This window comes from Odocoileus virginianus, chromosome 16, assembly GCF_023699985.2.
Source record: "Odocoileus virginianus isolate 20LAN1187 ecotype Illinois chromosome 16, Ovbor_1.2, whole genome shotgun sequence".
Lineage (NCBI taxonomy): Eukaryota > Metazoa > Chordata > Mammalia > Artiodactyla > Cervidae > Odocoileus > Odocoileus virginianus.
In genome coordinates, this window is record NC_069689.1 from 22796001 (window position 1) to 22868089 (window position 72089).

The 72089-nt window shown below is 36.4% G+C and overlaps 1 pseudogene; it reads right to left on the reverse strand.

Annotated features, from left to right (window-relative positions):
- Nucleotides 1-29691: 29691 nt before the first annotated feature.
- On the reverse strand, nucleotides 29692-38369 carry LOC139038635 (rho GTPase-activating protein 17 pseudogene; annotated as a pseudogene).
- Nucleotides 38370-72089: the final 33720 nt, after the last annotated feature.

The window sequence follows — 72089 nt, forward strand, 5'->3', positions numbered from 1 at the left end:
TTTGAATCAGTGGACTGAGCAAAGTAAATTGTTCCTGACCAATGTAGGTGAGCCTCATTCACTGAAGGCCTGAATAGAACAAAAAGACTGAGGAAGGAAGAATTCATTCTCTCTCACTGTCTTACTGTCTTCAAGCTGGGACAATCTCTTGCCTTTGGATTCAGGCTGGAACTTACACGGTCAGCTCTTTTGCCTTTGTACTCAAACCAGAACCATAAAATCAGCTCTCCTGGGTCTCCAGCTTATTGACCACAGAGATTTTGAGACTCCTCAACCTCCATACTAGTGTAAGACGATTCCTTAAAATAAATAAACAAACACCTATTGATTCTGTTTCTCTGGAGAGTCCTGTAATGTTCCATAGTAAATGAAGAAGAGAAAGAAGGAAATGGGTAATGAAGAACTGGAGCAGGAAAGGCAGTCCACATTAAAAGATAGAGAAATCCCAGAACTGTAAGAGCAGAGAATTGGAGAAAGAGATTAAAAATTTTTGATTGGTTGTATTGGTATAAATACATAATTAAAGCTGGAAACCACTGGAAAATTTCCAAAGAAGGACACAAAAAACTTTATTTATCAAAGTGATAAAGACTATGCTAGTGAAGGGTCACCAGGAGAATCTCAGGGGTAACTGCCCTGTGTAGGACAGGGCTGATGATCAGATGTGCTATTAATACGGTAACTACACAACTGGGCTCTCTTTTAGCAATAGAGTTAATAGGATCCCGAAATAATGGAGGTCAAAACATGATATTCAATCATCAGGAGGTATAAAGGAGCAATTATTATAATGGGTTTCAAGTTCAAAGTGGCAGCCAAAGGAGACTGATTTTCAGAAAATTAAGGACATGGTTAATAGAAATGATGAATTTAGGAAACTAATAGATTGGAAGTCTACAGAGTTACTATTCAATTTACAAAATATAAAGAAATCAAGATTGGATGATCAGTCAATTGAAGACAATCACACTATTAAAATTATCATCTCATAATTAGTTTCTGTGGTTTAGCCAGTTTATGGACCTATAAACCTTTGACTGAAGTCTTTTTATATGGTTATGATACTGTCAATTCTTTAAGGCCATTTATTTGGTAATTATATCCAGAAAAATGGAAATATCCTGCCATTCTAAGAATTATTGGAGACAGGATTCAAGTGGACATTAATTTCCAGAGATCTGAAGAATCATCATGTTCCTCCCCCCAACAGAGTAAGGGTATATGATATTAGCCTGAGATAACTAGAGTCTGAGCACAGTTCATAGACTCACACAGTGGTCATTTTCTTCTTTTGAAACTGTGAAATTAGAATGTATGTTTTGTTGGTAAAAATTTGTCCTCGGCATGTGAGAGAAAAACTATTGCAGTGGAGAAAGTCAGATAGAAGTTCCTGATTTTGAGCTTCATTCTTATCAAGAGAGTACGTCAAATAAAATGTCATATACCAGGTATATGACAGAAAACAGTGACCACTTTAAGGAATGCAGGTATGGTATTACCATCATAATCCCATTTAACTCACCAGTCCAAAACCTACTAACACCAAATGGATCCTGCCATATCAAGTGCCCTATTTAAATAAAATTTAACATCATGCCAGCCAATAAAGTAGAAGAGTTTTTTAACTGGGATACAGTTTGCTGTACAATATTTTGTTAATTTCTGTTGTACAACAAAGTGAATCAGTTATATGTACACATATATCTCTTCCCTCTTGGACCTCCCTTCTTCTCCCATCCCACCCATCAAGATCACCACAGAGCGCCAAGCTGAGCTCCCTTGCTATATACCAGTTCTCCACTAGCTATCTATTTTATACATGGTAGTATATATATTTGACACAATTGACCAACTAACACACACACAGAGCATATATATTCAGAGGAAGCAATGAAAGGTATATCTGGAGTTGAGAATCAATAAATTGATAAATGATACTTGTATACCTATTTAAGTACTCAGCTTCTGTGTGTACCTTTCCAATTTTGAACTTCTATACAAGAATAAAATAGTTTATATTTCCAAAATAAGAAACACTTATCCTTTTAATAAGTGAAGGAATTCTCACTATTTCTCCCAAATCAAATTATGAAATGAGAAAAGTCATAATCCAAACAGTCACTGTTCTACTGGTACAAATTATGCATCAAATTCATTGCAATGCCACTGAATATTGTGTTACAGAAAGATTGAATCTCCAATAACTTCTATATTTAAAAAGGGAAGAAGAAAAGAGAAGAGTAACATGATTAGCATAGACAAATAAACATATAGTAAGCAGAGAGAAAGTATGCTAAACTACTATGATTTTTATTTTTGTAGTCATAGGCTGTGATTGATATCTATGCTTCCTCTTCCTTTGATATTTCTCAACTCTCACTCAGAACCTCGGATGGTCTGTTCTTTCACATTATAAAGTGATCCAAAGTCACTGAGTCCTCAGCTGTTCTTTAAAAAAAAAACAAAAAAACACCTGTGGTTTTCCATTAATTCTAGGCTATGAAAGTACTGAAAGTTGCCTCATAGAATTCCTTGAGTCCCAGAAATAGTCCTCAATGCTTTCATTGTATACATGTAACCTGATTTCCCTAGATAGCCAAGATCAATCACTTGAGCCTATAGAACAACCCCTATTTCTGCTTGTTGGTTTAGTGGCGTAAGAGACAGGAAAAAGAACAGGTGACGGCCGCACCTTCCAATTCAATGGAACTAACGCTACGGACCCTTGTTAAAGTAACATCACTACTCTGGAGATTAAAAAGGCCAAGCCAATGTGTAAAAGAATGAAATTAGAACACTTCCTCACACTGTACACAAAGAGAAACTCAAAATGGATTGAAGATGTGAGTGTAAGGCCAGAAACTATAAAACTCTTAGAGGAAAACATAGAAATAACACTGTATGACAAATCACAGTAAGATCCTCTGTGACCTACCACCTAAAGTAATGGAAATAAAAACAAAAATAAACAAGTGGAACCTAATTAAACTTAAAAGTTTTGCACACCAAAAGAAACTATAAACAGGGTGAAAAGACAACCCTCAGAATGGGAGAAAATAATAGCAAATGAAACAACTGACAAAGGATTAATTTCCAAAATATACAAGCAGCTCATATAAATCAATACCAGAAAAACAAACAACTGAATAAAAAAGTAGGCAAAATACCTAAACAAACATTTTTCCAAAGAAGACATATAGATGGCTAATGAACACATGAAAAGATGTTCAACATTGCTCATTATTTGAGAAAAGCAAATCAAAATTACAATGAGATATCACCTCACACCAGTCAGAATGGCGATCATCAAAAAGTCTACAAACAATAAATGCTGGAGAAGGTGTGGAGAAAAGGGAACCCTCTTGCATTGTTGGTAGGAATGTAATTGATACAGCTACTATGGAAGTCAGAATGGAGATTCCTTAAAAAAACTAGAAACAAAACCACCATATAACCCAGCAATCCCACTCCTAGGTATATATATACCCTGAGGACACCAAAATTGAAAAAGACACATGTAACCCAATGTTCACTACAACATTATTTACAATAGTTAGGACATTGAAGCAACCTAGATGTCTACCGACAGAAAAATGGATAAAGAATTGTGGTACATATATACAAGGAACATTACTCAGTCATAAAAACGAACACATTTGAGTCAGTTCTAATGAGGTGGATGAACTTAGAGCCTATTATACAGAGTGAAGTAAGTCAGAAAGAGAGAAACAAATATTGTATATTAATGCATATATATGGAATTTTGAAAGATGGTACTGGTAAACCTACTTGCAGGACAGCAATGGAAGCACAGATACAGAGAACAGACTTATGGGCACGAGGGTGTGGGGTGGAAGGAGAGCATGGCATGCACAGAGTAATATGGAAACATACAGGACCATATGTAAAGTAGACAGCCAATAGGAATTTGCTTATAACTCAGGGAACTCAAACTTGGGCTCTGTAACAACCTAGAGGGATGGGGTGGATGGACATGTGAGGGCTGTTCAAGAGGGAGGGGACATAGTTATACCTATGGCTGATTCATGTTTATGTTTAGCAGAAACCAACACAATACTATAAAGCAATTATCCTTCAATTACAAACAAAATTAAATTAAATTTAAAAAAACAAGGAAATCCAAGTCATCAGAGTTCAACTCTGCAAAAACTCTGTGACTAATTGAGTTTAATAGTAAGAGGACCCATTTCTACTCCTTGACTCCTGGACCTATGTATTCTGATTATGGGTGAGATATGGTTATATGGTGGTCTCTGATTTAAAGCATATGTTCTATCCTGTAAGACAAATCCCTGTCTTTAAGGGGGGTTTCCTCCCAGCTGACAACATATCAGAATCTTCAAGAAGCCACATTTACTTAGTTCAGTTCAGTCACTCAGTCGTGTCCAACTCTTTGAGACCCCATGAACTGCAGCACGCCAGGCCTTCCTGTCCATCACCAACTCCCGGAGTTTACTCAAATTCGTGCCCATCGAGTCAATGGACATTGTGTCCGACTCAATGGACATGAGATTGAGCAAACCCTGGGAGATGGTTAAGGGCAGGGAAGCCTGATGTGTTGCAGTCCATGAGGTCACAAATAGTTGGACATGACTGAGTGACTGAACAACAAAATCCAAAGCCTGCCACTCCACTATTAGGAGATAATCAAAAGTTCTGCTTGGTTTCCCAACATTTTATCAGCTGCTTACAAACAATCAGAATCAAGGGGAAAAATGACAGTGAATGTCAAAATCACTTCTCTATGCTTCTTTCTTCCCACTGCAGTGGCCTCACAAGTCCTACTTACCTTGAGATATCTTATTTCTAATTTTTGTCTCTCTAGCTCCAAGAGAATACCAAAATCTTTATTCAGCCTCCAGCCATTTCAGTTTAGTTCAGTTGCTCATTCATGTCTAATTCTTTGTGACCCCATGGACTGCAACTCACAGGGCTTCTCCATCTTTCACCATCTCCCTGAGATTGCTCAAACTCATATCCACTGAGTTAGTGATGCCATCCAACCATCTTGTCCTCTGTATCCCCTTCTCTTCCTGTCTTCAATCTTTCCCAGCATCAGGGTCTTTTCAAATGAGTCAGTTTTTCAAATCAGGTGGCCAAAGTTTGGAGTGTCAGCTTCAGCATCAGTCCTTCCAGTGACTATTCAGGACTGATTTCCTTTAGGATGGACTGGTTGGATCTCCTTGCAGTCCAATGGACTCTCAAGAGTGTTCTTCAACACCACAGTTCAAAAGGAGCCAGCCATTTAGTACACTACTTTGTGTTCACCTTCTCAGCTCTAGGCAGCAGCTTTTGAACCAGAAAACACCTGCAGGAGAAAAACTTAGCACAGTGTGAGGTTCAACAATGTATTTTATTTCTCTTGAGTTCCCTTGGTCAAGCAAGTTTTAGTTTCCTTGGTAATTTTCAAATGATTAAAAAAAATCAATTTTTCTATATTTTACCCAGCTTTGTTCTTAGTGGACAGTTTGTCTAATATAGGTTTGTAAATAATAGTCAGACAAATCTTTGCATTATTGTTGAAAAATGCTTAATTCTACTACTGTTCAGCATTTTTCATCAATGAGATCTCTTATGTGTGATTTTCTCAACTTCTTTCTATATTGCTGCTTTAATTTGAGCTGTATTTGCAAGCATTAATATATTTTGGCATCTTAAGATCACACTTAAGACAGAATGATCTCTGTTCACTTCCAAGACAAACCATTCAATGTCATAGTAATCCAACTCTATGCTCCGACCAGTAGTGCTGAAGAAGCTGAAGTTGAACGGTTCTATGAAGACCTACAAAACGGTTCTAGTAGTAACACCCAAAAAAGATGTCCTTTTCATTATAGGGGACTGGAATGCAAAAGCAGGAAGTCAAGAAATACCTGGAGTAACAGGCAAATTTGACCCTGGAGTACAGAATGAAGCAGGACAAAGGCAAATAGACTTCTGCCAAGAGAACGCACTGGTCATAGCAAACACTGTCCTCCAACAACACAAGAGAAGACTCTACACATGGACATCAACAGATGGTCAACACAGAAATCAGATTGATTATATTCTTTGCAGCCAAAGATGGAAAAGCTCTAAACAGTCAGCAAAAACAAGACCGGGAGCTGACTGTGGCTCAGATCATGAACTCCTTATTGCCAAATTCAGACTTAAATTGAAGAAAGTGGGGAAAACCACTAGACCATTCAGGTATGACCTAAATCAAATCCCTTATGATTATACAGTGGAAGTGTGAAATAGATTCAAGGGATTAGATCTGATAGACAGAGTGCCTGAAGAACTATGGACAGAGGTTCATGACATGGTACAGAAGGCAGGGATCAAGACCATCTCCAAGAAAAAGGAAATGTAAAACAGCAAAATGGCTGTCTGAGGAGGCCTTACAAATAGCTGTGAAAAGAAGAGAAGCAAAAGGCAAAAGTGAAAAGGAAGGTTATAGCCATCTGAATGCAAAGTTCCAAAGAACAGCAAGGAGAGATAAGATAGCCTTCCTCAGTGACCAATGCAAACAAATAGAGGAAAACAATAGAATGGGAAAGACTAGAGATCTCTTCAAGAAAATTAGAGATACCAAGGGAAAACTTCATGCAAAAATGTGCACAAAACAGGAGAGAAATCATATGGAATTAACAGAATCAGAATATATTAAGAAGAGGTGGCAAGAATACACAGAAGAACTATACAAAACAGATCTTCATGACCCAGATATCCATGATGGTGTGATCTCTCACCTAGAGCCCAGACATCCTGGAATGTGAAGGCAAGTGGGCCTTAGGTCAGATCACCAAGAACAAAGCTAGTGAAGGTGCTGGAATTGCAGTTTAGTTATTTCAAATCCTAAAAGATGATGCTGTGCAAGTGCTGCACTGAATGTGTCAGCACATTTGGAAAACTCAGCAGTGGCCACAGGGCTGGAAAAGGTCAGTTTTCACTCCAATACCAAAGAAAGGTAATGCCAAGAAATGTTCAAACTACCATACAATTGTACTCTTCTCACATGCTAGCAAAATAATGCTCAAAATTCTCCAAGCCAGGCTTCAACAGTATGTGAACCTTGACCTTCCAGATATTAAAGCTGGTTTTAAAAAAGGCAGAGGAACTAGAGGCCAAATTGCCAACATCTGTTGGATCATCAAAAAAGCAAGAGAGTTCCAGAAAGACATCTACTTCTGATTTATTGACTATGCCAAAGTCTTTGACTGTGTGGGTCACAACAAACTATGGAAAATTCTTCAAGAGATGGGAATACCAGATCACCTGACCTGCATCCTGAGAAATCTGTATGCAGGTCAAGAAGCAACAGTTAGAATTGGACATGGAAAAACAGACTGGTTCCAAATTGGGAAAAGAGTACATCAAGGCTGTATATTGTCACCCTGCTTATTTAACTTATATGCAGAGTACATCATGAGATATGCTGGGCTGGAGAAAGCACAAGCTGGAATCAAGATTGTTGGGAGAAATATCAATAACCTCAGATATGCAGATGCCACCGCCCTTATGGCAGAAAGCAAAGAGGAACTAAATAGCCACTGATGAAATTGAAAGAGAGTGAAAAGTTGACTTAAAGCTCAACATTCAGAAAACTAAGATTATGGCATCTGTTCCCATCACTTCATGATAAATAGATGGGGAAACAGTGGAAGCAGTGATAGACTTTATTTTGGCGGGCTCCAAAATCACTGCACTTGGTGACTGCAGCCATGAAATTAAAATACACTTACTCCTTGGAAGAAAATTATGACCTACCTAGACAGCATATTAAAAAACAGAGACTACTTTGCCAACAAATGTCCATCTAGTCAAGGCTATGGTTTTTCCAGTAGTCATGTATCAATGTGAGAGATGGACCATAAAGAAAGCTGAGGGCCGAAGAATTTATGCTTTTGAACTGTGGTGTTGGAGAAGACTTTTGAGAGTTCGTTGGACTGCAAGGACATCCAACCAATTCATCCTAAAGAAATCAGTCATGAATATTCATTGGACAGACTGATGCTGAAGCTGAAGCTCAGATACTTTGGCCACCTGATGCGAAGAACTGACTCATTTGAACAGACCCTGATTGAAGGCAGGAAGAGAAGGGGATGACAGAGGGTGAGATGGTTGGAGTCATCACTGACTCAATGGACAGGAGTTTGAGTAAACTCTGGGAGTTGGTTATGCACAGGGAGGCCTAGTGTGCTACAGTCCATGGGATGCAAAGAGTTAGACACGACTGAGTGACTGAACTGAACTGCTTTTTGGACAACTTCCAGCAAGCAATGTGAACAATGCAATTTAAATAGTCATCATCCCTGAAGCGCAAGTTATACTTTTTATAGTGGTTCATATATTGTCTTTTGAGGTGATAATTTTAGTGATATATTTTACACAAAAAGGTAGCATAATACACGAATACTTAATATATGCTTTTCTTAGATTGAAATAATGGCACAAAAAGGTATTACACATGTCTTATCTATAAGTATACTCTATTTGCTAGAATCTGTGAAAACAACGATGAAAAAGTTCTACCTTAAATGTAAGAAACAATGTGAGAAACATATAAATAGGTAAATATTTACATTAAGAGTACACGGTGTGACATGTACAGCACAGCAGGTGGTGATTTTGACTTCAGAAATATCTGATTCAAATATTGATTATAACACATTCTAGTGTTGTAAATTTGATCTCTACTCTTCCTAAACTCAAATATCATCATGTAAGTGGACTTTTGTAATTAATTGCAACAATGTATATAAAATTGTTATCACAATAAATTCTTAATTTTAGAGCTCAGCAATGTATTTTACCAGCATTATTACCATAAAATGTTCATGCTGCAGGAGGGTAACTCAAGTAATTCTTACAGTATCGGGAAGATGCATAGAAAGAGTAGGGATTAAGCTGAAATATGAACATTTTGCAAATATCCTTTAGCTATGAACATAAGTGTTGAAAGAACAATCTAAGTAGAAGGGAGAGAATATGCCAATCTCATGGGCATTATGCATATGGAGAACTGTTCACTATGACTGGCATGGAGATGCTGTTACGAAAATGACAGGAGTTGAGCTTGGGCACAAGGTAGAATTAGAACATGAAGAGCTTCAAAAATCATTTTAATGCATTCAGATTTTATCCTGTTGGTTGATGGGGGGGGGAGCATTAAAACATTTTAGATTAGAATAATCAGATTTTCATTTAATGAAAAATAGATTAGCACAGTTTAAATTATGAAGTCTGTGGACATCATATATATCTTGTACTCTTCACTAGTGTTGGAGCAAATTTTTAAATGTTATTGCTTGGAAGCATTTAATAGGCCTCATTATAGACTAATGCTTTTACTAGCTGGATTTACTTTCAAGTAATCCTGAGGAGTTATTAGAACTAATAGTTAATCACCTCTCAAAACTATAATGCCAAAGTAAACATCTGTTTATTAGTTTGCTCAATAAATAGGCACTGCATGTTCTGTAGACATTTCACAAAAACATCCAACCATCTAATCTGTTCTTTGATACATTTGATTTGTTCCAAAGTTTACCAGTTACTTTGCCAGTTACTTTGTCATTATTACTACAGCCATTCTCTGTTGTGTGACTCTGAAGAAGTCTTGTAATTAAATTGTGAAAGTTTAAAAAAATTCACTTCATTTAGTGACCTTAATTTGTAGTGAAGTTTTATGATACACACATTACTAATACAATCATCCAAAAATAATACATATTCAAGTAGGTTTTAATTAATGTATAAAGACTGTAGTGTTTTAGTGTGGAAAACTAGATATTTTAATGTATATAATAATTGTCCTCTTAGGAAAAACTGATTAGCCAGACTAATTCATGAGCTTTAAAAATAGTTATGTATAGTTGAAAAATAAAAGGCATATTGACTCCTATGAATTACCACATAACTCTTAAATATAGAATTCAATATAACACTGACACTTCTAATAGATTATCAATCCTTTATAATAATTAGGAATATATTAACTTTTAAATGAAATATTGAAGTATCATGCCACACCATGTTATTTTATGAATGACAGGTTATAAATCTGGAGTAGAAATTTGGAGGAAAACCACAATTAATTTTTCCCCTTATCTTGAAGCAGAATGCTACAATCAAGACTAAAGGATACTTTTTTCTTCAATAATTCCCACATTGAATATCTTGGAGCAGACTTCTTCACTCACATAAGCAAATTGAACTCAGATTAAATATATATTGAACAAAAATTAAGAAGTGTATTTTTATTTTGCATAAGTCAAGAACTACCCAAGGCACCTAATTTCCTATTTTTTTCCCAATTATTTTTATTAGTTGGAGGCTAATTACTTTACAATATTGTAGTGGTTTTTGCCATACATTGACATGAATCAGCCATGGATTTACATGTGTTCCCCATCCTGAAGCCCCCTCCCACCTCCCTCCCCATCCCATCCCTCTGGGTCATCCCAGTGCACCAGCCCCGAGCACTTGTCTCATGCATCCAACCTGGACTGGTGATCTGTTTCACACTTGATAATATACATGTTTTGATGCTGTATTCTCAGATCATCCTACCCTCGCCTTCCCCCATAGAGTCCAAAAGTCTATTCTATACATCTGTGTCTCTTTTTCTGTCTTGCATATAGGGTTATTGTTACCATCTTTCTAAATTCCATATATATGCATTAGTATACTGTATAGGTGTTTATCTTTCTGGCTTACTTCACTCTGTATAATGGGCTCCAGTTTTATCCATCTCATTAGAACTGATGCAAATGAGTTCTTTTTAATGGCTGAGTAATATTCCATGGTGTATATGTACCACAGCTTCCTTATCCATTCGTCTGCTGATGGGCATCTGGGTTGCTTCCATGTCCTGGCTATTATAAACAGTGCTGCGATGAACTTTGGGGTGCACATGTCTCTTTCAGTTCTGGTTTCCTCAGTGTGTATGCCCAGAAGTGGGATTGCTGGGTCATACGGCAGTTCTATTTCCAGTTTTTTAAGGAATCTCCACACTGTTCTCCATAGTGGCTGTACTAGTTTGCATTCCCACCAACAGTGTAAGAGGGTTCCCTTTTCTCCACACCCTCTCCAGCATTTATTGCTTTTAGACTTTTGGATAGCAGAGAAGAACATAGGCAAAACACTCCCCCGACATAAATCACAGCAAGATCCTCTACGACCCACCTCCCAGAATATTGGAAATAAAAGCAAAAATAAACAAATGGGACCTAATGAAACTTAAAAGCTTTTGCACAACAAAGGAAACTATAAGCAAGGTGAAAAGACAGCCTTCAGAATGTGAGAAAATAATAGCAAATGAAGAAACAAAGGATTAATATCAAAAATATACAAGCAACTCCTGCAGCTCAATTCCAGAAAAATAAATGACCCAATCAAAAAATGGGCCAAAGATCTAAACAGATATTTCTCCAAAGAAGACATACAGATGGCTAACAAACACATAAAAGATGCTCAACATCACTCATTATCAGAGAAATGCAAATCAAAACCTCAATGAGGTACCATTACACGTCAGTCAGAATGGCTGCTATCAAAAAGTCTAATTTTCTAGATTATTATAAATACATATATAGATGTTATGGAAATCTTAACAATCTCTGTATGATAATAAATTATTATGGAGATTCTTAGGGGTTAATTTCTAGTTTCAGATAGAATTTACGCTTTACAAATTCATAATACCACTTGATCACAAGTTATTTATTTTCCTTGGAAATATGTTTTAAAAATGTAGTTTGAGATAATGAGAACCCCATAAGAAAACTAAAATATTTTATTATTATTCTTAAAATAATTCTTCTATCTCAAAACACATCTACATCTGTACAGAGTGGAGTCCAGAATGGCAGTGGCGAAAAGACAAGGAAGGGAAAACCCTGCGAAAATCGAACAAAGTAGGGTCCGAAGACTGGAGTGAGGACCTCCGGTAGAACAAACAACACTCCTGGCTGGCCCAGTTTACATAGGGCAGGCCCAGGGGGAGGAAAAAACATATAAAAAGAGGAGTCAAAGGGCTGCGGGTCTCTCTCTCCCTCCTGCGCGTTCTTGGGCTCTCCCTCTCTTCTCTCCGTGTCTTTGGGTCGGCATGCCCTCACGCCTGGAGGGTGTATTTTCCTGCTATTTTCTAAATAAAACTGAGCTGTAACACGAATCTGTAACACTCTCTAAGAGCTATAACATGGTCTGTCCGAGACCTGAGAGCTATAAAACGGTCTGTCCAAGACCCGAGAGCTATAACACGGTCTGTCCGAGAGCTATGACACGCCGAGGCTCTAACGTCCGTCGCTTCAAATTTTTGTTGTGAGGAGACAGAACTGAGGAGAATACACTCGCCTGACACTTCCAAATCTCCAGGGTAGTTACTCATTAAATATTTAGATGTGAGTAGAGTGTGTGTGTGTGTGTGTGTGTGAGAGAGAGAGAGAGAGAGAGATGATTAATATGAAGTAATGGAGCTTTGAGTTCATGTGTGTGAAGTGAAATCAAGAGGGTATGTACAGAAAGAGGTAGGTGGAAAACAAAGTAAGAAAGAGAAGTGGTGGTTTGAGGTAAGTTTATATGAATATTTCCAAAAGGGGAGGCCCCCACTTAAACTTCAGTATCATTACTTTAGTGCCACATCTATTCATCTTACTTATATGTGTGTTTATGTGTGTGTACTTGTTGGTGTTATAAGTAACAACTCCAGTTGTCAGAATAGTTGTGTTTCAAAGAGAAGGATGTATGCTAGTAAAACTCTTGCTACTGCTGGCACTAATGCATGTTCTGAAAACCCAATATATTAATGAATGTGCATGGTAGAACATCAGTTAACCATTCAGACAGGATCATATGTGTCTAGGTTGCTAAGGTTTAAAAATTCATTTTTTTGAATTTCTGTAATAGGAACTAAACTTTTGATTGAGCTAAGTGTAACTGTACTATTTACCAGGAAAATATAAACTTTTATTGACTTGAGAGTTAGTCATATTAAAAATGCAAATTAAAAATTCTCAAAGATAACCATGGAAAAGGTAAATGAAATGCAACAAAGGAGATCAGTTCAAAGGAGTAAAGAAAATGAAGAAAAAGACACAGAAAAATATTGATGGAATAAAAAATACAATATAGGATATTATTTATGATGTTTTAGGGAAAATGAGTGAAAAAGAAAGCAGTAGAGATAAACCCCAAAATTTATCATTAAGATAGAGAGTTTCAGTGTGGTTAAACATATAATAACTAAAGTATAAAATTCAGCAGCTATATACTTCTTACAAGAAAAACTATAGGCAAGCTCCCAAACCAAATTCTCAAATTAGAGAACTTTGGATAAAATAATATATAATTAAAAACAGAATTGGGTGTAAATTTTATTTCTAGAAATTAATGCAAGGGCAGATAAATAGTAAAATATTGAGGAACTGAAAAAACCGTTATAGTCACATTTACAGAAACCTAAATCCATATTCATATGGATATAAAACACATGTAAGCCTCCAACTAATAAAAACAAATGAAAAAAATAAAAATAAAAGCTCAAAATAAATAAATAAATAAAACACATGTGAAAACATATAAAACACATGTGAAAGATTAATAATTGACTATATAGTAGACAGAACTATTCAAGGGGTCTAAGTCTTTAATTAGCTGAAACAAAGTTAATTGGAAGTATCTATCTTAATCTTCTTGTTTCATAAGGCAAATGAATGATACTGATTTAAAAGCCATTGTTAATTGAGTTTTCTGATATTTTCAGCCCAAATATTCCTTAAATAAACCAAATTCGGAATAAGACATTATTTTGCTACTGTCTGTGCTTCCTTAAGTCCTATAGCAATTCCCATACGCATTTAACAGGTCTTTCTAAGCATTTAATATTATATTGATTGTTAATTTTTGCCTCTGGTTATAAAAGTTTTGAGTGATTTTATCCTGAAAGAAAGGGCTTCTCTGGTGACTCAGTGATAAAGAATCTGCCTGCAATGCAGGAGACCTGGGTTCGATCCCTGAGTCAGGAAGATCCCCTGGAGAAGGAAATGGCAACCCGCTCTGGTATTCTTGCCTGGGAAATCTCATGGACAGAAAAGCCTGGCAGGCTACAGTCCATGGGGTTGCAAAGAGTCGGACACAACTTAGTGACTAAACAAACACACATCCTGAAAGCATAACCCTTTTAATAAATCACATAAAAACACTTACATTTACCTCAGGTATAAATGGCGTTGTTTTATATAGAATGACATATGTTTGTATTATATACAATCATTGTATGAATTATTTGCTATCCATTTTTTTTCTAATACATGACAGCTCACTTCATATTTTCACTTTCTCTCTTAGCTTTTGAAACACTGAGAAAAGCTGAATAGGCTAATGAGCCCAGATCATTTGGATGAGACTTTTCTTGTTTGGTACTTGGTTAATGCTTCTTTCCTAAACTTTTGATTGAGCTAGGTGTTATTGTATTATTTACATTCTCCTTTTAATCTTAAAAATGTTCCACTAGAATTTTGATATTAGATATTTGACATGGACATTTTAAAGAGTCCAGGATAGTTGTATTGTAGAACTATTCACATTGCTTCCTCTGCATTGCTTTTAAAATTAATCTAAAACTTGTTCATTTTCTTTCCTTTTTTTTTTAACATAAGGGAGTGCTTTGATATAGTCCTAAATTTAAGAGGATTTGCCCATATTCCTTGTTTCTTGTTTTTCCAAAAACTGTTTTATCATTTGGAAAATGCAGCAGTGGCCACAGGACTGGAAAAGGTCAGTTTTCATTCTAATCCCAAAGAAAGGCAGTGTCAAAGAATGTTCAAACTACTGCACAATAGCACTCATTTCACATGCTACCAAACGAATGCTCAAAATTCTAGAAGCTAGACTTCAACAGTACGTGAACCGAGAACTTCCCTATGTTCAAGCGGGATTTAGAAAAGGCAGAGGAACCAGAGATCAAATTGCCAACATCCACTGGATCATAGAAAAAACAAGAGAATTCCAGAAAAACATCTACTACTGCTTCATTGACTATGCTAAAGCATTGGACTGTATGGATCACAACAAACTGTAGAAAATTTGTAAAAATATAGGAATATCAGACCACCTTACCTGGCTCCTGAGAAACCAGTATGCAGGTGAAGAAGCAACAGTTAGAACCAGACATGGAACAGACTGGTTCCAAATTGGGATAGGAGTACATCATGGCTGTATATTGTCACCCTGCTTATTTATCTTATATGCAGAGCACACCATGCAAAATGCCAGGCTGAATGAAGCACAAACTGGAATCCAAATTGTTAGGAGAAATATCAAAAACCTCAGATATGCAGATCACACCATCCTTATGGCAGAAAGTGAAGAGGAACTAAAGAGCCTCTTGATGAAGGTGAGAGAAGAGAGTGAAAAAGCTGAATTAAAACTCAACATTCAAAAAACTAAGATCAGGGCATCCTGTCCCATCACTTTAGAGATAATGGTAACTTAGAGATAATGGTAAAATGCAAATTGGACACATCAATATCTCATTGAAAAGAATAGGGTATTTAATCCATAAATATTGTGTTTTAATGTATTTGAGTGGGTGCCTTGGTCTTCATTAGCTACCTTGTTTTTGTTAAGATCTCTCAAGAGATAATATTTTTAGTTTGAATTTAGATTTCTTTTGCTTTAACGAACAAAGTATTTGAAGAAAATTATATAAATGCATCATATGATGTGGATTTCCTAATAAATTTCAGAAAAATTGCCCTATCTATGTTCCATATAAATATGTGCGGATGTGGCCCTACTTGTTTGCCTATTCTGGGTCTGTTGCTGGGGGTTACAGTCATGTAATCTACTGTAGATGATGTAAAGTGCAAAATATTTACAGATAATACTATTGTTTTTCAGGGATTTTGAAAAAATCACATGGAACTATTTCACTATAATGCTAAGTCAGGATACTGTTCATACAAATGGATGCCAAATGGATTTATGTGCCACTTATTTATGAAAACCTGAAAGAATCAATATTTTCAGTTAAGTAAATCTCAAAATGCCCCTTCAATAATGTTTTGAAGGAGATGTGGGGCAAGTTGATAGACCTAATGAAGTTTCACTTGATCAAACAGAATTCTATGCTAAGTAAGAATAAAAAGTATAAGTCAAATTGTATGTAGTATATGTACAGATATAGACTAAGATGTAAAACAATTACTTATGCCACTGTTTTTCACAAATTACTTAGGACAAATGTACCAAAGTTTAAAAGTGACGTCACATTTACACTTTAAACGTACTTTGAACATTATTTGCTTATATCCTTGCCAATTTTTAGTATCAAGCACTCATGTGTACAAGCTACAGTCTTGTGATAAACAATTTATTTCATATTTTTGATGTATGGATTTTCCATGTCATACCTGCAAGCTTCTTTCCAAGTTTCCAAGTTCAAGTTTTGAACCATAAAGGAAATTGGAGCAGGTCGTGAGGGACTCAGCTCCTCTCCTCCCAACAAGGTGGCTCAGGTGAAACAGTCATGTACATCTGACCTTTAAAATGTAATACTCCAGTAACTGCAAAAAGGCCAGTTCGGTGCTTTCCTGCGTTGCTGCACTTTCACATATAATACTCAGGAGCTGACATTTATAAAACTGCTGGTGCACTCTGGAGAAATCCCGATAGCTGAGGTGTTATATGAGTCTATCATTATCATGATAATGGATATGCAAGTGTGTTAGAGAGTAACACTAGAGAGATTTTGAAAAAGAAGAGAAGAGACATTAGTTAACTGGATGACTTAAGAGTAATAATTTCATAAAGTTGTTATTTGCTACTAATATACAAATTCATATTGATTTTACTTAGAGTAACAGTTTAAGCAAACCAGCAAGAAAAATGTAATACAAAAATTGTCAAAGAAAAATGTTAAATACTTTTAATAATCCATAACATACTAATTTTTTCACTTTCCCTAATATAATATCACTGATATAGTATTTATTTGGCAATAACTTTCCTCATAGGAGTAAATGGGAGATACTTCACATGTAGCTAAAAAATAAAAACAAACAAAAATTTACCTAAATGATTTTTGGGGACTTTGTCAAGATAAATTATTTCTAATATGTTTCTGTATTTTAATAAATTCAGATGAGAAAAAAGTGAATATTGTTTAAATATAGAATGAATGCTTTTAGCAATCATATCTAACTTTAGGACATTTAAGGCATTAAATACATGTGCTTTGTATAGGTTTAACCATCGGTGAATTTCTTCAAGATTACAATCAAACAGAAATTAACTTTCAGATATGCAATCTTATCTATTATTTATGTCTATATTTTAATGTTTTTAAAAATTGGATATCTGTGTCTAGTTATTTATAATATGGACATCACTATATTTTTCATGTTTAAAATTTGATATAATAGTTAGAGGATGTATTTTCAGTTAGAAGATTCTTCCTGAATTCAACTATTTATATAATATTTATATTGATAATTACATTTATTATTTTAATTTAAATATACTTTCAAAAAATGCAAGATAACATTTCATTAAAAGATCAGTGATATTTACTTATAAAGCCATAAAAATATTTGTGAAAATATTTGTTCACTCTTTGTACAACAAATTGGCCATGATACATTCCCGAGAAATATACACATAAACACGCCTTGCCTTGCTAAAACTAACTCAGTCATGTCTGGCTCTCTGCAACCCTGTGGACTCCGGGTTCCTCTGTCCATGAGATTTTCAGGCAAGAATACTGGAGTGAGTTGCCATTTCCACCTCCAGGGGATCTTCCCAACCCAGGGATCAAGGCCACATCTCCTGCATTGCCAGGCAGATTCCTTACGACTGAGCTACCAGGGAAGCCCAAAGAACTTGTACACACACTATATAAGGGACATTCGAAACTCAACAATAAACAACTAACCCAATTAAAAAGGTGATCTTATATTCTTCTAGAGAAGAAATATATTTGGTATATAATCATATTAAAAGATGCTTGGCATCATTATTCATTAATGAAATGCAAACCAAAACACACTGATTAGAGTAGCTTTAACAATATAGGCAATACTAAGTCCTGGCAGATGATGGAGAGCAATTAGAACTCTCATTTCCTTGGGGGAATGGAAACTTGTAAATCCCTTCATTAACAGTTGGGCAGTTACTGACAATATTAAAAATATACTTGCCATATGACCTAGGAATCACACTTTGAGAAATCTGATGAAGTAATATGAAAACCAATGTTGACACAAAGCTATATGTGAATGCTTTATTAATAATTACTAAAAACTGAAATCAACCCTACATCCTTCAAATGTGAAGTGAGCAAACAAATTATGAAACATCCAGATCTCAACAACAGACTCCTAACTATTCTTCCACAATAAGAAGTAAACTATGGCTACCTGTGACAGTATAGATGTACTGAAAAAATTATAGACAAAAAATTGCATAAAATTGTATGATTTCATTTACTTCAAAGGAAAATTTTAAGAATAGACAACAGGTCAATAACTGCCAGAGTCAGGAGTAAATGGAGAGATTGGCTACAGAAAGATATGAGAATTTTTTTTAAATGATGTGTTTCTCATGTCCTGAAGTCTGTATATATTTTAAAGATTCAAAGAACTGAGCACTTGTGTGAATTTTACTGTATATTAATTATGGCTTCAAATTTAAATGAAAAAAAAAATCTATAGTCAGCACTTCATGCAAAGCCTGGTTAGTGCTCAAACAATATAACCTAATAATATAATTGTTATTGATTGCACACAAATATATAAAATAAAAATGCAAAAATTGAAAAACAGAGAAATCTTATTCAATTTTGATAAATTTACTTCGCTATCCTTCACATTTTCTTAAAAATCTCCTTTGTGGACCACAGTATTTCTCAGATGTGCATTGTAATTCACTCTTTGAATAAAAGAACACCATACTTTGCCCAGGCATATAATTTTTCATTAGTATAAGTTGATTAAAATATATATAAACATTGAATGTAAATGTTAGTGTCCAATAAATTGTACATATGATTTTGTGAGTTACATTTACAAAAAACAGGTTTCTTTGCCTTATCAATAATATCATTTGTTGTTTTTGTTTTTGAGTTTCTAAGTCCTGTCCTGTCTGACTCTGAAACTTCATGGACTGCAGCACACCAGGCTCCTTTGGCCTCCACCATCTGAGTTTGCTCAAATTCATGTCCGTTCAGTTGGTGATATTTTCTAACCATCTCATCCTCTACTGCCCCCTTTTCCTTTTGCCTCCAATCTTTCCCAGCATCAGAGTCTTTTCCATTAAGTCAGCTCTTTGCATCAGGGCCGAAGTATTGGAGTTTCAGCTTCAGCATCAGTCCTTCCAATGAATATTCAAGGTTGATTTCCTTTATGATTGACTGGTTTGATCTCCCTGCAGTTCAAGGGATTCTCAAGAGTCTTCTCCAGTGCAATAATTTGAAAGTGTCAATTCTTTGGTGATCAGCCTTCTTTAGGTTCAACTCTCACAAGCATATATGGCTACGGGAAAAACCATAGCTTTGACTATACGGATCTTTGTCTGCAAAGTGATGTCTCCACTTTTTAATATACTGTCTAGGTTTCCTTCCAAGGAGCAACTGTCTTTTAATTTCATGGCTACAGCCACCATCTGCAGTGATTTTGGAGCTCAAGAAAATAAAATGTGTCACTACTTCCACTTTTTTCTCCTTCTATTTGCCATGGAGTGATGGGACCAGATGTCACAATCTTAGTTTTTTGAATGTTGAGTTTCAAGTCGGGTTTTTCATTCTCCTCTTTCACCCTCATCAAGAGGCTATTTAGTTCATTTGCACTTTCTGCCATTAGAGTGGTATCATCTGCATATCTGAGGTTGTTGATATTTCTCTTGGCAAGCTTGATTTTAGCTTGTGATTCATCCAGCTCAGCCTTTTGCATGATGTACTCTGCATAGAAATTAAATAAACAGGGTGACATTGTACAGCTTTGTCATACTTCTTTCCCAATTTGGAACCAGTCAGTTGTTCCAAGTGAGGTTCTAACTGTTGATTCTTGAACCTCATACAGGTTTATTAGGAGACTGGTTAGTTGGTCTGGTACTCCCCTCACTTTGAGAATTTTCCACAGTTTGTTGTGATCCACAGAGTCAAAGGTTTTAGTTTAGTCAATGAAGCAGAAATAGATGTCTTTCTGGAATCCTCTTGCTTTCTCTATGATGCAACAAATGTTGGTAATTTGATGTCTGGTTCCTGTGCTTTTTCTAAACCCAGCTTGTACATATGGAAGTTCTCAGTTTACATACTGCTGAAACCTAGCATGAAGAATTTTTTGAGCATAACCTTGTTAGAATGTGAAATGAGCAAAATAGTGTGGTAGTTTGAATATCCTTCGGCATTGCCCTTTTTTGGGGTTGGAATAAAAATTGACCTTTTCCAGTCCTATGGCCATTGTTGAGTTTTCCAAATTTCACCCACTGTTAAAAAAGAATCTCCTTGCATAATGGTCATTCTGCATAATGACCATGTGAATTAAAAGTAATTGAATGTTCTTTAAAACATCATCTGAAGCAATATTAGGTATCTTTTAGTCTTTAAGTGAAAAAGGAAATAATTAAGATAGGAAGTTTTCTCAAAGTCTAGCACAAATACTAAAAGTAATATTGATTGTTTTTACTCAAAGTTTCCAAGTTTTTAATAAAATGCAAAAGATCTCAAGACAAATGTTCAATAACAGTAAAAGTTACATAAATTTGCTAAGAAGTAATTATAATTTCCAAATGAGCAATAAGAGAAAAATATTATAAATGATAAACCTTAAGGTACATATTAAATGCATATAAATAGGAAGGTAATTTAGTATTTTTATTAGCATTATGATGATATATCATTCTTTGCCCTTTTGTTTTTAACTCATCTATGTCTTTAAAGTGGTTTTTTTTTTAAATTTATGACATATAGCTGGGTCTTTATTTATTCATTTTGGCACCGTTGTTTGGTTGGTGTGTTTAGAATATTTCTATTTGAAGAAACTATTAGTACAGTTGGATTAATTTCTACCATATTTATGCCTGTTTTCTATTCATTGTATTTTTTGCTGTTTCTCCCTCTTCCCCTTTTTCTGCCTTTTCTGGTTTTAACTGAGTATTTTGTATGATTCCCTTTCTCTTCTCCCTTAACATATATATATATATATATATATGTATATATATATACACACACACACACACACACATATCATTTATATCTTTTTAAAAATGTTTAGTGGTTTCTCTAAGGTTTAAAATGTATATTTTAAAACAATATAAGTTCACTTTTGAATAATACTACATGGCTATACATGTTACTATTATACTGCTATATATGCAGCGCAATGACCTTGTAGGCATTGCTTTATTCATTTCCCTTATCCATATCCCATATTCACCCAGTACATGTGCACTATTATTATTTTGACAAAGTATTAAATATTCCTTCTCTCATGCTCTTCCTTTATTTAGATCCTATGTCAGATCAATGGAAGTTTCCTCTCCCTGAAAAACTTCTTTTAACATAATATTTTGCAAGGCAAGTATGCAGGACAGGACTGTTTTTATTCATATGAGGAAGCCTATTTCTCTTTCACTTCTGAAGGATAATTTCCTGAAAATAAAATTCTAGTTTGTTTTTGGTTTTATTTTTAACACATTAAATATTTAACTCCCCTCATTGCTTGCATAGTTCAGCAGAAATTTCACTATAATTCTCATCCTTGTTCCTCTCTAAGTAAGGTGTCACACATCCTCCTCTGGCTTCTTTTAAGATCATCTCTTTGCATTTGCTTTTCTGTATTTAAAAATAATGTGCCAAGGTATGGGTTTGGGGGTAGGAGAGATATTTATCCTTTTGATAGTCTCTGATTTTCCTTGATAGATGGTTTGTTGTTTGTTGTCAATTTTGGAAAGCTCTTGCCCATTATTTCTTTAAATATTTCTTCTGCTCCATTCTCTATAGCTTTTATAATCCATTTATGTGTGTATTACATATTTTGATATTGTTAAGCAGTTCTTGGATGTTTCTTTTTCTTTTGTTACTGTTTTTAGAATCTTTTTTTTTTCTCTCTTTGTATTTCAGTGTATAGAATTTCTACTGGTCTCTCTTATTCTTCACTAATTCTTTCCGGCCACGTCGAATCTATCAATGAATCCATTAAAGTTATTCCTCTTTTATATTACTGTTTATTAGATTTCTAGCATTGACCTTTTAAAAAATATCATTGTGAATTGCCATTTGAATCTTTCATAGGTTTTTTTTTTTTAATTTTTATTTATTTATTTATTTTTTAATTTTTTATTATTTTTTTAAAATTTTTATTAGTTGGAGGCTAATTACTTTACATCATTACAGTAGTTTTTGTTATACATTGAAATGAATTAGCCATGGATTTACATGTATTCCCTATCCCAATCCCCCCTCCCACCTCCCTCTCCACCCGATCCCTCTGGGTCTTCCCAGTGCACCAGGCCCGAGCACTTGTCTCATGTACCCAACCTGGGCTGGTTATCTGTTTCATGCTGTCTTCTCTCTCCATTAGATCCCTTGCCATATTAGTCATAACTATTTTTAACTTCTTTTCTCACAATCCCAATGTCTAGTTCATATATGAATACTGTTTAGATATTTGTTTTACCTTCTCAGACTAGGGCTTTCCTTGACATTTGGCATGCTTTTAAATTTTTTGTTGACAACTACACAAGTTGTATCAGATAATAAAATGAAGCACATACATCTTTCATTAGAATTTATGCTAATTTGGCTAGTACTTGGGTTGTGTTATTTAAATGGTTAAAATGTCTAATGTTTATTTTAGCTTTAGGTACAAGAGAAGCTTCAACTTATTTCTCCTGAGTGTTTGTCTTTGTTTTCTTTTTTTGGCTTTGAGTCTTTCTACAGACTGCTCTTAAACTGTCTGTGGCATGTAACTTTCAACCTGCAACCCATTGTAATTAAACTGGATCCCTGTTGGAGATGGTGGAAAGGTGTTAGGAGTATTCTACAAACTTCGTATTTACTATTCATCTTTCAATGACATTGCAGGACTATGACTTTCACAGATGTTTTTGTTCCTTCTCCTCACTCTCTACTCCCTTCTCTAACTGCAGAATCCCCAATCTATTTCTTCAAAGTACTGTCCCTCTAGTGAGAATTTTGTTGTTCTGGTTTTTTTCCCCTCCAGGAAGACAGGATATGACAGAGCAAGGACAAATGCTCTTCCTTTAGGTAGAATACACTTCCAGAATTGCACTCTGTTGAAGTTCTTTCCCTTGAAGTATAGGCCACTCTCATTGTTGAAGTGCTGCTCATTCCCGGGTGCTCAATAGTAAAGAATCCACCTTCCATGCAAGAAATGCTGGTTCAATTCCTGGGTTGGGAAGATCCCTGAGAAAAAGAAATGGGAACTCACTCCTATATTCTTGCCTGAAAAATGCCATGGACAGAGGAGCCTGGCAGGATACAGTCCATGGTGTCACAAAGAGTTGGAAATGACTTAGCTATTAAATGCCAGTGATGACACCTTTCACAGTGATTTCATTTTGCCTTCCTCCTCCAGTGCCATGAGGGGATCTTTCTCAAATCTCACGATGAGAATCAACTGAAATGCTCAGAGAGAAAATTCACACAAGTTTGGGCTACTAAGAGCACCTCTTCCCTCCTCCTCCCACAAGGCTGATGCCTCTCAGAGCTTCTCATTCTCCTACTGAACCCTTCACTGAATAATCTCTGGACCCCCTAGTCAGCCCTGTGGCGGCAACAGATAAGTGGTAGTAGGTATTAATAAATATTTCTCCATGACGATTTTTATCATAGTAGAGACAAACTGGCTACAAACTCAAATCAACATTGATGGGAAACTTTAAAAATACATCTGAGGTTATTTTTGTGTCATTAATCACCTGTCAACCAATTAAACCTGGAAAACCTGTAAAGGTGGGACCCAGCTAGGAAGCAAATCCTTAATGGGTATTTGAGCAAACTATGTGGCTTTTATCCAATGTTCCTTCATGATGGCATTTGAGTATGTTTTAGTTACTATATGTCTATTTTCAGAATAGATTGAAGAATTATTTTGATAAAAAGTCACTGCCCTAACAGTCACTAAAGTGCTGCCTGATTTTATGCTCCAACCTGGGGCATTTCAACATTTATATAATGTGCCCAAGGCACATACTTTATAGAAACCATCACAAAAGAACTCTGTAAGATGTTATCCACTATTCAAAAACCACACTGTGCTCGCCAGTCACAATCTTCTGGAAAGGTTGAAAAACCCAATGGCATCCTTAAATTACAGTTAATATCATTTTGAAAACCTTTTAATTTCTTTGGCTAAAAGTACTTCAGTTAGCCTTAATGGCGATATAGTCCTTTCATTTACAGACATATTGATTTACTCTCTATAAATTGGTAACTGAAATGTCTATGTATTTAGAGATTTTTCTCTTTTATACTAGTATATGCTTTGTTACATGCAGCCATGGCAAAATGTTGCAAGGGACTTATGTACTATACCCTATTCTATCACCAGCAAGTTAAGATTGCCTTCCTTCTTCATGATCCTGAACAAGGAGTTTCATATACCAGGGGTGGGGGGGAAACTACTTTTAACCTTGCTGTAAACAATTTTATCAGGTTCTATTAACAATTAAAAAAGCAAGTTTCAAGAAGTCAATGCTTAGGTTTACAATTCACAAGTAAAGAAGCAATGCAGAATTGCAAGCAATTGGACAGACGCTCCAGTAGGGTACCTCAAAGGGAAGGTTCACAGATACCCTAAAGACAGAGCTCATCTTCCTAAATACAAAGCTGACCCAAGACCTTGAGAACAAGCGGATGATGTCAGATAGTGGACTGCTCAAGGTGTCAAACCTAGGTTTGTTTGACACCTAAATCCTGTTTTGTTTCTTACTTTCTCACTTAGAATCATTGTTCTCATTTTCTACAGATTCCTCATCGCTGTGAGCCTACAATAACCCTCTTTCTCCTTTATTTCCTCTTTATATTTTTTAGATCAAAACATATACAGTAAAATTCTAACTGGGTCATAGGGATAAAAATGCATACTATGGCACATTTTTTAAAGTGTGCTATAATATACATTTTTTAAAAAAATACATTTAAAAATACACATTCTAAGATAATTTTTAGATTATGCCAAACGTAGCTACTGCTTTTAATTTTACCTACTATTGAATATACCGTGCATTACTAGACCCCTTTGATAAACATTTCTGGCCAACTCTGCTCTCATAAAATGATACTTTAGGGACTTACAACTGGATAGCATCTTTATCTGCAACTATAAGAACAAATGACTATACAGAAACAACCTATGACTTTGCCAGCACCATTCCCTCCCAAAAAAAGAAAAAAAAATACAAATCTATTAATCAGATGTTCAGTTCAGTTCAGTCGCTCAGTCATGTCTGACTTTTTGTGACCTCAAGAATCGCAGCACGCCAGGCCTCCCTGTCCATCACCAACTCCCAGAGTTTACTCAAACTCATGCCCATCGAGTTAGTGATGCCATCCAGCCATCTCATCCTCGTCATCCCCTTCTCCTCCTGCCCCCAATCCCTCCCAGCATCAGGGTCTTTTCCAATGAGTCAACTCTTCGCATGAGGTGGCCAAAGCACTGGAGTTTCAGCTTCAGCATCAGTCCTTCCAATGAACACCCAGGACTGATCTCCTTTAGGATGGACTGGTTGGATCTCCCTGCAGTCCAAGGGACTCTCAAGAATCTTCTCCAACACCACAGTTCAAAAGCATCAATTCTTCGGCGCTCAGCCTTCTTCACACTCCAACTCTCACATCCATACATGACCACTGGAAAAACCATAGCCTTGACTAGATGGACCTTTGTTGGCAAAGTAATGTCTCTGCTTTTTAATATGCTATCGAGGTCAGTCATAACTTTCCTCCCAAGGAGTAAGCGTCTTTGAATTATATGCAATCACCATCTGCACCATCGCTTTTGGAGCCCAGAAAAATAAAGTCTGACACTGTTTCCACTGTTTCCCCATCTATTTCCCATGAAGTGATAGGACCAGATGCCATGATCTTAGTTTTCTGAATGTTGAGATTTAATTCAACTTTTTCACTCTCCTCCTTCACTTTCATCAAGAGGCTTCTTAGTTCTTCTTCACTTTCTGCCATAAGGGTGGTGTCATCTGCATATCTGAGGTTATTGATATTTCTCCCAGCAATCTTGATTCTAGCTTGTGCTTCTTCCAGCCCAGCGTTTCTCATGATGTACTCTGCATATAAGTTATATAAGCAGGGTGACAATATATAGCCTTGACGTATTCCTTTTCCTATTTGAAACCAGTCTGTTGTTCCATGTCCAGTTCTAACTGTTGCTTCCTGACCTGCATACAGGTTTCTCACGAGGCAGGTCAGGTGGTCTGGTATTTCCATCTCTTTCTGGATTTTCCACAATTTATTGTGATCCACACAGTCAAAGGCTTTGGCATAGTCAATAAAGCAGAAATAGATGTTTTTCTGGAACTCTCTTGCTTTTTCAATGATCCAGCGGATGTTGGCAATTTGATCTCTGGCTCCTCTGCCTTTTCTAAAACCAGCTTGAACATCTCGAAGTTCAAGGTTCATGTATTGCTGAAGCCTGGCTTGGAGAATTTTGAGCATTACTTTACTAGCGTGTGAGATGAGTGCAATTGTGCAGTAGTTTGCACATTCTTTGGGACTGCCTTTCTTTGGGACTAGAATGAAATCAGATGTTAGGTGATTTTAAATTTGAATTCAACAATCTTCATAAGGCAATAGGCTAAGTACTTGTCACTTGGAAGAGACTAACAGAGATCCAAATATGTAACCAGGCTAATGAAAGGCTTTGAGTCTGACTCTCTATCGTGGACAATGCCTTTGTTTCTCGGCATCTCTGAGCGACTCTGCTGCTGCTGCTGCTGCTGCTGCTGAGTCACTTCAGTCGTGTCTGACTCTGTGCGACCCCAGAGACGGCAGCCCACCAGGCTCCAGCACCCCTGGGATTCTCCAGGCAAGAACACTGGAGTGGGTTGCCATTTCCTTCTCCAATGCATGAAAGTGAAAGGTGAAAGTGAAGTCACTCAGTTGTGTCTGACTCTTAGCGACCCCATGGACTGCAGCCCACCAGGCTCCTCTGTCCATGGGATTTTCCAGGCAAGAGAACTGGAGTGGGTTGCCACTGCCTTTTCCGCTGAGCGACCCTAGCAGGTACTAATATACTTGTAGCCAGGGTTCCAGATCTTGCTTGCCTTAGACAGATAACTCATGAAATTTAGGAATAGTATAGGCAAGAGTAATAATATAAGACTTTTCTACACATAGAGACCTTAATTCTATAATAGCTAAGTTGGAAGTTCTTACCCAGGCACAATATCCTAATTATTCATAGAAATTACTGATTCATTTTTTAACATGAACAATCAGGGCAATGTTCCCATTGGTACCAATAATACACATAGAAAAGAGTAAAGGAAACTTATTAGTAACTCTGATAGAAGTTATGAAAGATACCACTTCTGTCCTAGATGGAATATTGGTTAGTCTGAGCTCATTAGCATGACTAGTGATGTGCACAGTGGCATGGCTCTCAATTCTTTGTTGGCAAATTATAATGATGGCTGTACCACTGCTGATACTTCTCACTGTATTTGGATGAATGGAACAAGCAAAGTAGAATAGGGTATATATTACTTCCTTAAGGAAGAAGCTACTTGAATGTATTAAATTTTTTCCTTGTGGTCTATGAGGTTTATCTGTTGGCCTAGTTTGGGAAGGCTGGGTTTCTGGTTTCAAGCATCTTAAGGGAACTATTAACTATTGCTACTTCATATTCATTTTAGTAAAAATTATGCTGTTCCTCTACAATATATCCAGGATCTTAAATGCTTCTATGCAGCTGCTCTTTTATCAGATGATTACCACGGTGGTACAACAAAATGCCAAGAATAGTTTTTCATACAACTACATGAAAACAATCCTAAAGCAGTGGGGATCTGGATGTAGCCTTTTCCTCAATTGGTCAACTTCTTGCAAGGGACAGTATGATCAGAAAAAGGACTGAGAGACAATATACATTTGAACAATGGCCAGGCCCTACATGACAATTAGAATTCTTACCCACGACCTCTGAAAGAACTAGCCCAGAAGACAAACCACACTTTCGCAGATGCTGATTCAGAATAATCAAAGACTTTTGGCTTCCTGGTTGTTTTCCCCACTTCCAACTAAGGACCAACCGAGTTAACATAAAAGGTTTTGGATTGAGAAGGTTAGGGAGGAAGTGGACCATATTTAATACTTGCAGCAAGAATGAAGGAGAAGCACTCCTTCTTAATATATAAAAGTCCAAGTAGCAGGAAGTAGATAACTTGCAATTAATGCATGTTATTAAATAAATCGTTACTGTATTGCTTCTTCGTCATTTCAAATTGCCTTAATGCTACTTGCATTAACAGCTGTGACTAAATAATAATACTCTTTCCAGGCTAGGTATTTTTGTTTTGTTTTGCTTTTGTCATCATTTCTTCCCCATTTAAAGAAACTCAACTTTGAAGACACAAGTCATTCAGCATTAAGTGTCAGCCTCCACTCTTTCTTCTTCAGCTGGGCAAAAGGTGAAGTCTTGCATAGTAAGATCTCCTTCTTCCTTCTATTGAAATCTTTTCACTGGTTTGTGAAGATAAATGTTTTCCTGCCCTATTCACTCATCAAGAAAGAAGAGGTCAAGGGCTAGAAGTTGGCTTTTTTCATAAGGCTACACTCTCTGTATCATCCATATCTAGCAAAATGCAGCTGAGCAATTTTTGCTTGCTGAATATGAGTGCATTTCAGGAAATATGCTGCCAAGCAGTTTTGAAAGCCTAGAATTGTTGTCAAAAAACATTATTAAGTTCAGTTATTACTAAAGGCAGATTGTATGTCCATTACTATTTTAGGAACTGTTAGTGCTGTGTTAATGAGGTTGCCATCCTCAGAAGGATGACATCAGGAGAATAAGGGGTTGGGGAACACTGGGTCAGTATCATGGCTTTAGTATTTGTCTTGGCCTCAGTAAAATTCTGCTATATAATTGCACAGACTCAAGGCTAATGCACAGCTTGAATCTAAGAAGCTAACAGTCCAGGCTGCCCTCTTTGGGTGGAGTACCAAGGGTGCTGGACTCTGGAGAGATGTGAGATGTAAGATGACTATTAAGTCCGTATTCACTGGGCAATGCCATGGGGTTGAAGGGCTCTGGTCATCCAACTTGACTGACCTAGGTTGGAGCTGTGTCAATGGGCGTTTGTGAGCTTATATAGGACAGGCCATGGGAATACCTCCAGAGCCCAGAGCGCAGGAAGGCAGTGGAGGGCACGCCTAGATCCTGACCTCTACGCTGAGTGCAAGGAGCATCTGGTGAGATATTCTTGGACAACTCTAGTCATCAGGACACCCAGAAGGCAGCCTTCCTGGATTTAGGGATACTGAAGTAAGACTTAAGATTTTTAACAGCTCAGAGCAAAGTATGAGTGCTAAGATCAGAGGGGTTGTGAGCTGGGCCAAAGCTGATGGGACTTGGCAGCTGCCTAAGCTTGGTTTTGCCTAACAGTTATCTGACTCCAGTTCCTCCCTGGTGAGGAAATGGCTACGGAAATAAGTCCTCAGGTTTCAGAGGACTGCTTTATCTGGGCAGCCCCTGCTCCAGTGTGTCCATAGAGCAGAGGTAGTCCTATTTGCTTCACTGCTTTCAGAAGTAGAGCTGTGGGAGGGAGTTTGGCCCACTGAAACCAAGGTGATATGATCTGCTAATGGGAGAGGCAGCTGGAAAGCAGTGGTTATAAGCTTTCTTTAGACTGCTACCCTAACAAACCATAAGCTTTACATTTAAGTTCCCCTTCTTAGTCAAGCCTACCTCCATCACCACTATACCAGCCGGCCACTTGTCCAGGGCCCCTGAGTTAGTCACGTCCAGTGTGGGATAAGCAATGGAATTCATGTGCAGAAGTGCACAATGCTCCGATATATTACATCTCACCTTCACAGGGAAGAGCCAGTTGGCATCCTGAATAATTGGTTCAATCACCATAATCACGTGAGTGGCTGCAGCCACAGCCATTTCAGAGAGCATTCCTTCATTTTTGGTCCATAACAAGTTAAGTACAGAAATGATTATAGTGCATTTTGTTACAGCTGTTGGTATAAGCAAGCTTTGCAAGGAACTTAATTAAACATTCAAAGTTAACAAAATTTTGTGGTGGCAACTTTCGACCTGTTCTCCGTAAATCTCGAAGTTTTTTTGTCTTAGTCTTGCACACTTGCAACTTCTGTCCATTATTCATACAGATTAAAAGTCACCAAAATTTAAGGCAATTTCCATAATTAGGGTTTTAATCAACATCTTACAGCATGGGGTTTATCCAGGTGAGAAGCAGAGCAGTCTACAACAGCTCTGTTTCTTTAGCTTGGAGGCCCCAACATCAACTTTAAAATGCTGTTCTCAATCTGGTTCCCTAGGAGAAGCAATGGCACAGGCTTCAACTAGAACCCCCTTCAAATATTCTTTGAAAGGAGTCTCCAAAGCTGGTCTTTCCCCCCACCTATCTTGATTGACTCACATTTCAGGAACAGCCCTTCCTAAGATTGCTAATGTTTTTGATGGGATTATACTGAAACATTATAATGAAACAAATAACTTGCTCTACTTCCTATCAATGGTCACACAGTTGCACCCATCTGCTGCAAATTGATCCTTACACTGTTCTACTTGATTTTCTTGGGCTCTAGAATCACTGCAGATGGTGACTGCAGTCATAAAATTAAAAGATTCTTACTCCCTGTAAAAAAGTTATGCCCAACCTAGACAGCATATTAAAAAGCAGAGGTATTACTTTGCCAACAAAGGTCCATCAAGTCAAAGCTATGCTTTTTCCAGTAGTTACGTATGGATGTGAGAGCTGGACTATAAAGAAAGCTGAGAGACAGAGAATTGATGAGTTTGAACTGTAGTGTTGGAGAAGACTCTTGAGAGTCCCTTGGACTGCAAGGAGATCAAACCAGTCCATCCTAAAGGAAATCAGTCCTGAATATTCATTGGAAGGCTGATGCTGAAGTTGAAGCTCCAATACTTTGGCCACCTGATGCGAAGAACTGACTCACTGGAAAAGACCCTGAGGCTGGGAAAGATTGAGGGCAGGAAGAGAAGGGGACAACAGAGGCTGAGATGGTTGGATGGCATCACCAACTCAATGGAAGTGAGCTTGAGCAAGCTCTGGGAGTTGGTAATGGACAGGGAAGCCTGGTGTGCTGTTGTCCATGGGGTCGCAGAGTCAGACACAACTGACCAACCAAAATGACTGACTGACTTGATTTGTAGCTTCAACCATTTCTTAAGCCTTTTTTTTTTTTTAATGGAAGTCCCTGAAAGTTGATTTCTGAAGATTTGTGAGCTTAGTTCCATCTGCCTCTAACCAAATCCCAGTTTATCAAGCAGTTTCCTCTGTTTCTGGATATTTAGGGATCTCCACTTCTGTTATACCATACAGAAAGTACACAATCTTTTCTTCAACATGGAAAAATTCTCCATCATGATGAACAGAGATTAGAGTTAATTGATTCTGAGCATCCCCATGCATCCAGTATTTTCAGAAGCGAAAGTCTTCTAGCTGAGCTGATGCTTCTTGAATATTCTGAGTTCTTGTAGGGGTTCCCTGTATTTCCTCTGGTGCCAGCGCCATGCTGGCCCTGGAAGCACACCATCAGGCTCTTGTGAGGATGGTAGGACACTACGTCCTGTTCATGCACAGCTTGAATTTTCACAAAAGACTTTTGTCTTCTCACCTCCACCCACAGTAAGCAGTGGCTAGGCTTTAGTGAGTTAAACCTGACAGGGCAGGGAGGCAGCACCAGTGATTCTCCAGGCCCTCCACTGAGCATGTCATGGGTCACTCACTGACACAGCCCTAATTCCTTCTTCACGTTTCTGTTTCTGCTATCTCACCTGCTGCTCTCTGATAGGACCTCTAAGTAGAATTTGGCTAAGTCATCATGTCACTTGCACACGGAAGTGTGCAAATTCATGGAAGCCTGGTCGTTCTATCAGGTGAAATGTGGAAGCATGGAAACATATGGAATATGTACGATACTACTTTAAAATTTGTTGCATAATGCAAATATAAGCATTATTTTTAAATGTATATAAATATTGTAAAATTATATAAAAATATATATGAATTTATAAACATTAATAATCATACAGTTTGAATCTTGTAGGAGAAATTCTTTTCAGGAGGTATTGTTCTCTCTTGTAAGAAATAATTGTACAGTTGCTTAATTGCCATTTCTGAAAAAAAAATTAATTTTAACTTGGTTGTTGTGAAGTGTGACTTTGAAAGTGACTTGTCTTTTTGACAAAGGAAATGGTGAAATATGCGCTGCCAAAATACAAATTTGCTCTCTCTTCTTTTAAAGGTGCTTCTGAAAATATTCCATACACACTCTCCATATGCAGTATAAACATCAATATTAAAATAGAAGTTAAGGAGGGATTTTATGCCTGCTATGCACTCTATCCAATATTTAAAGCCAAACAGTTTTTAGTTAATACTGTCTCTAGTAATCACTCTATTGTTGCCACTGATGTTATTACTTTATGCATAAAACAAAGAGAGCCTCTGAGTTTTACTTTCAGCCTTTACCTGATAAAGAGTTGAAATGTCAGTATGCAGTGTAGTATAAATACATACTAGACAAACTGAATTTAGAAGGCAATGATATATCCAAATTTGAAAGGAGATTTAGAGTTTGTTTATATTTTGCAAGTTCAGCACTGCTGAGTAATCAAGGTTACTATAATAGTTATCAGTCAAGAGTCCTTCAAGAAAGAGAAATGGACAGTTAAATTGTCAAAGTCTGCATAAAGGAAGAATACATTATTAATTCACATACCAAAGAGAAAAGATATCCTGGAAAATATTTTCTAGGAAGAATTTTTAGTGGTTTTCTCATCAATCACACTAATTATTGATTTACAGAATACATACTAATAACATAGATTAAGTAGCCCCATTATTCATCACTGCTTACCTACACATCTGACATATTTCCATTGAGTATTTCTTTCAATTAAATATTTTTCCAGAAAAAATTTTGGCGTCAACTTTCCTACAATGAAATCAGCTCAAAAGTTCAATGCCATTTTTTTTTTTTTCAAATCACATGCAACTGTGTTGGATTTTGTCACAGACAGGATAAACAACTATTGTCCCTATGTTAATTCCTCAGAGGGGGAAAAAGTATTGCAGTTGTGTAAATAATGATTTGTATTTGTCAAGAAGCATAAATCATTCCGAATTTTATGAAGAGAAGGGAAAACACCTTTAATAAAAAGAAGCTAGAGTTTGAGAAAGCTGCTTAAAACTCAACATTGGAAAAAAAAAAAAAAAGAACTAAGATCATGACATCCGGTCCCATCGCTTCATGGCAGACGAGGGGGAAAGGTGGAAGCAGTGACAGCGTTCCTCTTCTTAGGCTCTAAAATCACTGAGCATGGAGATTGCAGCCATAAAATTAGAAGACTACTGCCTCTTGGCAGGAAAGCTACGACAAACCTAGACAACGTGTTACAAAGCAAAGACATCACTTTGCCAGCAAAGGTCCATATAGTCAAGGCTATGGCCTGTCTGGTAATCATGTATGAATGTGTGAGCTGGACCATGGAGAAGGCAGAGTACAGAAGAACTGATGCTTTCGAACTGTGGTGCTAGAGAAAACTCTTGAGAGTCCCTTGAACAGTAAAGATATGAAGCCAGTCAATCTTAAAGTAAATCAACCCTGAGTACTCATTGAAATGACTGATGTCAAAACTCCAATACTTTACCCATCTGATGCAAACAACTGACTCATTGGAAAAGATACTGATGCTGGGAAAGAGTGAAGGCAGAAGGAGAAGAAAGAGACAGAGGATGAAATGCTTGGATGGCATCACCGATTCAATGGACATGAACTTGGGCAAATTCTGGGAGATGGTGAGGGACAGGGAAGCCTGGCATGCTGCAGTCCATGGGGTCACAAAGAGTCAAACACGACTTGGCAACTGAAAAATAACAACATTGTTTGAGAACAATGTGCACATACACATATTTTAATTTTATTGACTTGTTAATAGAGAATGTTAGGGCTTCCCTGTGGAGAAGGAAATGGCAACCCACTCCAGTGTTCTTGCCTGGAGAATCCCAGGGATGGTGGAGCCTGGTGGGCTGCCGTCATATGGGGTCGCATAGAGTTGGACACGACTGAAGCAACTTAGCAGCAGTAGCAGCAGCAGCAGAACTTCCCTGATAGCTCAGCTGGAAAAGAATCCGCCTGCAATGCAGGAGACCTGGGTTCGATCCCTGGGTCAGGAAGATCCTCTGGAGAAGAAACTGGCAACCCATTTCGGCATTCTTGCCTGGAGAATTCCATGGACTGAGAAGCCTGGCAGGCTACAGTCTACGGGGTCACAAGAGTCGGACACGACTTAGCGACTAAACCACAAACCAATAGAGACTGTAAAGGAACATTTTAAAGGCATAAGAAGATGTCCAAGCACGCTTAACTTTTATAAAATCAGAATCACATAGTTGAATGTCGTCCCACTGGGCACTACAGAGAGAAGGTTTCAACTTGGCTCTGTTTTGGTGTGATGAGAGCATCTGACAGAAATTCCATAACATACTGCCATGATTTTTGTAATGTAAGAACATTTACAATATCTGCCCATTTTCCATTACTATTTTCTCTGTTAGATGTTACTAGGTTTCACAATGTTTTTCTAAAAAAATAAATAAATAAAAGGTTTACGTTTTATCTTGTGAATTCACTGAATTGCATGACTCTTAGCTGCTATATAGCTGTGGAGTTCTTCTGTCAAAAGTGCAGAACCTCAGTGCACACACAGCATGTACAGGCCTTACTCAGTTTTACTGTTGCTTTCTTACTCTCTTGGTCAAAATCATTTCTATTAGGACTATTGTGTAATAAATCATGTATTTAGAATGAGGCAAGGAATAAATGAAAACGATACAATCAAAAACACAAGATTGATAGAGGGTAATTTACATAATCTCTATAGAGGAAAAATCACAGGAACTGCTCAAGTAGTTTTCATTATAGACTCAAAAGTTTTATGTTGATGTCTTAAAACGCCGGTTATTTTTACCTTGAGACACTTTGAATGGAAGGTAGATTGTGTTGTGGTGCTACTTTTCCACCAGGGCCATGTATTTTACTTTTAGGTAGATATTTATTCCTTCTATTAGATTCAGTGGTTTTTCTTTTACTAGTCTACCATGGGCATTAAACTCAACTATATACTGTTTTAATAATCATTACCACTTGCCATCACCATTGTCTTCATGATAATCATAATTATGACTTCATCATCTGAAATAATACCACTAGCGCCAATAAAAATAGTAAAAGTTGCTATGTGCCAATGGATGAATTGAGGATTTCTACATTTGTTTATCATAATAGCTCTAGGTATTCAATTTGGCTTATTAAAAAATGTGACTGAGCAAAGAATGTAAGTAGCCACTTGATTCTAAAATATGGTATCAGACGCTAGTTAGGGAGATGCTAGCAGTCAGTTTTATGACAGTGATTTGTTTTCCATATCAAAAATACAGACATACACTTAAGGGAAGACTCCACCTTCTATGGTAGTTATCCTCTAGTTTTACCATCTATATAGTATTTTCACCTTCACCCCTTGCATTTCTATTTTATTGTGTGTGCTTCTCTTTAATATTTGATTGGCTTTATAAATGTAATGATCAAAATAAAATAGGTATGAATGAGTTTGAAGTGAACTGAGTGGAATGAAACTTTTTAACCCAAAAATATCATTTATATAAACTCTATAGTTAACAACATGCTTTTGGAGAAGGCAATGGCATCCTGCTCCAATACTCTTGCCTGGAAAATCCCATGGACCTGGAGGAGCCTGGTAGGCTGCAGTCCATGCAGTCGCAAAGAGTCGGACACAACTGAGCGACTTCACTTTCACTTTTCACTTTCACGCATTGGAGAAGGAAATGGCAACCCACTCCAGTATTCTTGCCTGGAGAATCCCAGGGATGGAGGAGCCTGGTAGGCTGCCATCTATGGGGTCGCACAGAGTTGGACACGACTGAAGCGACTTGGCAGCAGCAGCAGCAGCAACAACATGCTTTATACTCTTTTTGGTGAAAACATGAATGCTTTACCCATAAGGCTAAAAACAAGGCAAGGATTTGTACTTTCAACCTTTCTTATTCTACATTATACTTGAGATCCTAGCAAGTTCAAAATGACAAAAATGAAATAAAATGTATACATTTTACTGACGAAGGGATAAAGCATCTTTATTCATAGCAAAGATAACGTTCTGCATATAAAAGCTTAAAAGTATACAAAACTATTGGAATTAATTTGATAAGTTCACTTGTTATAATATCACTATTTAAAGTTCAATTGTGTTTCTGTATACTATCAACAAACAGAAAATTAAAATAAATATATCTTTTACAAAAGCACTAAAGAATATAAAACATGTATGGATTAATGTAACAATATATATATAAGATCTCTAAAATAATACCTAAAGAACTCTGGTGATAGAAGTCAGAGAAGACAAATTGAGATTTATACAATGTTTATACAATGCTTCCCTGGTGGCTCAACTGGTATAGAATCTGCCCGCAATGCAGGAGACCTGGGTTCAATTCCTGGCTTGGGAAGATCCCCTGGAGAAGGGAATGGCAACCCATGTCAGTATCCTTGCCTGGAGAATGCCATGGACAGAGAAGACTGGTGGTCTACAGTCTATGGGCTCTCAGTCAGACATGACTGAGCTACTAACACACACAATATTTATGGATTCAAAGATGCAATATTCTTATATCAATTATCCCAGAAATTATTATTAGAATTAACAAATTCTAGCAAATTTCTGAAAAAAAAAAGCTTTTTAAAATTGATAAAATGATTCTAAAATTCATGTAGAAATTCAGGTCTAAAATAGCCAAAATAATTCTGAAGATATAATTTAAACATTTTGAGAAATCACAGTACTTTTTTCATAATCAAGACATATTGTGGTATTGACAGAGATAGGTAACTAGATCAATTGAACCAAATTAAGTGTCCAGAAACAGACATACATTTATATGGCAAATGAATTTCTAAAATGTACTAAAGCCAATTAATGGCAAAATACCGTCTTTGACAAATTTTTCTGGTACACTGAGCTATTCATATGTGAAGAAAATGAACCACTATCTCATACCACACAAAAACAGATTGATATGTGACCCCAGTCTGAAAGCTAAAACTACACATCTTCTACAAGACTATATGTTATAAAATCTTTACAATCTTGGCATAGTAAAGATTTCCTAGAGAGGACCAAGTAAGCATTGAAAATAAAGATCTTTAATTAAAAAAAAAAATTAACCAACAGACATAGGTATGAAAATTAACAAGAAGTCACAGAGTGAGGGAAATGAAGGGTTATACATACATGTTTGGCAAAAGACTTGTTTTCAGAAAACATGAATGAATGAATGAATGAGAGTCACTCAGTCATGTCTGATGCCACCCCATGGATTATAGCCTGCCAGGTTTTTCTGTCCATGGAATTTTCCAGGCAAGAATACTGGAGTAGGTTGCCATTTCCTTCTCCAGGGAATCTTCCCAACACAAGGATAAAACCCAGGTCTCCTGCACTGCAGGCAGATTCTTTACTGTCAGAACCACAAGGGAAACTAAAGTGAAAGTCGCTCAGTCCTGTTTGACTCTTCGAGACCCCCATTGACTGTAGTCCATGGAGTTCTCCAGGCCAGAATACTGGAGTGGGTACCTTTTTCACTTCTCCAGCGGATCTTCCCAAACCAGGAACCGAACTGGGGTTCCCTGCATTGAAGGAGGATTCTTTACCAGCTGAGCTATCAGGGAAGTCCCATGAAGGAATACATGAAGACTTTCCATAAATCAATAATGAACAAGTAAAATCAGCAAAACAATAAAAACTTCAAAAAGAAAGTTGCACATTTACCAAGAAGTTACTAAAGAAGCGATCAGCATCATTAGTTATGAAGGGTGTAGAAATTCAAATATAGCACTGGTGGTGAAGACTTGAGTTCCTGACCAAAAACCTATGTATGACTTTTCAGTCCTGACCATGGGAAACTAGAGAGGCTCTACCTGGCAGGCCTCTTGGACTAAAGCTGCCCTCTCCACCCCGGAACTGGTGCACAGCCGGCACACTGCAGTCTCTGAATGGAGTTTCAATCAAAGATGCAGGCCTTCTCTGGCTGGCCATACTCTTAATAATACCTGCATTTCTAACCTTGGTATTTACTTCAAAGATTGTATAAGTGAATGTTGTTAGTTGCTCAGTCGAGTCCAACTTGTTGCAACTGATGGATTGTAGATGGCCAGGCTACAATGGAATTCTTGTCTATGGGATTCTTCCAGGCAAGAATACTGGAGTGGGTTGCCATTTCCTTCTCCAGGGAATCTTCTCCCCCAGGCATCGAACTCAGGTCTCCTGCATTTCTTTACTATTTCTGGAGATTCGTTACCATCTGAGCCACCAGGGAAGCCCATAGGATCATCAACATGACTGTGTCCTGTTTCAGATGATGTACTAGGCTTAATACACTTAAAGAAAACATTTTACTACTCCTTTCAGTAAAACCTTCACATAATCAACAGGTAATTATTAGATACATTTTATTGCCCTGCACTATATAATGTTTATGAACTCCTGAAGAAGACCATCATTAAAAGGGTTTATCAAACATGCTGAGTTTCATGATGGAAAGAGCAAGTTAATTCATTTGCAAGAATATTTTCCTAAGCAAAATATAAATACATCCTGAATAATTCACTATTTTTCGATGAATAATTGAGAAATCACAGAATTTTTTTTTTTTAATTTAAGCTTTTTAGTGCTATGTCATACTATAAATGGGGGCTTCCCTCATAGCTCAGTCAGTAAAGAATGTGTTGGCAATGCAGGCGACCTAGGTTCAATTCCTGGGTCAGGAAGATCCTCTGGAGAAGGAAATGGCAACCCACTCCAATGTTCTTGCCTGGAGAATTCCATGGACAGAGGAGCCTGGCAGGCTATAGTCCATGGGGTCACAAGAGTCGGACACGACTTAGCGACTAAACCACCATACTGTAATAGTCTGTATTCCACTCTGCGGGAGAAGGCGAGGGTGGGATGTTTTGAGAGAACAGCATTGAAATATGCACATTATCTAGGGTGAAACAGATCACGAGCCCAGGTTGGGTGCATGAGACAAGTGCTCAGGCCTGGTGCACTGGGAAGACCCAGAGGGATCGGGTAGAGAGGGAGGCGGGATGGGGGATCGGATGGGGAATACATGTATATCCATGGCTGATTCATGTCAAAGTATGACAATACTTTACAATACTTTACAAATATTGTAAATATTTACAATATTTACAATATTACTTTACAATATTGTAAAGTAATTAGCCTCCAGCTAATAAAAATAAATGGGAAAAAAAAATAAGAGCTATGAGGGCTTCCCTGGTGGCTCAGTGGCAAAGAATCCACCTGCCAATGCAGGAGACATGTGTTCAATCCCTGATCCAGGAAGATCCACTGAAGCCCTCGAATTCCAGAGCCCATGAGCCACAAGAAGAAGCCACTGCAGTAAGAAGCCTACGCACCGCAGTTAGAGAGTAGCCCCCGCTCATTGCAACTAGAGAAAAGTCCATGCAGCGACTAAGACTCAGCGCAGCCAAAAGTAAACAAATTAATTTTTTAAAAAGACTCTGAGAGAAAACGACTAAACAAAACACTAGCTATCACATGAAATATCATTAACTATTATTATAATTGTTACAACAATTATAGAAAATATTGAAAGAGCACTTATTACATACCTGACATTGTTTAAGTACTTTATATGGACAAACTCTTTTATTTCTCAAAAATCATTCTGTGAGTCAGGTGCTAATGCTGTCATTATTGTAGCAAGTTTAGGGTCTATCTATAAACTGCCAGAGTATTCAAGCCTGAAAAAAATGTTGACTCTTAATGAGATGATAATTATTAAAGTTGTGCATTTTATTTTTTAACCTTTATTTTTTAAATTATGAAAATATGATAACACATTTACAGGAGACTTGAAAAAAACAAAACAAAGTTACACATAGTTCCACTATATATTATAATTGTTTTAAGCAGATAAATTAAGATTTTTAGTTGGAGTTTCAATATCAAGCCCTCAGAAATTAATAGAACAAATGTACAGAGAAGTAGAATATAGTAGACCTGAAGAACATTATGAACCAATTCAAAATAAGATTTATATAATTTTCACACAATAGTAGGATAGAAATTCTATTCAAGTTTCCATAGACTATAAACTAGAAAACACCGGGACATATCCAGAGACATAAGACCAGGTATAGAAATTTCATGTCTAAAGGTATAGAAATCATACAGTCTGTTCTCTTATGACTATGGAATTATGTTAGAGATTGATATCAAAAGATACTTGAAAATAACCCACATATTTTCAAGTGCTATGTGACATATACCAAGAGAGATCTTTGACTTAGCCATTGAAAGTCTCAATAAAGTTAGTAGACTGGAAACAGTGATTGCAGAGAAGAAAGTATGTAGATGAGAAATAAATATCAAAGATACTTTAAAAAATCCCATGTATTTGGAAATTAAATGTCCACTTTTAAATGAGGGGTATATCTAAGAAGCCATAACAAGGAAAATTAGAAAGTATCTGTAGTAGAATAAAAATGAAAAAAGAATTTACCAGGTTATTTCATGCAGCTGAAGCTGCTCAATGCAAATAAGTACAAATGCAGTGGAGTCTTGAATAAGGTATGGAAATAAATAAAGGACACTAGCATAACATTTTGTGAGATTTGAACAAAAATCTGTACTTCAGTTAATAATACTGTATTGGATTAGAAGTTTAAAGCCTCATTCAATTTTTTTTTAATCACTCAGATGATAAGCTTCCTAGACTTTTAGCAGTAATATGAGATGCTAAATACATGTAACTATATAAAATTTTTGAGTGAATATAAGTTAAAAATCTAGCATTCTACTCATACCAAGTCAAACAAGTAGAACCAAAATGTCATAAATTATTTGGCTAGGCAAAATTTCATAAGTTTTCTAAAATATATGTATTATACATACTACATATATATATATATATATATATATATATATATGTTTTTATACAAAAGCTTTTCTACTATGCTTGGTAAAGACTTGAGAAAGCACATGAGGGACAGAGAAATTGGAAAACATAAACTAAATGAAATGGGAGCACTGAATATGAAATAGAAAAAGTGAAACAAACTCAATAAAAGTAAAAAATCATCATATAGCCCAATAATTTTTAAACGTTATCTTGAAATTTTTGAAAATTACAAATGCCCACATAGATTGCTATTTTTCCCTCCAAAGCTCCAGATGTGTTTCTAATGAGTAGCCATATTTGAACTTGTGCATTTTAAATAAATTTACCATTTTAGGCAGGTTATGAAGAGATTTTTTGAAAAATGTTTATTTGACCTATTTTTCTAGGAGTTTCAGTAATACTATATGTAGTGAAATTGTGAAGTAGCAAAGAGAGAAACTTCACTAAGGTGGAACTTGCAGTTCTTGCTAAAGAGAGAAATGTGACTTAGGGGCCAAATCTTTAGTGGAATTGCTTGCACCCTTATGTTCACAGCAGCACTATTTACAATAGTCAAGACACGGAAGCAACCTAAATATCTGTCAACTTAGGAATGGATAGAGAAGGTTGTCTGTATGAGTGGAAGTGTTAGTTGCTCAGTCGTGTCTGACTCTTTGTGATCCCCATGGACTATAGGCTGCCAGGCTCCTCTGTACATGGAATTCTCCAGGCAAGAATACTAGAGTGGTAGCCATTCCCTTTTCCAGGGGTTCTTCCTGACCCAGAGATCTGAACCCAAGTCTCCTACATCACAGGAAGATTTTCTACTGAGTCACCAGGAAAGCTCTCTCTCACTCTCTTTATATATATATAAATATCTCATATACTATGTATAGGGATATTACTCAGACATGAAAAAGAATGAAATGATGTCATTTGCAGCAACATAGATAGACCCAGAGATCATCATATTAAGTCAAACAACAAGCGACAAATATCATATGATATCACTTATACGTGGAATCTTTAAGAAAGAGAAAAAAAATCACATTTATAAAACAGAAATAGACTTAAAGGCATAGAAAACAACCTTATGGTTACCAAAAGGGAAAGGTAGGGGAAAAAACTGGTATTAATAGCTACACACTCCTATATATAAAATGCATAAACAACAAGGTCCAAATGTATAGCACAGGGAACTATAGTCAATATCTTGTAATAACTATAATGGAAAAGAATATAATTTCAGAGTCAAAAAAAATATGAGTCATGTTTCTGTATACTTGAAACACTGTAAATCAACTATATTTCAATTAAAAAACAGGGATTGTGCTTTTTATATCCTTGTTACCAAGATAAAGTACTTTCTTTAAGAACAAATTATGACATATTTTAGCTTCTTTGTCCATTACACAGTAAAATGACATTCCCAGTTGTTAAATCTGGAAAATAAATCACTGAACTTAATTGATAGAGCTGTTTCTTTATCTTTGCAATTTTTCGTTCAGTACTGGGAGGCCAGCCTTAGTTAGAGCTGTCTGTAATTAGGTGGGTAAATCAGCTTATTACTGGAGTTTGTTTTATAATTGCTACTTCACCTAAGATTTAGTATGAAAAACATTGACTATGTTATCTCCTTCTACCACTCCTTTTTCATTTTTAAGAAATTTTACAGACTCTTGTGTAAAAGAGATGTTATTCATTAGATATCATTGAATAACCTGTGGTACACAATATTTTTACACAATTATATTCTTTGAAATCCACTTACCAAATAACTATTAATTTATTTATAATATTTTATTTGCATTTAATGCTAATAAATTATTAAGACCATCTTAGTGTAGACCAATGTGCATTTCTATCATGTTTCTTTGCACTTAAGAATGATTATGTCAGTTGATTTTATGATATGAAAAATTAAGTGGCAAAAGAACTACAAAATTTTAAATTTCATCTGAAGCCTTCATGCTTGAATGGATGATAAATTCACAGCCAAGTTCTCAATTTAAGCATTTGAATTCAGGCATGAATGCAAAAAAGGTGGCAAGTCCCAATACTTTACATTCTACAATAACAATTTGAAGTTTCCATGAGTAGGCTGGGGAAATAAATTATTCACTGACTTTCACAGAAAATCCTTATGAATTAGATCCTGATTGAAGTTCTTTATTCTACTAAAATGGTTTAAAACACTGCTTTTATAAAAATTCAATTAGCACTCTTGCTTTATGATGCTAGCATATATAGGTATAGATGTAGATATAATTTATGAAATCTTTTTTGGGAAATATTCTCATATTAAGGTAGATCAGATTTGCTTTTAGTAAGAGCTCAATTAAAATTTATTAGAAATTTCTTGTGATGAGGGAAATTAAAGATTTGTTGATATAAGCAAATGATTTATATATTGATTTACTTTGCATGGCACATTGTTGCTTTTAGCAGTAGGGGATGGTTATTTAAGGAGGTAAATTGCTCTGCAGGGTATAGAAGGAGCCAGGCAATGAATGGCTCCAATCAAGCTACTCACATTCTGGCAGGCTGTCTGTGGCTGTGGCATTATAGATGCCATTACCCAAAATGTGCTGCTAATTGTAATCTTTATTCTGAATCCAAGGGGAATTTAAATGGTTTTTGACTGATAAATTCTTATAGTAGTGTTAAATCTCTATAATTTTACTACATAAAGACATCTCTTAATTCACATTGAGAGTATCACAAGACAGCTGACTATACTACACACACACATACACACACACACGGACACACACACAGATATCAAACTTTGAGATTCAGACACGTTTCTTGCTGTATCTGGGAGACTGAGACTTTGATCCTTTTGTACAAAAACTGAGTATATACATCATTATGAGGGAAGAATCCAGGCACATTAGGCTTAACCCAATGTGAAACTTTACTTATTATTGGAAGTAAGAATTTGTCATAGATCCTATTGTTTGTCACACCAGTTGTTTCAAAGGGTCAGGACCTTGGGTGTCCAGGAGGGTCCCAGTATGACAGAGTGCTATAAGTATTTGTGAAGACTGGGGCATAAAGATTGCCCTACTTTGGGAATCCTGTAATAAAACCAAAGGCAAAGTGGTATAATTAAAAGGTAAAGTGGTATTAATCTCAAGCCCTCACACTGCTCTTTAATGGATGGTCAGCTACACAGCAGAGTGGGAGAGTGATCATGCAGAACAGAGGAAAGAGTGGAGGAGAACAAGTGGCCTTGTCAAGCAGAGCAGAGTCTGGCTACACTGAGGTACTCAGTGAAAAAGTGCCACTGGCCTTGCTGACACAGAATTACAAACACACATAGTAGGAAAAGTCGCCACAATAGCAATTACCAAGATACACTCATAGGGGAAACATATACAAACATCTGCAAAACAGCCTCTACAAAGTCCTAGACATGACTTCAGAGGAATTCTGAGGGAGCCAAGGTCCTCAATCTGTAGATGTAGGATGGAAATTTTTGACCAATTCTTTCCATGTGAGGTAAGATCAAAGAAACTTGGTAATGCATATAAACACTATATAGTTTGTTAATAATTAATAGACATGGAGAAAAATAAACCAGAAAATACTCAAACCTTATTTCTGTTTCTTGTAACTAGGACTAATATGTCAATATATGACTTTATATTCGTGTTGGGTACTGAGAATAGGAAAAATGAGTCCAAAATGGCGATGGCAAAAAGACAAAGAAAGGAAAAAGTCCGTGAAAATAGAACAAAAGAAAATCCAAGGACCCAAGTGAGAACCTCAGGTGAAACAAACAGCTCTCCTGGCTAGCCCAATTTGCACAGGCTCAAGCTGGGGAGGAGACAAAACATACAAAAAGAGGAAGCCAAGATGGACTGAGGCCTTCTCTTTCGGGTAGGTCCGCCCTCACACCTCTTTCCTTTGCTTGCTGAACAAAACTCTGAGCTGTAACAGAGCTGTAACACTGGCTCGCCATTTCAAATGTTTGCTGCGGTGAGACAGAACTGAGGAAATGACACATTCTCCCAACATATGTGTAACTTAACTATTAATATTTTTGAAGAGTCAATATAATCATGTTCCTGTTTAGCCCTGTATATCTTCTATTTCTTCCTTTCAGATGCACACTCCTTCCAGTTATCAGAGCTATCCAGTTATCCAGTTATAACTACCTGAAGTGATATTAGCACATGCAATCAATACAGTGTGTGACAGTACAAGCTTTGAAATGAGATAAACCTCTATCAGAATGCAAATTTAATAAGTTGAACAATTATCAACATATTAAGCTGACTCATTTGAAAAGACCCTGATGCTGGGAAAGATTGAGGGCAGAAGGAGAAGGGGGCGACAGAGGAAGAGATGGTTGGATGGCATCACTGACTGAATGGACATGGGTTTGGGTGGACTCCGGGAGTTGGTGATGGACAGGGAAGCCTGGTGTGCTGCGGTTCATGGGGTTACAAAGAGTTGGACATGGCTGAGCAACTGAACTGAACTGAACTATCACCATATGCAGTCCTTTTATGGCCCGCTCACACCACAACTAATTTCTACAAGAGTAATTATCACCAGTTGTCATCATTCATTATTTCCTTGTCTTAATTATATTATCTACACACATTTATATATATATAATATATATTTAATACATTTTAATAGCTTAAATATTAAAATAAATCAATAAATTGATTTAATAAATTAAAAGTAAATATTTGATATTTACTATATATTTGATATATACTTAATATATTTCATGTATATTTAATATTTAATGTTATATATAATATATATTTAATATGTATATGTATATATTAAAAAAACTAATTCACACGTTGTTTCTGAGAATTAAATGAAATACTGTACAAAGAGTGCTTTTAGGTGGCACAGTGATAACAACCCACCTGCCAATGCAGGAGACACAAGAGACATGGGTTCAATCCCAAGGTCTGGAAAATCCCCTGGAGGAGGAAATGGCAACCTGCCCCAATATTCTTGCCTGGAGAATCCCATGGACAGAGGAGCCTGGTGGGTCACAGTCCATTGGTTTGCAAAGAGTTGGACGTGATGAGCAACTGAGCACACACAGCACAGAGTGCTTTTAATAATGGATGGCATATATCAACTGCTTGATGAATATCAGTCTTAGACCTTATGTGCTTTAGAATCTGCTATGAACTAGATTTCCAGCTTGTTGCAATTAGAGTCCACCAAAATCCACATATGCATTTAGAACCCATTTCATTTTCTGGAGCTCATTTTGCCACTTAGAGGTTATATATAAGAAACTTTATGTTAAACTAAATGACTCATGATTAAACTTTCTCTCATTCAAATCCCAATTCCATCTTCCATCTTATTGTCAATAAGTGACAATTTGTTTCCTTTGATTCCTGTGCCTCATCCCACAACTGAGCTTTGGGGTTTCTGCTTTGCCTCAAATGTTTTTCATTACTGTGATGACTGGCATTAATCACTCACTGACAATGTCAACAAATGAACTTTCACAAAATCCTGCAGTGATCCAAATAAATTTAATATTATTTTCAACTCCATTTCACAGAAGAGAGAACTGATACACAGAAAAGCTAAGAAACTCATTGGAGGTCCCAAGGTGGTAAGTGGCAATATGGGATTGTTAACCTTAGTTCTCTGGCCCTAGTGCATTTCCTTTCAACAACTATGCTATGTGATTTCTCATAAAATACTTAGCATATTCCCTATCATTTAAGGCACTTTATATGAATGGAGCACTCCAGATGTTCAAGCTGGATTTAGAAAAGGCAAAGGAACCAGAGATCAAAATGCCAGCATTCACTGGATCACTGAAAAAGCAAAAGAGTTCCAGAAAAACATCTATTTCTGCTTTATTGATTACACCAAAGCTTTTGTGTGGATCACACTAAACTATGGAAAATTCCTCAACAGATGGGAATACCTGAGCAGCTTACCTGCCTCCTGAAAAATCTGTATGCAGGTCAAGAAGCAACAGTTAGAAACAGACATGGAACAACAGACTGCTTCCAAATTGGGAAAGGAGTACGTCAAGGCTGTATATTGTCACCCTGCTTATTTAACTTATATGGAGAGAACATCATATGAAATGCCAGGCTGGATAAAGCACAAGCTGGAATCAAGATAGCAGGAAGAAACATCAGTAACCTCAGATATGCAGATGACACCACCCTTATGGCAGAAAGCGAAGAACTATAGAGCCTCTTGATGAAAGTGAAAGAGGAGAGTGAAAAAGTTGGCTTAAAATTCAACACTCAAAACAATGAAGATTATGACACCTGGTCCCATTACTTCAAGGCAAATAGATGGGGAAACAATGCAAACAGTGAGAGATTTTATTTTGGGGCGCTTGAAAATCACCACAGATGGTGACTGCAACCATGAAATTAAAAGATGCTTGCTACTTGGAAGAAAAGCTATGACCAACCTACACAGTATATTAAAAAGCAGAGATGTTACTTTGTTAACAAACATCTGTCTAGTCAAAGCTGTGGTTTTTCCAGTAGTCATGTATGGATGTGAAAGCTGGACTACAATGAAAGTCCTGGGATGACCCTGAGGGATGAGATGGGGAGGGAGGTTGTGGGGGGGTTCAGGATGGGGAACATTGGCTGATTCATGTCAATGTATGGCAAAAACTACTACAATATTGGAAAGTAATTAGCTTCCAATTAAAATAAATGTTATTTTTTTAAAAAATGAAAACCAATAAAGCCTGTAAGTATACATTTTTATGGAAAAAAAAAAAAAAAGCTGAGCACCAAAGAACTGATGCTTTTGAACTGTGGTGTTGGAGAAGACCCTTGAGAGTCCCTTGGATTGCAAGGAGATCAAACCAGTTCATCCTAAAGGAAATCAGTCCTGAACATTGACTGGAAGGACTGATGCTGAAGCTGAAACTTCAATACTTTGGCCACCTGATGTGAAGAAATGACTCATCTGAAAAGACCCTGGTGTTGGGAAAGATTGAAGGCAGGAGGAAAAGGGGAAACAGGATGAGATGGTTGGATGGCATCACTGACTCGATGGACATGAGTCTGAGCAAGCTCCAGGAGTTGGTGATGGACAGGGAAGCCTGGAGTGCTGCAGTCCATGGGGTTGCAAAGAGTCAGACACAACTGAATGCCTGAACCAAACTGAGATGAATGTGGTTACTCTTTCACCATTTTATATTTACTAGTCAAGTTTTTTTGATGCTTTCCATAGTCTTCCAGGGTTGCTAATCTACACTGAACCCTCTCATTGCTTAATTACCTTACTTTTTTTTTCTTTTTTTTTACTTCCAGTCTTCATTTGATGCCAGACCCCTCAGTACTGCTTTGGACTTTGGGTTATCATCTCTTCCCAAATTATTATTTCCTAATTATTTGGCTAGCCATTGGAGATGTGACTCCAGTTTGCTTTCTTTCCTTGTAAACCAAAATTAGTTTTTTCTTTTCAAGTCACCCATTCGGCTGGTTTCACTGCTGCTGGAAAAGTCTTCTTTTAATCTGTACAAAGTAGTTATTTTTTCTGTACTTAGGATCACATCCATTCCTACTTTCCTAAGACCCAGCTACTGGAATTATTGGTGGCAGGAAGCCTTTAGCTATTCCTACCTATGGTGACTGCCTCTATTCTAGACATCCTGCTAGCCCCAAATTATACCAATTTCTAGGCCAGCTCACGCCTAATAACTGATTTGTGTAGGAATAAGATGACCTGGTCACCTTAGCCTAATTTAGGACAATTGTTAAAGGTTATTATACCTATAGGATTTCCAGCAAAGTTGCTTGAAACTATTATTGGGTCTGTGTCACAGCTGATGTCTCCATCTGGAAAATTCATCTTCTTTCCACAGAGTCTATCCTGTGGTTAATCTTTAATAAACATCCTATCTTCTTTCATCTTAGAGGCTGTTGAATGCAGGAGCTCGTCATATCAATATCAATACAACATAACTAGAGCTTCGCTAGTGTCTCTGACATTAAAGAAGCCACCTGCAATAGAGGAGACTTGGGTTGAATCCCTGAGTTGGGAAGATCCCTGGAAAAAGAAATGGCTACTCACTCCAGTACTCTTGCCTGGAGAATTTCATGGACAGAGGAGTCTGACGGGCTATGCTCATTGGAAAAGATCATGCTGCTGGGAAAGATTGAAGGCAGGAAGAGAAAGAGGAGACAGAGGATGAGATGGTTGGATGGCATCACTGACTCAATGGATATGAGACTGAGAAAACTCTGGGAGATGATGAAGCACAGGGAAGCCTGTTGTGTTGCAGTCAATGAGGTCATAAAGAGTTGGACACGACTTAATGACTGAACAACAACATAATTAATTCATTATCTTATGTCTCTCCTGGGACTTTGAGCTCTTCATCTTTATGGGGTTTCTTCTAGTAGTATTTGCATATATTCAAGTCAATTTTATATTCCAATGATAATGATAAAAATCTCTCTCAACTTCATACCATAGTAATCTCTCTCTTAATTTTGATCAGACATAGTATAATGCTTGAGTTGTTGTCCACATTATCTATCTGCATTATTTATTTTAATCTCACTGCCTCCCTAATACATTGCCATATGTTTGCAAAATGTCATTTCACAAAAACTACTCTTGTCAAGATTCACAATTATTCTGAATCCTATATTCACTTTCTATTTACTGTATTTGAATTTGACTTTAAAGCAGAATTTTTTTCTCTCAAAACCATCTTAATTTTAGCATCAGGAGTACCTTTCATTTTATTTCTACTCTATATCTCCAGCTATTCCTTTTCTGTCCTTTTTAGGGTTCTCCTTTAAAGATTCTGATCAGTAATTACAATGTAGTGACTCTACACCACCAAGCAGTTCTCGGACACCAGCTGCTTATCCCATAATTCAAATCAATTTTGACATTGTCTATCTGAAGATATCATCAGATCCCACAGATTAAGTCTCAATCCTAAAAGACTGCCCACTCCTTCCACTTCAGATGCCAATCACAAGCCCAGATTGTCACTGTCAATGTGCTACCTGACTGGATACAGACAAGAAGTTCCCATGATCTCCTCCTAAGTTTCCATAAAGTTGCTACAGCAGATCACACAACACAAAGGAACATTTTACTTCCTAGATTGGCAGTTATAAGAAAGGGAACAATCAGAAGGAAGAGACTCATAGAAAAAGTACAGGGAAAAGGCATAAAACTGTCATGATCTCTTCAAGCACTCCCCTCTCCCTATTTGTTTACTAACCCGAAAGCTCTCCAAACCCTATCTTTCAGATATTTATGAAAGCATTTCACAGGCATGATTTACTGATTAAATCACTGAGTGCTGGTGATGGAATTCAATCTCTTCTCCTTTCCTCCCCAAAGGTCAGAAGGTGGGACTGAAAGTTTCAACCATCTAATCACAAAGTATTGTCTCCTGTGGAAAACTGGCCACATCATTAGGTTACCAGGCACTTTCCAAAGTTGTCTTCTTATCAACAAAGAACATCTTTAAGCTCTCATCACCTAGGAGAATCCAAAGGGTTTGGTGTTTTTACCAGAAACAGGGGTGAAGGCCAAATACACATTTCTCATTGTAAATCACAATATCATATCCTTATTCTTCCCAGTAATTGATGTTGTTGCTCTTGACCCATTCTGTGCTTGTCTTAATTCTCATTCTTTATACTATTTTTGAATAATCTATTCATCTAACTTCAGAAGACTACATGGATACTATTGTTGACCTTAAACAAATAGACTGTCAATATATTAATTCAACATGGATAGGTTCCATGAAATAAAATTCAGATTGGACTGTGAGTCTGGGGTTACCAGATGCAAGCTAATATATATAGAATGGATAAACCAGAAGGTTCTATTGTACAGCAAGGGGACTATATTCAATATCCTGTAGTAAATAACAATGGAAAGTAATACGAAAAAGAACATTTAAAAATAAACAAAAATCATACTTTTGTAAGACAAAAAATTTTAAACATAACATTTAAACACAAAATTTTCTTTGCCCATTTGGGCCTGCACCCTCCCCTTTAGCATATTGTGCATCTGCAGTAACCAGAACTGCTTAGCAGACAACATTCCTCCTTAATCTCATAAAGTGTCACAGCTCCTTAGGAGACAGTCTTCCTTCTTAATCTTGTAAGGGACCAGGATGACCCATAATCCACTACTTGCTTTGTATGTATATGTATGGATTGTGTAAATTGTCAATAATACATCATTGGACCTATAACTCTTTGTCTCGAAAACTTATGTAACTGTGCTTTGACCTCAAACAGAAAGAACAACCCTCAGAGCTTTCTAAAAGACTATGTTATAATCCTCAAGTTGCCCTGAAAAAAAAATGTTTCCTTTCTTTTTTAGATAGACTTTTAACTAACTTTTTTCACTGGCAGATTTATTTGGGATCAGCAGATAACTGCAATCAGGGTGTGTAACAATAGTTATGTGTAAGTTCCCATACTCCAACAGAAGAAGAACATTCTTATAGAGGAGAAAAAGAATTAGGGAGGGCTATAGTCAAGTCAATAACTTCACTGAATTCAGTCTTTGCCAGAAAAGAAGAGGAGCCTTTGTTCTTTCTGTTGAACATTCTTTGAAGAACATGAGAGCACCTTCTTCTGGCCTCCTGACTCTACTTAACTGAAAGTATCAGTCGCTCAGTCATGTCCGATTCTTTGCGACCCCACGGACTGTAGCCCACCAGGCTCTTCTGTCCATGGGGATTCTCCAGGCAAGAATACTGGAGTGGTTAGCCATTCCCTTCTCCAGGGGATTTTCCCAACCCAGGGATTGAACCTGGGTCTCCCACATTACAGGCAGATTCTTTACCATCTGAGCCATCAGGGAAGCCATTTACTCAAGGTTGAGATATTTGTTTATTCAATTTTTACACTATATTTCACAGCAATCAATACTCGCTAAGTTAAAGCATAATAAAGAAGTTTAACCTTTATAGGGAATTTAAACTACAGAGAGAATTTAGGGAAATTATTTTCAAAAGATATAACAGCATAACATTTTCTAGAAATGAAAATAGTCTTCATATATAATACTCACATGTCAATATAGTATTTTGAAAAACATAGTTAGAAAAATAAATCTTAAAATATTAGAAGATAAAATATAAATTGCAAAGTACTTCCAAAAAAAACTTTACACTGACAGTGTATTTCAGATCAGCTACATACATGCAAGAAGTCAGTGGTACACATATTCTAATGGCCATGGGGTGGGGAGGCAAACAACTGACAGTCTAAACTGTGTCTGAACAATGGAGATGAAAAATCTCAGACAAGTATTATTAGAAGTTGTCTTGTTTCTTTGTACCTTAAATATTTGGAACTATTGGATCTGTTGATATATAATTTATACCAAGTTTAGAAAGCTTTTAGTCATAATTATTCAAATAATATTTTCAGTTTCTCCACTCTGTCTTCTTTGGGATTTGCTATTACACATAACGGAGAAGGCAATGGCACCCCACTCCAGTACTCTTGCCTGGAAAATACCATGAACGGAGGAGTCTGGTAGGTTGCAGTCCATGGGGTCGCGAAGAGTCGGACAGGACTGAGCGACTTCACTTTCACTTTTCACTTTCATGCCCTGGAGGAGGAAATGGCAACCCACTCCAGTGTTCTTGCCTGGAGAAACCCAGGGATGGGGGAGCCTGGTGGGCTGCCATCTATGGGGTCGCACAGAGTTGGACACGACTGAAGTGACTTAATAGCAGCAGCAGAAGCTTTACACATATATTAGGCTGCTTCAAGTTTTCCAGCAGTCAACTGAAGTTCTATTAATCTTTTTAGTCTTTTTGTTTCATTTTGGATAGTTCCTATTGCTGTTCCCTAATGCCACTAATATTATCTGGTGTACTTTTCATCACATGCATCACAATTTTTATCTGCACAAGTTCAATGTGGTTCATATTTTATGTTCTATGTCTCTACTTACCTTTTTGAGGATATGAAATATAATACTTACACAAAATATTTTAAATACTTTGCTAACTATAGCATCTGTGTTAATTCTTGGACTGTTTATATTGCTTTTTCTATTCATTATGGGTTATACTTTCCTATTTCTTTGGTAGTCTTTATATTGCACTGCAAACACATTTTTTTGTTGTTGTTTGTTTGTATTACCCTAGTTACATGCTGGATATTTGTATAATTCTATAAATATTCTGAGTTTGTTCTGGGATACATTTAAGGTACTTAGAGGTAGATCCTTTCAAGCCTTGCTTTTAAGATTTGCTATAAAGGACAAGATCAGTGTTTAGTTTAGAGCTTACTATTCTTTACAACTAAGGCAAGAGTCTTCTAAGTATTATACCAAGTGCTCAGAAATTTACTAAATTTTCCAGTTCAATCCTTTGGGAATAGGTGCTATTCTCAGCTCCGTGTGTGTACCAGATACTTTTAATCCTTTCAGACTGTTTTCCCCAACGTTAAAAAGTTGTCTTGAGTCCTTGTGCCAATCAATACCCTACTTAATATTTGAGGGGGACCCTCTGCAGATCTCCAGAGTTCTCTCTCTGTAAAGCTCTTTCCTCTCTGATATATTATCCCACAATTTTAGCTACCCTCATATCCTGGAATCAAGTCCACCTCTTTAATTCAGGATATTGATTTTCTCTGTCCTCCTCTACCCCTGCCACCTGGAAAATCAAAGCAGTAAGCTTAGGCAATTATAAGACTCACCTTGCCTGTGTCTTATCTCTCAGAAATCACTGTTCTTCACTGCCTGATGTTCAATATCTTAAAAATTGTTGTTTCAGACATTTTGTCAGGATATTTCATTATTTCAGGCAAGAAGTTAAATTTGCCCCATATTATTTCTAAGTGGCTGACAACCAAAGTCTTAGATAACATGTAAGAGTGATATTTGCTGGTTCTTCTTACATTGATTTACTAGGTGGTATTGTCTGAATAATTTCCATAAAGATCATATGTTATTTTTCCTACTGAGAAAATTTGTCTAGAGTTGAAAATGTCAGTAGCCCGATACTTTATATAAATTTTATATATATATGTATATTATATATATGATTATATTTGTGGTTAGAGGAATAGCATGTAAATATCATCAATAAGATGTTTATGCACTAAACCTGATAGTTTATCCTATAAAATATTCAACTGAATTTCAAAATATTTGTTTATTGAGGAAAAAACTCAAATTTTTGACATGTCTAGTTAGAATATTTGGCTGTGAGAGTATATATGTATATCTATGTATAGATATCATTACATAAACATTTCATTACATTTATAATTCATTACATATATTTATATCCTCCTGTAGTCAGAATGGACTGATTACATTTTAATTAATCTTGAAGAGAAGACTACTGAGCTATTTAGTACTCTTCAGATTATTGTACAAGATTCAGAAAAAATTAAACATTTCCACAAAAACAATTTTCCCTGTGGTTTTATTTTTCAATTTAATGATAAATCAAATTAACTATTAAAAAAATCACTGTGTGAGGTTTGACAGAAAATGACACAATTCTGCAAAGCAATTATCCTTCAATTAAAAAGGTAAATAAATTAAAAAAATAAAATCTAAAATCTGAAAGGTGAATATTAAAGGGTACTAAAATAAATAAAAATAAGTAAAAATATATATTCCCTATTTATTATTTTTGAATCTCTTTCATATGTATCTGTGTCTACTGATGTTCCTATGGTATTGTTTTTGATGTTCAGGTCTAAACTCTTTCACTGAAAAGTGTAATATCTGTTATAAAAATTATGCTTACTTTTATATATACCTTTGACACAATATTCTTTAGGTGCTTATGTTTTCAAAAGATACTATTAATAGCTTGCTAATGATATAAAATTTAATTTTTCTAGAGAAACAATGTATTTTCTCGTAAGTATGTAGACATGCACTTAAGAACTGCCACATCTAAAACATGCATTTAAAATAGCACTATATTTTTGTGCTCCAAATTTTACCTAATTATATTTTCTTTACCTGAACAATATTATAAAATATACTTACCATTAAGCAAATCTTTTGTTAGTTTCTGTGAAGCAGAAAAGCACAACCTTTTAACCAGGATGCACTCTCCTAAGAAAGGTATTGAGGTTATATTCTGTAGAAGTCACTAAAATTTACTTATTTTCCAGCTTAGCACTGATGTAATCCATTTCATATAAGGGGAATACTGACAAAGGGAGAAGACAGTCATTACTTTGTTTTTTTAATTTTTTTTTTTACAACATAGTATTTCTTTATATTCTCAGAATTGGATTACATGTTTCAAGCGTCATTCAATTTTTTTAATCACTAAGAAAATAAACTATCTAGACTTTTAGCAGTGATCCTCGATGCCAGAGTAAATGGAACTATATCAAAGTTTTTGTGTATATAATTTAGAAATCTAGCATTCTATTCATACTTAGTCAAACAAGTAGAACCAAAATGTCATAAATTTTTTAGCTAGGCAAAAATTCATAACTTTTCTGAAATATATATATTATACATACTATCTATTGGGGTTTCCCAGGTAGCACCATGGTAAAAATTTTTCCTGCCAGTGCAGGAGATGTGGGTTTGATCCCTGGGTCAGGAAGATCCCCTGGAGTAGGAAATGGCAACCCACTCCAGTATTCTTGCCTGGAAAAATCCCATGGATAGAGGAGCCTGGCAGGCTATAGTCCATGGGGTCACAAAGAATCGGACATGACTGAGTGACTAAGCGTGCGCGCGCGTGCACACACACACACACACACATCGATATGTATGATCCTATTACTGTTTTCCTGTTTGGGGATTATTTTTTGTCGATATTTTCCTTTTCTTGTATTTCCTTTCTTTTCTTCCCCTCATGTATTTTCTTCTCCTTTTGTAAGTTCCTTTAGCATTTGTCATAAAGCTGGTTTGGTGGTGCTGAATTCTCTTAATTTTTGCTTGTCTGGAAAGCTTTTGATTTCTCCATCAAATCTGAAGCAAAGTCTTGCTGGATAGAGTATTCTTGGTTGTACGTTCTTCCCTTTCATCACTTTAAAGGGAGTGTGCTATTCCCTTTTGGCTTACAGAATTTCTGCTTAGAAATCAGTTGATAACCTTATGGGAGTTCACTTGTATGTTATTTGTTATTTTCCCCTTGCTGTTTTTAATATTTTATCTTTGTGTTTAATTTTTGCAGTTTGATTACTATGCGTCCCGGTGTGTTCTTCCTTGTTTCTATCCTGCTTGCAACTCTGTGCTTCCTGGACTTGGTGGACTACTTCCTTTCCCAAGTTACAGAGTGTTGCTGTGCTGTGCTATGCTCAGTCATGTCTGACTCTTTGCAACCCATGGACTATTGCCCACTAATCTTCCACCCATGGACTATCCTCTGTCCACAGAATTTTCTACGCAAGAATACCAGAGTGCACTACCATTTACTATACCATGGGATCTTCCTGACCTAGGCATCAAACCCGTGTCTCTTGCGTCTCCTGCATTGCAAGTGAATTCTTTACCACTGTGCCACCTGGGAAGCCCTGATATGATGGAAGTTCCCAGCTATAATCTCTTCAAATAATTGTTCAGGTCCTTTCTCTCTCTCTTCTCCTTCTAGGACCCCTACAATGAGAATGTTGGTGCATTTTATGTTGTCCCAGATGTCCCTTATGCCATCTTCATTTTTTTTTTTTCTGTTTCTTTTTTCTATATTCTATTTTGGGGCAGTAATTCCCACCATTCTGTCTTCCATGTCAATTATCTGTTCTTCTGCCTCGTATTTTGCTATTGATTCCTTTCAGTGTGCTGTTCATCTCTGTTTGGCCTGAGGCAACCCAGCCCTTGACTCTACAGGGTCTATGGTAGGGCTAATGGTGACCTTCAAGAGGGCTTACACCAAGAGGCACATCCCAGGAATTCTGCTGCCAGTGATTCTCATCTCCACAGAGAGCCACTGCTGACCCACACCTCCACAGGAGACCCTCCAATACCAGCAGGTAGGTCTGGTTCAGTCTCCTGTGGTGTCACTGTTCCATTCCCCTGGGTCCTGGTGCATGTAACATTTAATTTGTGCCCTCCAAGAGTGGAGTCTGTTTCCCCCAGTTCTGCGGAAGTCCTATAATCAAATCCTGCTGGCCTTCAAACTCAGATTCCCTGAGGATTCCTAGTCTCTTTGCTGGATCCCCAGGCTGGGAAGCCTGACCTGGGACACTGAACCTTCACAACAGTGGGAGAGCTATTTTGGTATTATTGTTCTCCAATTTGTGGGTCACCCACCTGGCGGGTATGGGATTTGATTTCATTGTTATTACTCCCTCCAACTGTCCCATTGCTGCTTCTCCTTTGTCTTTGACTTGGGGCATCTTTTTTATGGTGGGTTCCAGCATTCTCCTGTTGATGGCTGTTCAACAGCTATTTTGAATTTTGGTGTTCTCACAGGAGGAGATGAACACATGCCCTTCTACTCCACCATCTTAAACTAATCTCTCAAATTTATTTTTCAGCATTTTTTATCAAAACAAGTATAGATAAACTATACAACTACTCACTGTCACAGAATATTTTATTCTCTGTATGTTTTGATATGTAGTAGATGTCATATGTGACTCACTATCACATATTATTATTATAAAACAGATGTCTTATGCTACATAGTATATCATATTCAGTATGAAAGACACTCCTAGAGGTCATCCAAAAACCATTTTGCTCTCTCTGGGCCACAGATGGCTATTTTCATTACTTAGACATCTCACTGTACATCATTCATTCCAATCCCTGAATTTCCTATTCCAGTTACATGTGCTTACGCATCAGGAAAAACTATGTTAAAAAGAGATAATAACTTAAGATGGTAACTATGGCATTTGTCACAAATATATTTATGCAGGGAAATACTGGGGCTTCCCATAGCTCAGTTGGTAAAGAACTTGCCTGCAATACAGGAAACCCCCATTTGATTCCTAGGTCAGGAAGATCCTTGGGGAGAAAGGATAGGTTACCCATTTCAGCATTCATGGGCCTCCCTGTTGGTTTAGATGGTAAAGAATCTGCCTGCAATGTGGGATTTCTGGATTCGATCCCTGGGTTTGGAGGATCTCCTGGAGAAGGGAATGGAAACCCACTCCAGCATTCTTGCCTGGAAAATCCCCATGGACAGGGGAGCCTGATGAACTACAGTCCATGGGATCACAAAGAGTCCAACATGACTGAGCAGCTAAGTTAAGCACACCACAGACGGGGAAATACTGATGGTAAAACACTCTCTTAAAGAAATGTTAACAAAATCAAAATTAATAAATTTTATTTAACTATGAGAGGAAAGTTTCCTCTCATAGTTATCCTTAGACTTCCATAAAACAATATTATATTGAGATTATAGGAAGTGGTGATAGGGCCATCACAGGCCAGAGTAGTATCTCATGGAAACTACTCTTTTGAACCATTGTGGTTGTAAAAGGGCCTTTTGTGGAAATATTTAATATCTTTACTATTGCTTTTGTTTTTGGAAAAGTAAATCTATTAAAACTGATTCAGCCAAAATTAGATACCACTACATACTCACTAGATGGCCACTATAAAACAACAACAAAAATAACAAGTGTTGGCAAGAATGTGGGGAAACCAGAATCCTTGTGCACTGCTGCTGAGAATGTACAGTAGCATAGCCACTGTAGAAAACAGTATGGTGCTTCTGAAAATAATTAGAATTACTACTGGATTCAGCAATTCCACTGCTTGTTATGTGCTCTAAAGAACTGAAAGCAGAGGCTTAACCAATTTTCATTGCAGCACTGCTCACCAAAGCCAAAAGATGGGACCAATCCACGTGTCTGTCAATAGACAAATGGATAAACAAAACGTGGTATATAGATACAATGCAATGACACTTAAAAATGAATAAAATTCTGCTCCATTCTACAATATGAATGATATTGAAGAAATTATGCTAAATGAAATGAAAGTTAGTTATAAAAGGACAAACATTGTATGATTGCACCTATATATGTTACCTAAGAGCTTCCCTGTGACTCAGCTGGTAAAGAATCTGACTGCAATATGGGAAACCTGGGTTCAATCTCTGGGTTGAGAAGATCTCTTGGAAAAAGGAAAAGCTACCCACACCAGTATTCTGGTCTAAGAATTTCACAGACTGTATAGTCCATGGTGTTGTAAAGAGACAGACACGACTGAGCAACTTTCATTTTCACTTTTCATGGTACCTTAAATAATCAAATTTCCTTTTTTCAGGGGATCTTTCTGACCCAGGAATTGAACCCAGATCTTCTGCACTGTAGGCAGATTCTTTACCAACTGAGTTATCAGGGAAGGCCAAAATAATCAAATTCATAGAGTTAGAAGGTAGCATGGTGTTTATCAGGGGTTAGAGGAAGGGAGGAATGGGGAATATATAATGGGTACAGATTTTCAGTTTGGGATAATAAAAGAATTTTTGGAGACAGTGGTGATAATTGCACAACAATATGAAGGTACTTAATATCACCGAACTGCATACTTAAAAGTAGTTACATGGTAAATTTTACATTATGTATATTTTACCACATTAAGAAAAAGAACCTTACAGGACTTTCCACATTCTGTCACAGTTGTTATAATTAGCTATTATCATTCAGAAACTCCAGGTATTATATAACATTACCTTTAAAGTATAAATTTCAAAACCTAATTAACAATAACTGTTTAAGGACAGCACACGGACCTTTAGCTGAGCAATGCATGCATTGAAATTAGGTCTGTTTTACTGAATAGCTAGGGAAGATTAACATAATAACTTATTTTTCACACAAAATAAAAAATAAATTATTCTGGCCTTTACCAAGATTCCTATAACTAGGCTTCCATCATCAAAATACTTTTGCCAACTGGGCAGAATTTATATATATATATATATATATATATATATATATATATAGAGAGAGAGAGAGAGAGAGAGAGAGAGAGAGAGAGTGCACTTCCCAAATGGAATAATGGTAAAGAATCTATCTGCCAATGAGACGCAAGAGACATGGGTCCAAATCCTGGGTTGGGATGATCCCTTGAAGTAGGAAATGGCAACCCACTCCAGTATTCTTGCCTGGAGAATCCCCATGGACAGAGGAACCTGGCAGGCTACAGTCCATAGGGTTACAAAAAGCTGGACACAACTGAGTGACTGAGCATATATATATATATGTATGTATACACACACGTGCACACACATACATACTTTTCTTCTAAAATAACAGTGCTAGTAATGATATGCAAGGTTATCATATTAAGCTATTTCCATTTTTTAACATTATACCACATCAAACAAGTGAACTTTTAGACATATTGAAGTATACAGGGCCAGGTAAAATGTCACAACTTTTCTTCTGAAACTTTTTGCAGTTGTGTATTTCTCTAGCTGCTGATTTACAAAGGTTGTCAGGGTTGGACAGTTCTCGTATATCTTTGCTGAGGCACAGCAGAGCCAACCACTATGTTTTAGTAGGAAATTATGTGGACCTTTTATCTCAGTTTATCTAAGGAATAAAGAGGATCGGTTCAGCAAAATGTAGGATTTTATAAAAAGAAGAGTTAAGCTTGGGACGATGTATAAGGACGGTATAATACGAATGCACAAGGAGACAATGTTTTCAAATAACGGCAGTGTCATTTGGATATATTTCACAGATGAAATAAATTTCCCAGGATGTGTCAGCATTTTAATTTATATTTAGGAATATAGGGATGGTAAGTAATTATTTACAGACTCTAGTAAGCTCAAATAGGTTTAAGTACATCATAGGGAATCTAGCTAGAAAATTATATTATGTAACCATGTCCTGAAGAAATTAAGTGAAACAAGCACAGATAGTAATCAGCTGTCTTATAGCACACAGTGTTCTTTTGTGAAGAACTGCCTTCCATTCTCTACAACTCTAAAAATCCTCTTTCAAAAGTCAAAATGAGCTCAATTTGTTTCTCTAGCAGAAATCTTATACAGGTCTCTACTGCCTAGAGAAGATTTCTACCTCTTAGAATGGCATATGGGGAAATTCTTTAATGGTGTGTACTTACGAAAATCTAGCCTCCTTCCCCTCTCTTCTTGATACCCTCTCTTCCTCTCCTTTGCTTTTTCATATATGGTATCAAACTTGTAACCCTAAATATCATATTTTCTTCCCAAACTCTATGCCATTTCACATATTACTCTTCTACTAGGATGTGGTAGGTATCTCTGCTTAGTAAGATATGAGAGGGTACTCTTTCTGGTCAATTACTACTATTGTAGGCATCTAGCAGACAAATTAGCTATTTCAAGTATGTCTTCCTTGGGTGTTGAGGCCTTTAAGTAATTTAGTAAACTTATTTTGGTTATTTGAATTCTTAAAATTTAATCAATATACATGCAGATAAATGTGTTCATCATAAATATAACACTTTCTGAATTCTGACACTTCAGGCAAACCCTTTGAAACTTTGTAACTAAACTTCATTAAAAAAAAACAATTGGGGTGCACGTGTCTCTTTCAGATCTGGTTTCCTCAGTGTGTATGCCCAGATGTGGGATTGCTGGGTCATATGGCAGTTCTATTTCCAGCTTTTTAAGAAATCTCCATACTGTTCTCCATAACGGCTGTACTAGTTTGCATTCCCACCAACAATGTAAGAGGGTTCCCTTTTCTCCACACCCTCTCCAGCATCTATTGCTTGTAGACTTTTGGATAGCAGCCATCCCAACTGGCATGTAATGGTACCTCATTGTGGTTTTGATTTGCATTTCTCTGATAACGAGTGATGTTGAGCATCTTTTCATGTGTTTTTTTGCCATCTGTATGTCTTCTTTGGAGAAATGTCTGTTTAGTTCTTTGGCCCGTTTTTTGATTGGGTCATTTGTTTTTCTGGAATTGAGCTGCAGGAGTTACTGTATAATTTTGAGATTAATCCTTTGTCTGTTGCTTCGTTTGCTATTATTTTCTCCCAATCTGAGGGCTGTCTTTTCACCTTGCTTATAGTTTCCTTTGTTGTGCAAAAGCTTTTAAGTTTAATTAGGTCCCATCTGTTTATTTTTGCTTTTATTTCCAATATTCTGGGAGGTGGGTCATAGAGGACCCTGCTGTGATTTATGTCAGAGAGTGTTTTGCCTATGTCTCTCTAGGAGTTTTAGTTTCTGGTCTTACATTTAGATCATTAATCCATTGCACGTGCACCCCAATGTTCATTGCAGCACTGTTTATAATAGCCAGGACATGGAAGCAATCTAGATGTCCATCAGCAGACGAATGGATAAGGAAGCTGTGGTACATATACACCTTGGAATATTACTCAGCCATTACAAAGAATTCATTTGAATCAGTTCTAATGAGATGGATGAAACTGGAGCCCATTATACAGAGTGAAGTAAGCCAGAAAGATAAAGACCAATACAGTATACTAACACATATATATGGAATTTAGAAAGATGGTAACGATAAACCTATATGCAAAACAGAAAAAGAGACACAGATGTACAAAACAGACTTTTGGACTCTGTGGGAGAAGGCGAGGGTGGGATGTTTTGAGAGAACAGCATCGAAACATGTACATTATCAAGGGTGAAACAGATCACCAGCCCAGGTTGGATGCATGAGATAAGTGCTCGGGGCTGGTGCACTGGGAAGACCCAGAGGGATCGGGTGGAGAGGGAGGTGGAAAGGAGGATTGGGATGGGGAACACATGTAAATCCATGGCTGATTTGTGTCAATGTATGGCAAAAACCACTACAATATTGTAAAGTAATTAGCCTCCAACTAATAAAAAGAAATGGAAAAAAATAAATAATTAAAAACCCTCAATATACATCTCAAAAAAAAAAACCACATCAGAATGGTAGCAAGCAACTGGAAAGAAAGCCAATAGTCAATGTTTTGGCAGCAGATACAGGTCTTAGTGGAACTAAGGGGGTAATGTTGACCTCTGCTCAGGACAGGTATGGTTAGCTCCACGGGAGAAGATAGCTTCAAAAATCACTTTAAGTCAAAACTTGGGGCTGAGAAGAGCCAAAGCGCTTCTACCTGGACCCTGACTCTGCTGGGATGTGTGACTCTGCCACGACAACTGCAGTAAACACAGGAGGTTCCTAGGGCTTCCAAGACATCGGGACTCATGGGTGTGCCCCCAACAAACTTCACAAAACCCCAAGACAAACACTACTATAACATCTAATAGTACAGATATTTTACTCTAGAGATGAAATTATATGTGATAGATTATTTAATTTGGCTTCCCAGGTGGCACTAGTGACTAGTGGTAAAAACCTAACCTACCAATGCAGGAGACGTAAAAGACTCAAGTTGGATCTCTGGTTTGGGAAGATGCTTGGAGCAGGAAATGGCAACCCACTCCAGTATTCTCACCTGAAAAATCACATTCACAGAGGATTCTAGCGGGCTACAGTTCATAGGGTCACAAAGAGTCAGACATGACTGAAGCTATGTAGCACATATTTAATCTGGCAGGTTTTGCTCAAAATTATGGATATAAGAGTCACTGACTTTTAAAAAATAATTATAATTGTTTTATTCACACTAATATATTAAATTGCATCAGTTTTATTATTTAAAGTGATTATCAAGAAATTTATTTCATTACAGGAACCTTTATTTACAACTATTTCCTCAAATAGGAAATCAGGATCCCAAAATATTATAACAAAATATTTGTAATTAAATTACTATATATATGTGGAGTATAATTATAGGTGAAAACTCCCCATATAAGCAATTCTGTAGAATAATCAGTGGAAAAGTTAAAGCTATGCACCGTACATCTCTCAAAACACGATGAAGCTACAGAAACTTGAGACAGCTGCACAATGAATGTTCAGATTTTAGTACAGCTTTAAAAGAAGCTTAAAAACGTCTATTGGGTTTATCAAGTAACAGCTTCCTTTAGAAGCCACAGATAAATAACTCATACCAATCTAATTTATACACGTCAATTATAATCATGCATTATTAACTGTGTCCATGTTTAGATTTTAGATTATACAACTCAAATGATGAAATGATCAAAACCAATAAACATTTTTCGGTCTCATTTGAAGAGCTCTCTTTTAGTTTTCTACAATCTTTACAACGTAAATGCATTAGAGCCAGTAGTTATTTGGCTTTGTGGAACTTTAAAATGCTGCTGAACTTACAGGTGATCCATGACACTGAAAACCTGAAAAAGGTGACATCCACACCATGAATAGCGTGCTTGCTGCTGCTGCCAAGTCGCTTCAGTCGTGTCTGACTCCGTGCGACCCCATAGACGGCAGCCCACCAGGCTCCCCCGTCCCTGGGATTCTCCAGGCAAGGACACTGGAGTGGGTTGCCATTTCCTTCTCCGATGTGTGAAAATGAAGTCGCTCAGTTGTGTCCGACTCTCAGCGACCCCACGGACTGCAGCCCACCAGGCTCCTCCATCCATTGGAGTTTCCGGGTGAGAGTACTGGAGAGGGGTGCCATTGCCTTCTCCGGAAGTGTGCTTATGTATTTCCAAATAAAATTTAGAGATAGGAGATGTTGCAAAAAGAAAAAGCTGGCAATCTACATCTAAATTATTTTCTCATGACTAGGTTATTTTTATACTACTGAAAATTATGAATTTGGAGTCAAATTTTGACTGAAAAATTTCCTCATTCACACACACATACCTTTTCATTGGTATTAAATTTATGTCTTTCTAATATAAATAATAGAGACAGAGAAACGCAGAGATAGAGACGGATTTATCCAGAAATTCTGATTATTTTAGTCTCACTTTCCATAGGCTTCCCTGGTGGCTCAGAGGTTAAAGCATCTGCCCGCAATGCAGGAGTCCCAGGTTTGATCCCTGGGTCACGAAGATCCCCTGGAGAGAGAAATGGCACCCCACTCCAGTACTCTTTGCTTGGAGAATCCCATGGAGGGAGGAGCCTGGTAGGTTACAGTCCACGCGGTCGCAAAGAGTCGGACACGACTGAGCGACTTCACTTTCACTTTTCACTTTTCCATAGGGAAGGATCATATGAATAAGCAAAATTGATCAGGAATGTTTCTGACTCACCTTGATAACACTTCATTAGAGGGGTCCATATTTCTAAGAAACACAATGCACTTTACATTCTAAACAAAGGACTGGATTTTAAGATACAATTTAACTGTTCCAAACTTTATATGTTAATTATGATTTCCAACATAAAGTGATTATTTGTTTTCCTAACAGAACTGGCCCATTTAAAACTGCATTTGTAATGTTTTAAACAACACTAAGCTGGTTATATTTTGTAGCTGTTTTTATTTTCAAATTCTTTGGTAACCAGATGTTTACTCTGGAGCTGGCTTTATTTACAGTCACTTTTTCTATGGTTTGTCTCTCTTCCTTGAGACATTTCCTTAATAGAGATTTGAGAAGTCGATAAGAAAACTGCAGAGGCTATTGAATTTAATGGTCAATCACCTGATGTGGCTTGATCACTGTGACCTTCTCACCCCAATACACCTCTCTTGAAAGAGGACATCTGTGTTGCTTATCCTCTCCCCAGAGACATGCAGGAATTTACCGAATTCACTTTTTCACTCCGACACTGTAGTGTTTGAGTGTTTTGCTCAACACTCATGTGTGTTCTTAGTTTGACATTGTGTAAATACTGTGTAATGTGTAATGTGACATTGTGTAATGTGATCAAACTTTGACATTGTGTAAAATGATTTTCCCTTCAGAAATATGGAGTTGTTCAACTACTTGTCCTTTACTTACTTAAATAAATCAGATGACTTGGAATCTTCTGGTCTTGATATTGCCATGTTCTATTACTTTACTGTAAGAATTACACATTGGAATATTTGCATAATATTTGAAAATGGCATTGGTGATTTCACTAGTATGTTGTCAAATACATAGTACAATTGTACATTTATACATAGAGTTTAGTTTGGTTAGGTATTAAGAATCATATTAATCATTTAATGACTGCTCCCTAAGAATACTTTTCAGAATTATTTGGCTCAGCAAATCTTTAGATATTCAACAAGTTCTAATGAGAGAAAATGGAGAATATTCTTGTTTCTAAAACTCAGAAGCTACTGAACAATCACTGGTAATTCCGGTTGTTGTTGATATGTATATGCATGATTTCTAAGGAACTGTCAAACTCTACTCTAAAGCAGATGTATGATTTTACACTCCCATCATCATCATCAATGTCTGAACATTTCAGTTCCGCCACATCTTTGCCAGAATGATGCATTGTCGGTCTTTTATGTTGTAAACCAGTAACTGATATTGAACATCTTTTCTTATAATAAGGACAATTCATTCATTTTATAAGGTCTAGTATGAATCTTATGTGACTAAATGCAATTCTCTTTTTGCTAGTGTTAATGGATTATAAGAGTTCTTAGTAAATATTAAGTCCCTTTTCAGATGCATGGTTTGCAAATATTTTCTTTCAGTTTATGGGTTTTTGTTTTTTGTTTTACTTTCTTAATTGTGCATCTTGTAGAGTATTCAAAGACTTTTGATATGCCTAACATTACCTTTAAAATATATACAGTATTCCTGCTGTCCTAAGAAAATTTGCCTAGCTCAAAGTCACAAGTATTTCTCCTACATTTTCTTTTAAAGGTGTTAGAATTTTAGCTCTCAAACTACTTTGATAAATATGTGAGCATAGTTGTTCATACTTATCATTTACTGTTACTTTTAAATGTTATAGGGTTATTAGTGATGGACACTCCCATCTTGAGATTAGTGCTTTTTTGTCTTTTCGCATTTTCTCTTGGTTATCCTGACTTGATTTTTAGAATAAATGTTACTGATCTTATCAAAAGAACTGGCTTTGTGCTTCATTGATTTACAGTTTTCATTTCATTTATTTCTGCTCTAAATCTGATTCTTTTTTCTGTTTGTTTTAGGCTTAAATTTCCTTTATTTTTCTTCTTCTAACTGGCTAAGATAGGAGAGTAGATTGTTGATTTTCGATCTGTCTTCTTTTATAATACACATATTCAATGCTATAAATTCCCTCTAGGAAATGACTTCACAGCATTTCACAAATTCTGTATTTTCATTTTCTTTAAAATATTTTTTAAACTCTTTTGAGATTCCTTCTTTGATCCTGATGTTATTTGGAAGTGTGTTTTTCACTCTCCAAATATTTTGATATTTTATGTTAATGCAAACAACATTCTATAACTGAATTCAATTTTATTTGCTATTCCATTGTAGTCTGAGAACATAATTTGTGTAATTCCTATTCATTAAAATTTGTTTAGGTGTATTTTATTGGTCCATAATGTGATATATCTTAGTGAATATTCCATGTGAGCTTGAGAAGAATGTATATTCTAGTGCTGTGGGATGAAGTAGTCTATAAATATCAATTAGATCCAGATCTCTTAAGTTATAGCCTTGATGATTTTGTATTTGATGGCTCTATTGATTGGTTAAACATGGGTGTTATAGTTACAGCTACGGTGTATTTATCTATTTCTTTATGTAGAGCTATCACTGTTTGTCTTACATATTTAGATGCTCTGTTTTTAGGTGTACACATGCTGTAAATTGTTATGTCTTCCAGGAGAATTGATTCCTTTATCATTAGGGATGATGGATATTTTTGGTAGTTACTCTGCTCAGTATTTGCTGAAGCTATAGATGTCAGAGACTTCAGTTTCCTCTAGTGTTCCTGTCCCATCCTCTGTTATGTTATGTTAAGAATTCCTTCTTAAATGAAGATTGTGTCTTGCAGCACTTTATCCTAGATGACTTTCCTTGAAGTCTGCTTTCTCTATAATTAATATAGCCACTCAAACTTTATTTTAGTTCGTATTAGCATATTACATCTTTCTTCATGTCTTTACTATCTGTGCCCTTATATTTAAAGAGGGTTTCTTGCAGAAAGAATATAGTTGGGATTGTTATTTTAACTGTCTAACAGTCTGTTTTTTGTTTGTTATATTTGCACCATTTACATTTAAAGCAATTAATTACATAGTCTAACCAATATTTACCATGTTTGCAACTCTTTTCTATTTGTTATACTCATTCTTTGATTTTTCTGTTTCTTAATATTCTTCATTTTTTCTAACTTTGGAGCTTTCAAATAAGCATTTTATATTAGTCAATTTTCTCTAGTCCATTAGCATATCAATTATTTATACCTATTTTAAATTACTGGTTATCCTGGAGTTTGTAATATACACTAGTAAATAACCTAAATCCACTTTCAAATATCAAATAACAATAAAATCCACTTTCAAATAGCTTTAGTAACAGGGTAAGTAGTTTTTCAAAGAGAATTTATAATTCCATCCTCCTTCCCATTATAACATTGCTGCCATTCAATCTAGTTTTCTTCATGTTAAAAACACTCAAATATTGATAGTATTATTATTATAAACAGGTATCTATTAGATTAAATAAGAATAAGGAAAATTAAATATTTTCTTTTACTTTCATCTCTGACACTCTTTATGTAGATCTAAATTTTTGATCCATATAATTTTAATTTACCCTGAAAAACTTTCAAGGCCTGCTGGCAACAATCTCCCTAGGTTTTTTTGCCTGAAAACATTTTTAATTCCCCTTAACTTCTAAAATATAATTTCACTGGTTTGGGAATTCTAGGTTTCCTTTTATTATTTTTTTCTTTCAATGCTTTACATATTTTACTCACCTTTCTGTTTGTATGTTTTGTGATAAAGAATTAGATATAAATCTCATTCTTCTTCCTCCTAGATGAGATGTCTTTTCAACTCAGGATTCTTTTGAGATTTTCTTTGATCTACAGTTTGAATAGATATGCCGAATGATGGATATTTTTGGTAGTTACTCTGCTCAGTATTTGCTGAAGCTATAGATGTCAGAGACTTCAGTTTCCTCTAGTGTTCCTGTCCCATCCTCTGTTGTTATGTTTGAATTTTCCTAAGAATTCCTTCTTAAATGAATACTGTATCTTGCAGATCTTTCAGTTGTGATTCTGTTATACTCCAGCCTTGTTGAAATGAATAATGGTAGGGTATGCAGAGGGAAACTGTTCTATATCTTATGATCACTTCTGTCTTTTGGTGGGCCTGGGTCCCCAGACTGTGACTTTTGCAAGTATCTTTCAGCTTTTTTCCCCTTATTCTTACATAAAATAGGAAAGGAAGGCTGGGGAGTATGGGGGATGTGGCTGAAGCCATATAATTACTCCTTCCCCTGTTAAAACTCCCCAGTAACATAGTTTCCCCTGCAGTGGTAGTCTTTGCTGTGGAGAATACTCCAGGAATCTTTTATTTTCCTTTTCCTCTGCCCAAAACATGAGGGCATTTATTGGATCATCAACACGACAAACTGGTAGGATTCCTGGAGGCTAACATCTACAAAAACTTGGACTCTGGCCCCAGGAGGTTTTCTCAAGCTAGTTCACACTCAGTCTCACCAGCTGGCTTGTTGAAATGACTGCATGTGTTCCTCCCAGTTTAAGACTTCAGAGGCTTCTGTTCCAAGTAAATTGATAAACACTGCTAATAACTATATTTGCCTGCCTCCCCAAAGTAGTTTATAATTTTTCCACTGACTTCCAATCTCTAATGAGTCTAACAAAAGTCACTGCTTTTCACATTGCTCAGTTATTTTTCTATAATGATGGCATGATAACTTCCAAGTATTATACAAGTTGGAGCTAAGGAGTCCTACAATCACATTTTAATATAAAGAGAGTATTTTACAAGTTATAAAGACAAAAGTTGTAATTTATTTTGCATGATACATATCTAAAGACACTAGGAATGGATAAAAAATTATCAAGCAATAATCACAAATTTATAAATCAGTTATTTGATGAAAGTTAGTTCCTCTAATTGTTCATTTTTTTTCTGTACTTTTCGCACAGTTTTCAGCATGAATCTGAATTATACTGTTGAATAATTCAAATGGAAAAAGCAAGGTAAAAGGCAGCTTTGTAAAGAATAATTTTAAATATGCAAGATAGATAAATTGTTTAGGAGTAATCGAGGTTTGCTTTTTCCATATATATTATGTTATTACTTTATTTCTTAATTAATTGTGGTGCTTTTGAAATAGGGTTGAATTCTCAAGCATCATAACTGATATTCCTGATTATATTCAGAATGCGAAGACAATTTTCTAGCAGCATAAACAATATTCTCTTCTACTTTATTCAACTTAATTCAACTTGTTCTCTTCTACTTTATTCAACCTGGGATACCTCTAAGGGTGTTACTGGCATGTGAAAATACTGAGTCTGGTCATCTTCTAGATTTAATAAGTCATTTGAGTTCTTTCTTTGAAACAGGTGCTTGTTTTCTGCAGTTTTAAAAATGGTGTCTACAACAGTAAAATTGAGAATAAAGTTATTTGGGAAGTGTAACAGTGAGGACTTGACATGGATTGAAGAATGGCTATATGCAAGACAGAAAAAGAGTCACAGATGTATAGAACAGATTTTGGACTCTGTGGGAGAAGGCGAGGGTGGGATGATCTGAGAGAATATCATTGAAACATGTATATTATCAATTGTGAAACAGATTGCCAGTCCAGGTTGGATGCATGAGACAAGTGCTCAGGGCTGGGGCACTGGGATGACTCAGAGGGATGGGATGGGGAGGGAAGTGGAAGCGGGGTTCAGGATGGGGAACACATGTAAATCCATGACTGATTTTTATCACTGTATGGCAAAAACCACTACCATACTGCAAAGTAATTAGCCTCCAACTAATATAAATAAATGAAAAAAAAAGAAAATAACATGACCATTAATGTGAAGAATTTATTCAATGTTCTTTCATCATAACTTTTCATCAGAGATAAAGTGATCTCTTTACTAGTGAAAGTCATGACTTATTTGTCAGTGCAATTTCACTTATGAATGTAAGCTTTTCAAATTACTTTACATTTTAATAAATGTTGATACAGAAAATTCAGGGTATGGATTCTCAAGGATTCTAAATGTCATCATTCTTAAAAACCAACCCTTTATTTTCTCTACATAATCTATTATACCCATGAGATTCTGCCCTGCTAACTTCCATAGTATTCTATAACTTCCACATCATTGCAAACATATAGGACCCAAACCAGGGTCTCTGAGAGCTGGAAAGTAATGCATTATTTTAATGAGTGCATTTCCTATAAAATAAATGTTTCAGCTCATATTAATTTTAGATCATATTAATTCTAGACTAACAGAAAAACCTATCCCATTAGAGTTCTATCATTGTTTGAGGAAAGAAAAATAATATAATGAAATGTGTACAGTACATGGTCTCTATTCTTAACCACTTGAAAATTAAATCTAAATTCATTAAAAAATAAATAAATCTAAATTCATATAAACTTGGTTTATTCTTATAGTGTAAACATCCATGCTCCAGGACTTCATGATCTCTTGGAAAGCATTTTCTGCCTCCTGCTGGTTTTAGAACCCTTTTCCCAGCAAAAAGTTCTAGAGATGCTTGAAAATGTGGTAGTCAGTTGGCCAAGAGGTCAGGTGAATATGGTAGATAAGGCAAATCATAGCCAAATTCGTTTAACTTCTGAAGCACTGGTTGTGGGATGTGTGGTTGGGCATTGTCATGGAAAAGAATTGGGTCCATTCTGTTGACCAATGCCAAGCTGCAGGTGTTGCAGTTTTCAGTGGATCTCATTGACTTGCTGAGTATACTTCTCAGATATAATGGTTTTGCCGGGATTCAGACAGCTGTAGTGGATCAGATGGGCAGCAGACCACCAAACAGTGACCATGACCTTGTCTTTTCTTGGCTTTGAGAAGTGCTTTGAAGCTTCTTCTTGGTCCAACCACTGAGCTGGTCACTGCCAGTTGTTGTATAAAATCCACTTTTCATCATACATCACAATCTGATTGAGAAATGGTTCATTGTTGTGAGAATAAGAGGAAGAT